The sequence below is a fragment of the Sceloporus occidentalis genome, unplaced genomic scaffold (assembly GCF_023333645.1).
Source record: "Sceloporus occidentalis isolate IW3139 unplaced genomic scaffold, rSceOcc1.0.p SCAF_1, whole genome shotgun sequence".
Taxonomy (NCBI): domain Eukaryota; kingdom Metazoa; phylum Chordata; class Lepidosauria; order Squamata; family Phrynosomatidae; genus Sceloporus; species Sceloporus occidentalis.
The window spans coordinates 217382981-217455069 of NW_028316981.1; the positions used below are offsets into that span (position 1 = coordinate 217382981).

The following is a 72089-nucleotide window of genomic DNA, read 5'->3' on the forward strand; positions in this document are numbered from 1 at the left end:
CCTGGGCTTTAAAATGCTTTGTTTCCCAGTACCTACATAGTCCAAGGAGGAGTGGCTTAACTGCACTGCTATCTCTTCATACCATCTTAACTCAGAACAACACCAGCAGAATCTTGACAAAATTCAGGACTGTGACTTAACATCATCAACAAATTTTCCCCCTGTATGATTTTTAATATCTTTGCCTGATGAAGAAGCCAGTGGAGCGTTGAAAGGTTGCAACATGTATTTTGTACGTTTTGGTTGGCTCAGTAAAGGTATCACTGTTTTGCAGACTTTGGATGTTATTGTACTTTGTTTGAATAAAATAAGTCAGTTTTAAAAAATACTGTGCTGCATTTAAGAAATCCAAGAAGGTACCTATCAAGCATATTCTGCCATCCTCTCTCCACATATAGCTATAAGGATGTTGTAGAGATCTGAATCAAAAGATTGCCCTGGAAGCACTTCGCACATTGTATGCATGTTGTGTATATGCCTTCAAATCACCCATCTGCTTATGGTGAACCTATGGATTTAATAGGGTTTTCTTAGGCAAGGGATATGCTGAGGTGGTTTTGCCAGTTCCTTCTTCTGAAATATAGCCTACAACCCCAGGCATTCATTGGTGGTCTCCTATCCAAGTATGCAGGTTAAGTATTCAGGTCTAGCCAAACCTGCACTATTAGCTTTTCCTCTTGTCTGCATGGTCAACAAATTATGTTATATTATAACAATTCTTACTACAGCAAAATATATGTAACCTAGCAAAATATCAGTCGTAACTGTAGACCTTCACCTGTATGATATAGCAATTAAATTTTGTGTGTAGTGATAAAGCTGTAACAAGGCCTTAAGGGATGAAGTGTCAGTGAGTTTCATTTACCAGCTGGGACTTGAATTAGCACCTTAAAAGTTCTAGTACAAAACACTGGCTTTTATTGTCCTGTCATCAGAAGAAAATCCTTAAAAATGATGAGAATTTATTGATAGAAATGTTGTGATTAGCAGTGTGACAATGTCTTTCATAGGATGGCAACATGATCACGGTGTGAAATATAAACATGTGAAACTGTAGATGTTTGCAAGGGTTGCAGGACTCATTCATACCAGGTGACAAAGTATTAAACAGTTTCTCTTTAATGCACCAGAACTGATTGCTCAATGGCAGCTTTAAATATAAGCAGCGTTTCTGTGTGAGATCAAATCACGGAAGTGAAGCTGAAGACACTCAAATCAGAAAATGCTTCCAAGGTGATATTTGCAGGTGATAAGATTACCAGCAAAAAAATAAAATAAGGAATGTCATTTAATACCTTGCCTGTCATTCCCCCAAAAGGATAATTGGTAAAAGACATCATTGCACCACAATTTTGCTTAGTGCTCCAGGCTTCTTTCGATCAGATGCACAGTGCAGTTTGTGCAGTCATGTCATGTACAGACCCTTATGGCAAAAAGTGATATACAGTTAGTGATATAGAGCTCCTTCCAATACACCTTGATGATTTTGCTTGTTGGGATTTAAGTTTAGCACACTTTATTATCTAGACAAGGCCATGCCTCCAGGTCAGTTCCACAGCTGTGTTTAAAATGTTTCTTGCATTCCTGGAGTGGGTGGTGAAATGGCGGTCAAGCAATTCATTGGTCACTCATTTCTTGGTTGATTTCTTATTTATTGGCCCAACCACGTGCCAAACCTGTAGTGAAGTCTTACATACATTTGAAACCATGGCAAAAGATTTTGGAGTACCTTTGACCAAGAACAAGACCAAACAGTCCACAAACCAGCTTGTGCATTTGTGTACATTCAACAGGGCTATGTTTCCTGGCTACCAAACCTTAGGGCCTTGCAAAAACTAATTGTGGGAATGATTGACCAAAGTAAGTATTCACTTAGGGAATTACAAGCATTTCTGGGACATCAAACATCAAGAATAAACTCTAGTAGAACATGGCCACATAGCCCGAAAAACCCACAAAAAGCTATGGATGCCAGCCATGAAAGCCTTCGACTTAACATCTTATATTTGTTTCCAAAGTTGTCAAATCGTATAGACCTTTCAGTGTCGCTCTGGCTACGGCCACAGATGAGATTAATGTCTCACATCTTCATGTTAAGATTATTTGGGATACCTTAGGGTATGTCTTGAATTTCTGGCCAACTATACTGAAAACTCCACCTGGCAAAATCTGTTGGATTCAGGTGAGGACCAAAAGACTCCATTAGGCACATCAGGCACTACTGGCTTTTAGAGTTTACTTCCACAGCCAATGGTTTGGATAACATGGCCAAAGGTTAGGCTTGGGCAACCCTATTTTGGGATATGACTTTTCTTGAATACTTTCCCATCTCAGAGGCAGTATTGATAAAAGTGTGCAAACAGGCAATGGAGAAGGTGATCAATCACCAATCATCTCAATCTGAGAGAGGTATGCATTTAATCTATGGTTTTGTCCCTGTTTTCGTGTCATGGATACCTGTTTTTCAGTGAGAGTGCAGATCCGTTGTCTCAATCCTAGGACACCAAGGCAGGTTACAGACCGCCGAAAAGCGGCGGTCTGGCTCCGCCTCCGCTTGCAGCGTCTGGGAGCTGCAGCCTTTAAACCGCGCGGCTCCCGAACGCTGCAGAGGAACGTGGAAATCGCGCTCCTTCTCAGGCCCCGGAAGAGATGCCGCGAGGCGCTAGTCGTGTGCTTGCGGCATCATTTCCTGGGCGCGATGTGTGGACGCAGCACGTCCGCTACGTCAAGATGGCGGCAGCTGTGTGGAACGGCCGCTGCCATTTTGTGCGCATGGAGCATGTACTAGGGTTAGGGGGTGCGGAAGCACCACCCCTTCCTAACCCTAGTACGTGCTCGTTGCGTATTATATGGCGGTTTGTAACCCGCCCAAGAGTCAAAATAGGTCTGTAGACAGAATAGCATGTGTTGTGCCAGGAAATACAGCCAACCCTCCATTTCCACGGATTCTTTATCTATGGATTCAACCATCCACAGCTTGAAAATATTTTTAAAATATATAATTTCCAAAAAGCCAATCTTGATTTTGCTATTTTATACACCATTTTACTATACCATTGTATTTAATGGGACTTGAATATCCACATATGTTGTTATACACTGAGGGGTCCTGGAACCAAACTATAGTGGATGCCAAGGGCCCAATGTGTGTCATGGAAAATGGAGGGGAGTTTCATTGTGCATTGGAAGACCTGGTACAGATCAACTGACATGGGCAGATGGGAAGGTTGTGGGACACTCCCATGTCCATGATTTTGAAAGAAATGGAATACTCAGATCCCCCAAATTCCCTTGATCATTCAGTTGGATGAGAAGGACCTGGGAATATGCAACAAGCTGGATGATTCTTGCTTGAAAGCAAAAGTAGATCCTGAGATTCACCACAGTCTCTATTGTAGGGCCCGACTTGCTTGGAAGGAAGAGCTAATGTTTACCATAGAACCCTGAAAAAGTGGCCATGGTTGGGAGGACAGCATCCAGGACAGTTGGAGGAATCTGTGACAATGTTGGTAGCAGTGGGTTTCAAGTGGATTCAACATCCAGAGACCTCACATCAGAGGGAACCATTTGTATTGCTCTGCTGAGGCTGGTCATTTGAGGCTGGTGCATGATTCCTCCTGGAGGTATGCCATGAGCTCTGATCTTGGTTGCAGCTGCAATACATTTGTCATGAGGTAGTTGGTTTTTTTTTGCTCCTCGCTAGAAACTCTGGATCCAGTTTGGGGATGGAAAGGATCAATGCCCCTATTATACCTGTTATGGTGACTTCTCTTAAGGGACCTTGGAGACGGAGACAACCCAGTCATGCCCAGCTTGGAGACAGATGGCTCTGCCTTACTCCCTAGTGGCAGCAGCAGCACCACAGACTGCCTTATACCCAAGTGCATTCCTACATCTGTCATTCCATGCAGATGGGTTGTGTTAATGAGTTGCTTTGACTGGCAGGTGGGTCAACTGATGCTTGAATCATGCTCTGAAAACTATCAAGTTGTGGCTTTTTCCATATCAACAAAATGTGGTCTGTGTTCAATCTTGATAAATGCAAGCATATATCCATGCTTGCTGCTGGGTCTACATATTTGTCTATTTCAGCACCAATACATGAGGCAAAAATGAACAAAGGTATGCACTTACTGGATGCATGGGAAGATACATTATGGAAAGTTTTTCAGGGGACATGAAGGAATGATGCTTTAAATTTGTAGAATGGCACATTCAGAATGTTCACACTTACAGAAGCTTTGACACGCTTGTGAAGAAGCAATGCATATTCATTTGATCTGATACAATGATTGCAGAATTATGAATAAAAGTTCCATGCACATGAACTGGCTCCCTCTGATGCGAGATCTCTGGATGTTGCATCCACTTGAAATTTAATTAATAAAATAAAGCTGAACAACTTCTTCCTACCTTAGCTTGTTATTAAACAGAGCTCAAAAGGCACAGTATGTTACAAGACTGTTAATTCAATCTATTTTGTGCCACCCACAATTTCTTTTGTCTGCTTGACATGGGGGTCGGTCTGTTGAATCTAATCATATGCTTGTCCTGATAATGTGCATCAACCCTTCTGAACCAGAAGCAATCCTAAGATTAATCAAGTGCAATGGGAAGAAAGGTTGCAAAACTGTACCCTGCTGCTGTTCACAAGATAACATGGCATGCGCTGTAGCCTGTAATCTGCAGTGTGGTTTTTCAGATTCTGGGTGCAGCAGGTATGTCAAAAGTAATATAGATGAGTTTATCAGCTCATTTATTCATTCAAGATTTTTTTAGTCAAATAATGGATAGCAATATCTTGCTCTCTGTTTTTTAATGTATTTTTGCATTTGTTATGTTGCAGTTAAGTATTTTAATATTTTAATTAAATGTTTTGTAAGTAACTAGTAAGTAACCTAACTAGTATGTAACTTGATTCATGTGTTAAAAAATATTTCACAGTGACACAAGTTATCATACAGAATGGTAATCTGAATATTATGGGAATCATGAAGTTGTGGTATAGTGCAGTACAATTCAGATCTTGGAAAGAAGGAGTTAGAAGCAATATTACCAAGTATAGCTAGGCCTGTTACAGACTGCCAAAATAAAGCTGCTTTGGGTCTCTTTGGAGGTATGCTGTTTAAATGATGCATGCATCCTAAGAATCCGGAAGCTGCACCAAAGCTGCCCTCCAGTGCTTAGGAATGGAGTGTGGCTTTGGCGCGATCTCTGGACTCTTAGGACCCAGGCATCATTTAAAGAGCATACCTCCAAAGAGACCTAAAGCAGCTTTATTTTGGCAGTCTGTAACAGGCCCTAGTTACTTTTGGGGTAACAAGAGAATAAGAAAGTAAAAATGCAAAAACAATAGAAGAAATACAAGGTATTGGTGGAAGAAGTTAAGTTCACAAGTTACTTTTTAAAGGTGCTGTAAGGCATTTTGATGGACTCTTTTCATGTTTTGTGGCAATCTGTTATCAGTCCCAAGGGCCTAAAAAAAAAAAAAGAAATAGAAAATAGTGGAAAGGTAACAAGCTGTGCAAGCATTAACATAACAAGTTAATCTTTTGCATCATTGTCCTGAATAACAGGAACAGATTACTTTTAAAGCACTGTATGAGTAACCAAAAAATTCCTTTCAAAAATTAGCTTTCCAAGTTTTGGTTCTATAACATCAGCTGTATAAAATTTTGTGGACATCATTTTGTAGTTCGAGTCTCAATCCACATCAAATATGGTGACAAGTAGTGTTTTTTTTAAAAACAGTCCATCATACTGCTTCACAATTTGAAACTACATTCAAGTTTTAATGACAATCTGAACAGAAACTATATTCTCCACTTGCCATGAAACTGCCATAAGAGGTTAAGGAATATAATGGGTCAGAATTGGATGCTACTGTAAATAACCAGGTAAATACTTTCCCTTCTGTCCAGACTCAGCCATTTTCTATCAGCTATGAACCATTTATACAAAGAAAACATCTCCTGTTCCAGGTGTCTCTGTGGTCTCTTAGAGAGATGAGATGGAACCAGGGAAGACGAATTGAAGGATTGCCAAAGAAATGGTGGGCAAATGGGGTGGGAATGGGGAATGTGTTAGAGAAAGACCTTTTGTTAGATTGTTGTTGCTGTAGTGTGCCTTCAAGTCATTTCCGAGTTTTGGCAATCCTAATGCAAACCTTTCTTGGCAAATTTCTTCCGGGGGGGGGGGGGGGCGGGATTTGCCATTGCCATCCTCTGAGGCTGAGAGAATGTGACTTGCCCAGGGTCACCCAGTGAGTTTCCATGGCCAAGCCAGGATCTGAACCCTGGTCTACAAAGTCATAGTCCAAAGCTCAAACCACTATGCTATTCTGGCTCTAGGTTAGGTCAGCATAGACTAAATTATGAACAGGATGGAGAACAATGGGCTATCCTGAGAAAGGGCAGGATGATAACTTCTTAGGCTGCATCCACACTGCAGAAATAATCCAGTTTGACACCACTTTAACTGCCATGGCTCAATGCTATGGGATTTTGGAGATTGGAGTTTTGTGAGACATTTAGCCTTCTCTGTCAGAGAGCTCTGGTACCACATCAAACTACAGTCATCCCTCCGGATTTGCGGGGGATCTGTTCTGGACCTCCCCATGAATCCAGAAAATCGCATATCCAAGCCTCGTTGATTTGAATGGTGGCATGTGCATGCATGTGCCATTTTGTCCTGCCCAGCTTGCTATCCGTGAATAAATGAGACCGTGGGCTCCTAGTCCGTGAATCAGGAGGGACAACTGTACATTTCCCAGGATTCCATAGCACTGAGCCATGGCAGTTAAAGCACTGCCAAACTGTTTGATTTCTGCAGTGTGGAGGCAGCCTTAGTCGTTCATAGGCAATAAGTGGTTAAGATTCATAGAATCATAGAGTTGGAAGAGACCACAAGGGCCAACCATTCCAACACCCTGCCATGCAGGAATTCTCACTCAAAGCATCCCCGATAGATGGCCATCCAGCTTCTGTTTAAAGACCTCTAAGAAAGGAGACTCCACTACACTTGGAGGGAATGTGTCCCACTGTCAAACAGCCCTTACTGTCAGGAATTAGTTCCTCCTAATGTTGAGATGGAATCTCTTTTCCTGTAGCTTGCATTCATTGTTCTGGGTCCTGTTCACTGGAGCAGCAGAAGCTTGCTCCCTCCTCAATATGGCATCCCTTCAAATATTTAAACAGGGCTATCATATCACCTCTTAACCTTCTTTTCTCCAGGCTAAATGTCCCCAGCTCCCTAAGTCGTTCCTCATAGGGCTTTATGGTTTTCAGACTCTTCACCATTTTGGTCGCCCTCCTTTGGACACGTTCCAGTTTCTCATCATCCTTTTTGAATTGTGGGGCCCAGAACTGGACATAATATTCAAGATGGTTCCTGACCAAAGCATAATAGAGTGGCACTATTACTTCCCTTGATCTAGACACTATACTTCTATTGATTGCATTGGCCTTTTTAGCTGCCGCATCACACTGTTGACTCATGTTCAACTTATGGTCTACTTGGACTCCTAGATCCCTTTCACACCTAGTTTCATTCAGTCAGGTGTCCCCCATCCTATTTAATATCCTATTAAATATGTGCATTTAATTTCTCCCCTAATGCACATATGAAGCAAAGTGCCACTTTCAGATGTGTAATGCATACATAAATATTAGAAGAGGCCTGTACTAAAAGTTGCACTTGGTACCTTTGAGGCAGGTGTACAACCCCTTCTCATGAACCGGGTTGAGTGGATTGACTAATCCAGCCCCACATCCCCATCTCAACCTGTCAAGGGCTAAAGTATGTCATTATCATGTTTGGCTCCGGTTCCAGAAACCTCCTTCTTCCCCCATCCACAGTTATCAGGAGGACTGATGGAGTGGAGGCATGTAAAACCCAGGAGAGGTGGGCAATTGGGAGAACCACCCTGGAAACCTGGAATTCAGCATGCCAGGAAGAGAAGGCTGAAGAAGAGCCCTAAATAGAAAGCGTGGAGGCAGCCGTGGGGAATGGAGCGAGTGAGCTTTCTGCTCCCTGCCTTGCTCTTCCTTTTTCTCCAGTTATTTCTGTCCTCGCTCCTCCCTCCTTGCTGCAGCCTGAAATTAAAATGTTACAACATCCAAGATGTTAGGAGAGTAAATTGTATGTTACAGGCAAAGCAGCAATTACAGAACTGAGTATGGAAATTCAGAGGCAGTCCTACTATGAGGTTTTGGCAGTTGTGTATGTGGACTGGAGCAAGGCTTTGGCGCAACTTCCGGACTCTTAGGATGCAGGCATCATTTAAACAGCGTACCTCCAAAGTGACCCAAAGCAGCTTTATTTTGGCCTGTCTGTATGGGGTCATAATTTAGCTTGACTACTTCAAGTAACAAAATGACCTACGTAAGCTCTGCAGAAATTTCTGGTCATCTGTGCTAGTGGGGTATCTTTATATATGTTAGCTGCAAGCAGTCAGGCCCAGGACCAATCAAATATGAAGGTTTGAGTTTTCAGTGCAATTCTAGATATGTCTACTCACAAGTAAGGAACAGTCATGCAATTTGCCCGATAGCCATTATCCTATTTTTGCATGGAGTAAACAGGCTAAGCTATGACTTGAAATTTCTCCAGGTAGCATTTTAGAAAAGATTTCTTACAGTGATGAAATACTGTAATGTGCTGTTATATAGCATCCATCCATCCATCCATCCATCCATCCATCCATCCATCCATCCAACCATCCAGTTGTTATTGTGTGCTATGTGCCTTCAGATCATTTCCGATTTATGGGGTTTTCTTGCCGATTTATTCAGAGAAGGTTTGTCTCTGAGGAGCCTTCCCTTGAAGCTGAGAGCATGTGACTTGCCCAAGATCACCCAGCAGATTTTGTGACTGAGTGGGAAATCGAACCCTGGCCTCCAGAGTTGTACTCAAACAACTACTTTATTCTCTTTATTTATATCCTACCTTTCTCCCAGACTAGGACTCAGCAGCTTGTAAAAAGGCAGAAAATGCAATAAAAACACACATCTTTAAAAACATGCAAAAAGATCTTTAAAACCAATTAAAAACAGTATAGTATCATAAAAGCCTATTTCTTGCTAAAATCAATTTCGAAGGCCTTGCTGGAAAACAAAACAAAACAAAATAAAGAAGGAGCCTTAGTTTTCTTAGAGAAGGGGTTCCAAAGTGTGGGAGAAGCCACAGAGAAGGCTCACATGAGGAGGTGTGTGGAAATGCCAGTCAGTTGGTTTCTGATGTACGGGGGAACAGTTAATCAGGATTGGGGTACTTTCATCATCCGTACGTAATCCCTAAACTAGTAAATATGTAGAAATTAGGAATCCAAACCAGTCACAAATTCCTAACTCTGCTATGTGTTCATAACTACCTTAATGAATTCTGTCCTCCAGGTTTGGCTTCTCTTAGAGAGAGCATTGGAAATCTGCTTTGTTTTATTTTTGTAATGTTTGGTTTATTAATACATGTACTAATAAATGTACACCTCCATTGTGGAGACAAGTCCTCCAGACATGCCTAAAGCATGTTACCTCACATCAGACCTTTAGAGAGGGGAGCCTTGCACCCCCAAATGTGCCCTGCTCAGGGTCTTCTCAGATGGCTGACACCCATCTTCCCTTTAGCTGGACAGAATGGGATGTCTCATTTTCCCCCAATTCTGATGGCTTTCCTATACCAAATATTAAAGAGAGATCAAGGTGCCATCTTCTGTTAGTTTCCATTAAGAGACACCCACTGTCCACCCAGAGCCATTAAGGAACATTGGTATAAAACCCGAGAGGTCTGCTCAGAATAATCAGAAAGCCCAACTCATAAAGAGTACACACCAACCAGATGTCTTTGGTATTTTCCAAAGTTTTATTTTAAAAATGTTGAAACTTAACATCCCACAAGAATTTAAGAATTTTACCACAAGGAGAAGAGAACCCTACAAAAATATATCATACAATTCACAAGGTGGCAGGGAGGGGGGAAAGACACACAGAGACCCTGCACACACACAACAATTATTCTATACCGGGTGCAGGTGGCATGTGGTCTGTGGGCAGCACCCCCACTGTGTTGCCCATTGCCACTACTGTTGAAACTGGAGGAACTGTATCCCTGTTGCCAAACAACAGCACCACCTCCATTTCAAAATAATGATGATAATAAAAATAGCTCCTTCTCCTCCCACCTCAAGCCCAAGTAGTCTTCTGCTATGCATAGCCACTAGCAAACCCTCTGCCCCCTGCTGCCAAATCCTCCTTCTGAACCTATTGCTACCAGGATGGTGAACCATGTTTCCTCCGTTACTTCTCCTGCACTACTGTAGAGAGCTGCCATACTGCTGCCAATACTCAGGGGCAAGAGCACCAGTGGTAGCGAATTAGGCTGTGGCAAAACTGGCAATGGTAAAGCCCTTAATCATGGGTCCCAGGAAGCTGCTCATCCCTATTTCATACAGATACCACTTCCAAGGGAGAAACAGCAGATGACATTCTTTTCCGCAATTACAAGATTATGAACTGGATTTGCAATATCACAATGCCTGGACATTCACATTTATATTTGTGAATGACCCAACAAGACCTGTCTTATCAGCCTGGCAGCACCCTGATCAAAGTATTTCTGGGGCTCTGAAGATCAGGACACTCAGAAACAACATCTGAAGTCCTCCTGGTCCTGGGACAGCTTGGGACAAGCAATTGTGACAGGTCCCCCAGGGGTCTCTCCAGCTGCCTGCTCTCAAGGTACCTCACAACCAGGAATGCATTGTGGGCACCATTTCATAGAATCATAGAGTTGGAAGAGACCTCAATGGACATCAAATCAAATCCCCTGCTATGCCTGAAGACACAATCAAAGCACCCCAACAGATGGCCATCCAACCTCTGTTCAAAAAACCTCCAAAGAAGGAGATTCCACCACACTCCAAGGCACATTTCCCAGCACCTTGCTCTCCACTGAACCAGAAATGCCTCAGCTGGGGCACTGCCAGACTGCAATGGTAGGCTGGAGGGAGTGGCATCATCAGACATAACTGGGATGAGGGAGCTCTCTCAATGCAGTAACACTGATGATGCAAGATCTCAGCCAGACATGATGCTACAAATGCATGCATGTCTATTTTGTCACACCCCACTTTACCCGGTAGTAGATTTCCATGGCATGAACACATAGCAAAGTAGGTATTCATTACATGTGACCATGATATGAAGTGCTGAGTAGGGATATCTTGCAAATAATTCTAAATTTAGTTTTGTAGCCTCAAACCTTCACTCCATGTCCACTGCTTGTTTAGCAAGCTCCCTCTGGTACATGGCCATATCCCAGTCTTTCAAGAAATGAACAGTTTAACTGGAAAAGAGACATGCCATTAAAAACCTTAATTCTTATGGGCAGCGCTCCATACCTGTTGGCAACTACCACTGCTCAGTCTCATGCTGCTACACTACACCTGACTGCTCACTTTCACAGCTCGAATACCCAGTTTCCTATGTGGAAGTGACATTTGCACAGGAAATTTGTCAATGGGTGAAGTAGCCAGGGTGGACAGAGAAGGGATGGGAGGAAGGTAAGAAAGAGAGAAATGGATTGCCAAACTGAGCAGAAGAAACTTCTACTGCGTGGACTGAGCTGTCCTTTGTCCTCTGCTGCCTTTCCCCACTCTTTGTGGTCTCTTCAGCCCTCTTCCTTGCCTTTCATTTCTTAGCACTTCTCCACTCCAACTCTCTTTCCCCAGAGTTCACTCACAAAAGCCAATATAATTTCAGGTTGTGATTGCTGGAATGGTTATGTGTTTGGTGAAGGGGTAGGAGGGAGTTAAAACTACTGAGGCTCCAAACCAGGTAAAAGGTAGCTGTGGCCAATGCTCATTGAAACAGTTTTTTTAAAATGTATTATTTTAGGACTCCGAACCACCTTAAGAATATTTAAACTGTGGCAATTTCTAGGCTGGCCCAGAAACTGACCAAATAAGTATATAAATGAATAATTTAAAATCACATGATTTAAATTAGTTGCACTTAGCCTGTTCCATCGGTTCCAAGGAGAAATGAATAACAATTAGGCTATGCAGATCTGTGCCCAGCATGTATATAAACGGGAAGAAATAGTGGAATAAATAGAAATCTGACAAGCAAGCCAGCAAAACAAACAAACAGGAAAAAAGCTATGATGACACAGCAGAAAAATAGCCAAAAATGGAGCATAACCCTATCAGGAAATGAGAAGAGGGTACATTTTTACTCCCTTTCAGCAGGGCTGCCATTCAACAGACTTAAAAAAGACAGGGAACCCAGAAACCATCAAGGAAGACTGATTTAGCAAATCAGCTCAGCCCAGCTGAAGAAAATGGAAACTCTTCCAGGATGCTGTGGATAGTGCAACTTGGTTTCCATAACTATTTTTCATGTGAAAAATATTGCATTTTTAAATTATTTCTGTTTATGGAAGCTTCTCAAAAGAATTCATGATTAAAACACATTACTTGGGGATCATTTTTGTCATTATCAATGAAAACTTTTCCTCACAGAAACATCTTTTATCAGTCGCCAAACCCTTTATTTTTTTTATCTTTGCCTACCCAGTGAAAACTGTTTGGCAACATCCTTGCTAACAGCAGTGACCTGGTACCCTGATTTTAAACTTTATAGGTTACATGGGATGGAGATGCCCAGGGATAGAGAGATCTCATGCACTGTTTTTACTTAATTATTTTCGCCCTGAACTATCTGCTGCTTTGTACCAATCTGTTTCACTTTTAGGTGCTGTGCAGAAGACTTGTATATCCTCCATATTTTAGTGATTTATTGTTTTTATTCTCTTTGCTGTTATTATTCAACCTAGATTTTACATTTTGAGCTTTATCTTTATTGTTTTCAGTATGAATGCTATAAACTACTAGACTGTGTTGGGGAGGAAAAAGAAAATGTCAGCATTTGAAATTCTTAATATGAATTTTACAGAGTCACCAGATGCCCAACAGATTAGCAGGACTCCTGTAGCTTTTAATTAGTTAAAGAGAGTGTTCCAGCTGATGGAGTGCCTCTCAGCTGCACCTTCCCAAATTTCCCTTTCAAATAAAAGGCATAAAGGAATCCAATACCACTGAGACTAGCTGACTTACTCTAGCATACACTTTCATGGATTCCAGTCTATTTGCATCTGGCCGGAATTCATGAAAACATATGCTAGAGTAAACAAGAAAGTTTACCCCAGAGGGCAGCACCAGGTCTAATGGTGCTAAATTACAGGAGGGACAATTTCAATTGAACATTAGAATTAACTTCCTGACAGTGAGAGTGGTTTGGCAGTAAACCAATTGCCAACAAAGGTGGGGAGGTTTCCTTCTCTAGTTGCCTTCAGAAAGAGACTGGACATCTACCTGTGGGGATGGTTTAACTGGAGATACTGCATTGAGCAGGGAATTGAACCTTACAGTTCTGTAATTCTATGATTAAAGACATTTAATAAAATACATTTAACTGAAGTCTCTCTGAACAGAAACCAATCCAACTTTAACAAAGCTAAGCTGAAGAGGAACATTTTTGCTCTGTCCCATGGCACATGTGTTGGAAGAAACTGAGGAATTGAGCCAAAAACGTTATAGCCCCCATCCACAAGGAAAAGAAGCTGACCACTGGGGCAACTGAGCCTATTTAAGGAACAATCAATGAACTATGTATAACTAAGCCCCAACAGCTGCCATCAGCAAGCATTAAATAGGCTACAACATACAAGAAGGAGACTTAGGCACGTTATACACCGCCATAAGGGACGTCCTTAGGACGTCCCATTTTGAAAAAGGGGTGTCTCTTCCAGACACCCCTTACCCTATTACGGACAGTCTGTAACAAATGGCGGCGGCCGTTCCACACGGCCACCGCCATTTTGACGTAGTGGACGCTCTGCGTCCGCATGTCGCGGCCCGGAAGTGATGCCGTGAGTGCGCGCTTTAGCACTTGCGGCGTCTCTTCCGGGTTGCTGGAAGGAGCGCGATTTTCACGCTCCTTCTTTTCAGCGCGGAGGAGTCACACAGTTTGGCTGCTGTGGCTCCTCCGCGCTGCAACCGGCAGCGCCCCAAGACCGCCCCTTTTGGGCGGTCTGTAACGGGCCCCTCTGTATATACTCATGTATAAGTCTAGAAATTTAGGTCAAAAATTGACCCCAAAAACCTGAGTTGACTTATCCATGGGTAAATGCAAGTATTGTATCATAACTCTTATTTAAAAGAAGGAACAATCTCCTGGTGAAAAGCAAGAGTATAATATGTGAAGCACTGACCCCCTCTACTCTCTCGTTCATCCAGTCTTAAGAGGAAGCACAAAGAGTTATGTCTGTTGGACATTGTAAGTTATTTGACATTGTTTTGCTTTGCTTCATCTTTCAGATCATTTGCTATGTGCCCCCAAATTTTATCCTCAACTTATCCATGGGTCATAGCAAAATCCATAATCTTGGCCCCCAAACTTGCCCTCGACTTATACATGAGGTCAACTTATAGTCAAGTATATACGGTACTGGTAATTAACACAGGGTAACTTTACTGAACAGCATTTATTAAGGCATACATTACTTGACCATGATTAAGAGAGGTTATATGGAGAGCAAATAATAGTTTATTACTCATCCCTTACCTATGCTCATCAGGAGGTGATGAAACTGAATTAACTTGCAACAAGGAAGTCTTTAATTAGAAGGCCAGGAGCCCTTAAAAGTCTCAGTGGTGACTTGCTATACAAATTGGTATTGCTGTTATATTTTACCACCCTCTTCCCCTTGCTAACAATAACATTGCTTGCAGTGAACAAAGAATGGCAATCCCAAAGAGAAGGGTAAGTCTGTGAGTGATTACGGAATGCTGAGTAACAGAGTGGAGATGTGCTCAGTTTGCTACTACTGCTGGGTGTCTCATTCTCCTCCATCCAATTCCCTCTTTCCATCCCCACAGTGCATAAAAGTCATTAGCGTCCTCCATAAAAAGATTATGGCTAAACTCTGGCTCTTCAAATCACATGATTAAAAGTAAAATTGTTGGTGTTAGGAGAGATGAAGAGACACAGCACATTTTGCCCTGGGTACCAAGCATGCTTACTAATAAATAAATACATATTTGTGTGTGTTAGGGTGCAAGGTGGACACCTTTTGGGTTATTATAATGCTAACAGCTCTTGCCCTCTCTTATCCTGCCTCCAAACTGCTCTGCTCATGGGATACTGCCCCAGCCATCCCTGTGATGAGAGCCTATTCAGAAGCCCAGCCTAGCAGGGGGCACCTGAGCCCCCCTTTCTATGTTAGGAAGGTCCTGCAATGATGATGGAAGGCCATGGCACAAAGGGATCCACAATAATGCTGCTGCTGCTGCTGTGTCAGGAGTGGCAGTACCAAACTCACAGGACAAAGGGGCTAAAGGGAAGGCTGCCAGTTATCCAGGATTCCCTCAGAAACTTCAGCATTTGGTCTTGCCACAAATCATCCAGGTCTTCTTACTTCCCATGTAGTCACAGGTTCACCAGTGGGATCCTGGGCAAGAAACAAGAGAGACAGGTAAGAAAGGCAGTCTCAGTGCTTGGAGTGCAAGGGTCAGAACTACATCATCCAAATTTCTTGTATTTCATGGGGGGACACGGCCAAGAGTCCGCTAGCCCCCTGCAATAGCACCTAAATCATGTATCTGCATCAAAATGGCTTTCCAACAAATTACTTTCAAGAAAACTGGTTTAACTTGATTAATGTTCTTCCCTTTAACTGATTAAATGTAAATGGATTTGCATATTATCAAAATTTCAAGAGCCTCATTGTGGCTTCTCCTTCCATATAAGTGTGCATGGGGGGGATGCTGCCTCTCACACTCTGCAGAGGGGAATGTGTAGAGGGGAGACTGTGCTCTGCACTTTTGGTCTTCCCCATGAGGTTGAACCACCATAGAGAAGCCGACAATGGAGAGCAGCCTCTTTTCTCCAGATGCCATCCCCACTCAACACACAACAGGGATGTGAAGGTTGGGTGATCTGCTCTCCTGGCTCCATTCAATTATAATAGTTGGGCATGGAAATGTCAGCCAGGCTAATGCGGACATCCTTTTGAGATTCTGAAGGTGGGCACATCTAACATCAGATAAGCAAGTGGCCATTTGTTTTCGAGGAATTGTTGTTGTTGTTGCATTTATTTATATCTCACTTGTTCCCCAGAACTGGGACTCAAAGCAGCTCACAGTTTAAAAGAATGATATAGTTTAAAACTTACAAAAAGAAAACATTGAAATAGACTAAAACTATTTGCAGTATTAAAACAAGTGGTCATGACCTATAAAGCCCTACATGGCTTAGGTTTAGACTATTTGAAAGGCTGTATCTTCCCATATGAACCTGCCAGAGTTTTAAGGTCTTTAAAAGAAACGCTTTCTCTTGATGTCACCACCATCACAGCCTCACTTGATGAGGACATGAAACACCCTTCCGCAGGAGGCTAGGCTGGCCCTTTCCAGGCTTTCCTTTCACCGGCAAGCAAAAACATTCTAATTTAAGCAAGCTTTTAATGCTTAAGGCACACTTTTTAATACAGATGTGTGTTTTATCTGTTTTTTAAATTTTGTATGATTTTTAATGATTTTTATTGTGTTTTAATGTGTGTTTTTAAACTGGTATTAAATTTTTTGTAAATATTTTAAATTTGTTGTTGCAGAATCTGCTTTAGGTAGAAAGGTGGAACATAAATAAAGTAAATAAATACATAAATAAATAAAGTCAGTCAACTTCAAAATGAGATACTTTTCCTGTTATCTCTAATCTTAATAAGTCCAGCTTCTCCTCAAAATCCCCATTACTTTCTGTTACACATTTATTCACATTTAAAATTTGGTCAGACAACTTGGATATTAAGGTTTCGTTTTAATGAGCATAGGATCAGTTTCATGACTCTTAAAATTTTGCTGGTGTCCAGGTTTATGATGTTGTGTAAATCACCCTCTGTTTAATTTCTGGAGTCAAAGGTCCAAATTGCTACTTATTATTTTAATCTTCAATTTTGGAGCACTCTGCTATCAATCTGTTTCAGCTGTTAGTTTCACTTAGTTTCACTTTCCAATAACTTCTCAACACAGACTGCACTTGGAATATTTACAATGCACATTGTTTGTAGTCACTTTAGGGTAATAAATTACCAACCAAGTAGGGCAGTGTGTCTCCATCCCTGTTCAGCATGGGTCAGCCAAGGTCCTTCAATAATAGTGTAAATTTTTGTTTAGAGAAGCTTCTGTCTAACCAACATTAACCAATCCTTGTGATTTTTCAGCTTTGCAGTGGAGAATGTTGCAATTTCCAGGGTGTGCATTTCTACTAGACTGTTCCCTAGCCAACTCATGGGCTGGAGAGTTATCAGGAACACTGTATTTTTGCCCTTGTGGAATCCTTCTGTATCTTCATAGACTTAAAGAAAATAATAAATCCTGCCAAGCTAGGAGCAACATATAAAGCATGCTACTAGAATGGAAATCATCAGCTATCTTGGTCAGAGCAAGGTTCATTTTTTACTTTTGAAGTTTGAAGTGCCATAAGATCCCCTGCTGCAACATTTCAATGTGGGAACATGCAGTGAGATGCTGTTTTTAAAGTAGTGAAGAGAATACTACACTTTCCCCCTCAGCAATGCTTCACTGTTTGTGACACTTTTCCCTCCAATTATTTCCATCTAGTTCTCTTAAGTCTTTGCATCGCCTCCACCTCCAGTTCAGGAAAGAACATTGATCTTGATAGGGTTTCTTTTAAAAGGCATACAAAGCAGTCCAGTTAACATACACATAAAGTGAAAGGAACAGGGGTGGGGACAAGAAAACCTCTCCTCTCTCCCTCTCCATCCATTCTTTTTTTACTGAGTCCTGTGCTAATGTCTTGAAGCTAAAATGAGGCTGGAGAACAGCAGATATTCAGTAACTGAAGGTCTTAGTCTCTTTGTCCTCCAGAGATTTTGCTGGTAGCCTTGTTATGTTCAGTATTTTCTTTTCAAAGACAAGGAAGACGCTCCTAGCCTAGAATGGAATGGCTCTTAAAATTTCAAAAGTAATAAATGTTAGAAGTTTGAGTTGCAGAGGAAGAATCTGTTACTCATCACCATTCATGCCACAGAAAAGGTCCAAGAGGTGATTGGACTCCTGCTGGAGAGGAAAAATGCACAGCCTTCAAAGAACTAAAGATGGAGAAAGTAAAAATAATAATTAGGATAAGATCTGTGAAACGGTGAGACCTATATGAAAAGGGCATTCTTGTCAAACCATGTTCCACCTGTAAGACATGGGCGAAGCATTGTATTTCGCAAGCACAAAATAAGAAGTGCATCTATTGCTGGAAAAAGATGAGGTTCCTGCAACAGAAGCATCGTTGTTGGTCTGTGCCTTCAAGTCGTTTCTGACTTATGGCAACCCTAAGGCGACTCTATCCTGGGGTTTTCTTGGCAAGGTTTGTTCACAGGGTGGTTGGCATTGCCTCTGAGGCTGATAGAGAGTGACTTATCCAAGGTCATCCAGTGGTTTCCCATGGCTGGGCCTGGATTTGAACCCAGGTTTCCCAGAGTTGTAGTTCAATGCTTAAACCATTACACTACACTGGCTCCAAGAACAGAAGCATTGCCTCTACTGCATTTGTCAAATGATCAGCACTACCACTAAATAGTAGAAACTGTTTTAATCAATGGATTGATCAATTAGAATAACCAACTTGCAGTACTTTTCAGCTTGATTTCCTCTGCTGTGTTGTTCACTTAATTCCCCCCTTCCACCTGTCCTCTTGCCAGGCCAAGCCATTTCACCTACCACTTCATACCTGTGCTGCTTACCTGTTGAGCTGGAATGCACTGGTCTTCCCTAGGCCCTCCAACTTCTCCATGCCTTCCAGTACTTGTGCGCTCTCCACCGTCTCTGGTGTGGGCACCTGCGAGTCACTGTAGGGCCCCAGAATGCTGACTGTGGTGGGAGACAGGTCTGTTAAGGGCTGCTGACTGCCTTGCTGTTGGAGTCCACTCTGCTGGCTGGAGTGGTGCCGGCGCTTCTGGTTTCGGTCCCAGCTGCACGAAGAGGGCGGGAGGTCAGGGAAGGGAAAGGTGTTACTGCTTTGATACCAGCTCGCTGTCCAGAGAATATCCTCTCTTGCATTATTTACTTAGCTGTTTCAAGGTAGACAAAGTACTCCTCCCGCCCAAATGCTACACACCAACTGTGAGGACAGTATATTCCCCCAGAACATGAAGTCCTTAACTATTAGGAAATTAAGATGTCCACCTGTATACTTGATAGGGAATGCCACGCTGAAGTGAAACAATAACTAAACTTTATTTCTGTCCTCAAACACCACACTCCACTGCAACTGTGATACAGAGCACTGCCTGGAAAGAAATGTTACAGGTGCCAACTGGATATTCTTTCTGAAAGCACACGTCATAAAATACGGAATTGCTTCAGCCTCATGTCTTTGTGCTGAACTGCCTGGCCTATGTGTCCCAGAGGGAAGGCATTCTTGTGAGGGCAGCAGAAAGTGACTGTACTTCTGAAGCTCAATAAGTCTGATCCTATAAGAAACAAAACAGCAGAAGAGAAATCCTCTCTCTGTAATGTCAATCTGAGGTTTCTGGCTGTGTGCAGAGTCATAGATATTCATAGGTAGGTTTTGGATAGACGCCGATGGCGGCACATTCCCTGAAACTCTAAATCCCTCTTACTGTCAGCTTGCCAACAGACTCCCTTGGGCTTGTCATGCTATTTTTATTCAGGTCCCACTCTGGACATACAACCTCTGGCCATATGATTGACCCTTTTAGCTCTGGGCCCTCCAACCCTGGTTAAATGGTGCATCCTGTACACTGGGGAGAGGCTTGTCTGATGCAGCTAGTACTGCCAAGTTTAATTCTCGCTTCAAGAATCCTTGTACCTAGGGAGCAAAAGAGGTGATGTCTAGTCAACTCAAGTGGAAGCTAACAGCAGCAGCAACCACCAAATGAGCTTTCTGATTGCTTCTTTCGCTGGTGGTGGCACTGATGCTGGCTGAGCCTATCTCTGCTTAGGGGAGTCTGGGAAAGGACAGTAGCTGAGGAAGGAGCACAAGCATGAATTTATAATCATTTTCATGCAGCAGCAAGTGAAATGATGCACTGAGGCTGAGTTCAACAACATCCTGCTCCAGTTTTGGCTAGACAGTTGAAACATGTGCTTCAAGTGAAAATGCTGTTGCTTAACTTTTGACCTTAAACTTCTGGGCAAACAGCCCAAGTGTTGTGGCCTAAATCCAAATGCAAGCCTTGACTGCAGTAGAACTACTAAATCAATGGGAACTTGATAACTAAACATTTATTTTAAGTTCTATTGCTTCATTGTTTAATTCATCTCTAGGTGGAACTAACAATTATACTTAGGTTTCTAGATTTTTAAAGTTCTGGCCTGGTTGTTCCCCCTGCCCCCACCTTATTGGTTCACAATTCTAGGTACTATTTGTTTATTCCTCCATGAATTATAGGATCATACAGTTTGAAAGACCACAAGGGCCATCCTGCCATGCAGGAACTCACAGTCAAAGCACTCTCGACAGATGGCCATCCTTCCTGTTTGAAAACCTCCAAAGAAGGAGATTCCATCATTCTCCAAGGGAGTGGTGTTCCAGTGGTATCATTGCAGTTGAGGTCACCAAGGGTGGGTGCCCATAAAGGGCTGTTGGGGGTGACAATGGAAGACTCTGTTGCCTTCCATCCCCCCTCCCTCTTGCTGTCTTGCTCACCTGTCCCCTGGCCAGCCGCCTCCCACACAGCCACACCACTCCTGGGGTAGTGCAGTGCTGTGGACTGCGTGCCCAGCAGCTGTGCCATAGCCAGAACAGAAGGCACTACAGACTCCAGCAACAATTCCTGCTGCAGGATAGTGCTGCAGCTGCCAGAAGGCCCATTCAGGATCTGGTGTGGCTGCTGGGCAAGCAGCCACACCAGACCCTGAACAGAAGGCAGTGGCCACTGCTGGTGGGTGGTGTTGCAGCCTCCACAGGCCTGCTAAGGGTCTGGTGCAGATGCTGGGCAAGCATGAAAGGTAGGTGAGACCCTTTCTCACTTGCCCAGTACCTGTGCCAGTCCCACCAGGTGTCCCACCCTGCCTTACTATTAGGAAGTACAAACCCCTTGGGGTGACACCCTGTGTGGTCTGCATCCCCTGAGTGACACCCATGTCATATTCCACTGTTGAACAACTCTCACCATTAGGAGGTGCTTCCTAATGTTGATGTGGAATTTCTTTTCCTGTAGTTTGACTCCATTGCTCTGGGTCTTATTCTCTGGAGCTGCAGAAAACAAGCTTGCTCCATCCTCCAAATAACATCCCTTCAAGTATTTAAACATGGCTATCATGTTACCTCTTAAACCTTCTCTTCTCCAGGCTAAATATACCCAGCTCCCTAAGCCACTCTTCATAGGGTAGGGTTTTCAGACCTTTTGCCATTTTGGTAGCCCCTCTCTAGGCCTATTCCAGCTTTTCAATATCTTGAACTGTACTGCCCAGAACTGGACAAAGTATTCCAAGGTGAAGCCTAACCAAAGCAGAATAGAGTGGCACTATTACTTCCCTTGATCTAGACATTATACTTATATTGATGCAGCCTATAATCACATTGGCTTTCTCAACTGCTGCATCTAATTTCTGACTCATGTTCAGCCTGTGGTCCATTAAGACTCCTAGATACCTTTTGCATGTAATGTTATCAAGCTAAGTGTTCCCCATCCTAAATCTGTGCATTTCATTTTTTCTGCCTAAGTGCAGTATCTTACATTTCTTATATCATTTTGTTAGTCTTGGCCCAGCTTTTTAATCACTTAAGGTCATTTTGAATTCTGATATCATCCTCTGAGGTATTTATTAGCTACCCCTTCTCTCATAATATCATGAGGGATTTTGTCAAAGGTCTTACTGAAATCACAATATACTACATTGACAGCATTCCTTTCATCTACCAAACTTGTCACTATATTAAAAAAAAAAAGAAAGAGATAAGATTAGTCTGCCATGACTTCTTTTTGAGAAATCCATGCTGATTTTCAGTAATCACAAAATTCCTTTCTAATTTCTTACAGTCTGTTTAATGATCTCCTGTACAATCTTTCCTGATACTGATGTCAGGCTGACTGGGCAATAATTGTTTAGGTCCCCTTTTTTTCATTTATTTGAGGCTTGAGTCAAAATTTGTCCTCTTCCAGTTTACTGGGACCTCTCATGTTCTCCAAGAATTCTCAATGATTATTGCCAATGGTTCTGAAATTACTTCTGCCAGTTCTTTGAATACCTTTGGATGTAGTTCATCTGGCCATGGAGACTTGAATTCATTTAGAATAGCCAGGTATTCCTGTAGTACCTCTTTACCTATTCTGTTCTGCATTTCATCTACTGTATCACCTTCCCCAAGTTGAGCACCGTTCTCCTTTTGGGAGAACATTGAGGTAAAAAAGGTGTTAAGTAGTTCTGCCTTTTTGTTTTGTTAGTATTTCATCATTTTCCCCATTCAGTGTTATTCCTTTTGCTGCAGACATAACCCATTTTTTTTCATTTCTATTGTTTTTAACCCCTCTAGCAACCCTGAGTTTGTTCCTTCCTTCCTTCCTTCCTTCATTTTTTTTAGCTTTTCTGACTTTCTCCCTATATATGCTGGCTATTTATTTGAATTCCTCTTAAGTGATTTTGCCTTTTTTCCTGCAGGAAATCAGAGTTGTCAGTAAGGGGTGCAGGCAAGGACATAGCCAAGGGGGGGGGGTTCTTGGGGTCCGGACCCCCCCTTCTGTTAGATAAAATGAATGGTTAGTGCTGCTGCGCCGCCAAACCCAAGCCCCATTATAATGGTGGCACTCAGTCTGGACCCCCCCTTCCCAAAATCCTGGCTACGTCCCTGGTGCAGGGGGTGTGGACTGCACTAGGTGACACCTCAGAGGGGTTTGCACACCCGGTGGCGCAGTACACCTGGTGGGACTGGTATGGCTGCTGGGCAAACAAGAAAAAGTTTCACTTCTCTTGTTCGTTCACCCAGCAGCCATGCCAGACCCAGAAGGGGCTGTCAGGAGGTCACAGTACCATCCCTGATCAGTGATTGCTGGTGGGAAGTGAGGTGCCTTCGATTTCAGGTCTGGTGCAGTTGCTGGGAGAGCAGCTGTTCTAGTTTCGAAACAGGTTGCTGGTAGGCTACAGAGGTAGGGAGTGCACACAGGGACGTAGCTAGGATTTTAGGAAGGGGGGGTCCAGACTAAGTGCCACCATTATAATGGGGCTTGGGTGCGGCGGCGCAGCAGCACACACCATTCATTTTTCTAATGAAAGGGGGGAGTCTGGACCCCAAGAACCCCCCCCCCCTTGGCTACGTCCCTGGTGCACATACCCATTCCTGTTTCTTCATTACCATGACTCTCTACCGTGACAATGGAGAAGCTCAAATGAGAGGTCCTACCTTCCTTTCCATTACCTCCCACTGTCTCACTATCCTAGCTGCCTGGCCATATCCCAGCAGCCCTTTCTGGCAGGCGAGCAAGGCAGCAGGAGGGGAGGGAATGTGAGGCACACCAACCCCATCTTGGCAGACATTTTTGGGTGACACCAATCGTAGTGACCCTACTGCTTGGAAGTAATACTCCAGTAAGATAGAAGGGTTGTTTCTGTTGCCTGTAGTTCTGGAAAGAGATACCATGTCCTAAGCACAATTTTAAAGCTTTGTAAAAAGACAAAATGGCTTGTCTCAAGGACAACTTTTAAAGTTATGGTTCTATATTGCAGGGCAGGGTGAAGAATTGCTTTTGTTATCTATCAGTTCTGGGAAGAGAAGATATCAAGTCAAAAATATGACTTTTAAAGCTATGTCAATACTTTTAGCATGGGAGTACTTATGCTTCAAACAGTTTATTCTGCTTCTGTAACAAACTGATGAGGAAAATAAAATAAATAAAATCAATGTGTCTAGAAAGAATCTCTTGAATAGAACTTGAACTAGGATGACTGAGTAAACCAAGTCATTAACTATGGTACTTACTTGGTGTCTTGGGAAGACACAGATGGTGTCTTAAAGGGAGAAAACAGAATTTATAGAGAAATCACCATATATAACAAAAGTTTCACCAGAAGCATTAGCTTATCTTCCCCTAGCTGCCCTAAACAAATGTGCATTTCATCAAGCCAAACCCTGGATCAGACATCAGCTTTGCCTTTCTAGCACCAATCAATCTTTATTTTATATTTCTGTATAAGTCCCATAAAAATATATGAAGCTGCTTTATGCAGGGTCAGATCAATATTGTTCTCTACTCTCTACACTGATCAGCAGCAGCTATGCAAGGTCTCTGAGAAAAGTGAAAAAGTCTCCCAGCTGAGAGGCGCTTGGCACTGAACACAGGACCTTCTGCAAATAATACCTATGCTCTCTAACTGAACTATAACTATGGCCCAATGCCATACAAATGTTATATTAGTCTACTTCCTAAATTACACACTTCAGAAATACGACGGTCTACTTCAAGAATAATAGAAGACTTGACTAAAAATATATCAGTTGAGAAAGACAACACATTTCGAAATCTTTTCAAATTTACAAATTTTGCATTAACTCTAAAATATTATTACATTTAAAAGATATGGTCACATAAATGTCTGAATTATATATGCATACTACAAATCTGTATATGACTTACATACACAAAGCAAAGTATACCAATTGGTCTTGCACAAAACCAAAATAATTTCTTGTAAACTTGAGTGCCAATTGCTTAGATGTCTCCAAATGCATTTTGAACTGCTCAGCAGCTCACAGTTGTTAAGAAGCAGATGTTAGAAGAACCATCAAGTTCATTAAGGTAGTGTGAGGCAACATGTGGCCTGTGGATTTCATGAGACCCAAACCAAAAGTATTCTAGGGATGATAGAAAGATTGCCCTGAGGAATGGAAATAACTGAACTGTGAGGAAATAATACAGTGCCTTTCTCTGGTATTTATGTAATATGCAACATACATATCCCTATCCAGTGCTACATCTGAAAGCATGTGCTCCATAATGAAGGGCTGCTAGATTCCAATAACTTGATTTATGAAGCCTGACCACTTCTGAAAGAAACAGTTTGTGCAATCAGGTGTACTGCCAGCTTCCAGACATGTGTCTGGAGAATGGAAAAGTCCCAGAGAACACAGATATTGCCTCTCTGTGAATTATATCATGTTGTTTCATGAATTATTAAGACATCTGGATCATTATTTTCAATTCTAACACTTCTTCTAGTAACATCTTCACCTTCCCTCACATCAGATGATTTGTGGAATGGTTCTTTTAGCTGTCTAAAATCTACTCACCAGAATTTGAGTATTATTCCCATAGCAACTAGGACAATAATGACAGAGATCGTAATGGTAACATACAGTTGAGGATCCACACCTGGAATATGTAAACACAGGGAGAGTCAGTGAGAATGATGAACAGAACAAGCCATAAGTTTCATCCTGGACTGTCCGTTTTCTCTGGTTGGGCTTCTCTGTGTACCATTAAAAGAGAAGCAGAAATCTAGCAAGCAGAATCCTGCAGTTGTCCTGATAGGAAAAACCTCACCCGTCAAATTTCTGCTTCATCACTCAAATTCTTAAAGGTATATAGGAGCTTTGCTCTTTCCATGAAGTTGGTACACTTTGGCTGACATCCTGTTTGTGACATACACAATTGTAACTGAAAGTTAAACCTGTGTATTTTTTTTTTTTTTGTTCCAGCTGATGGGAGGACTTCAGTACCAACTACGATTCCCTCCTCCAGCCAGTAACCTGATTTACCACTGGCCATTCCACATTCAATGGCAAGAGGAGGACAAGGGGCAACTAACCAGCCAGCTAGCCATCCAGTTCCTGCAGCCACTAACAGAAAGAACAAGGCACTCTCCTTGTGGCCATATGGAGGTCCAGGAGGATGCCATCTTCTTCCTGCTACCTGTTGCAGGAATGTAGCCAGCTGGCTTGTGGCTGCCCTTCATCTTTCCTCTCATCTGATCTTGGCCACTGAATGGCTGAGGTGGAGGTCACAGAGCCACAAAGCAGGTTTGTGGGCATATGAAGGGACATATAGGGAACTTCTGGATCTGCCAGTTCAATGCAAGGTCTTGGCCTCAATCTGTTCTTGAAGTCATAGAAGGAAAGAGGTGAACATTACCTTCTCCTCGAGGCCCAAAGAGGAAAGGCCGTAGTGTGGCTGGAGTTTGGCGCAGATTGAGCCCTTCATTGTGTAGCAGTGAGTGTGAATTGGGTTGTGCTGTTGCCATTCCACTTGAAGAAACAAAAGTGTAATCCAGAGGTGGTAAACCTGGGTTGGCAGAGTTGGCATCACCTCCATCCTCAGCTGATATTGTGGGACCCCAAACTATGGCCCAGGGGTATTGTGAGGAAGACAAGCCATCCTCAAAGCCTGATGGGGTGGCGGGCCGACTCCCCTGGGCCTGACGCCTCAGCCGTGCTGCACCACGCAGACCAGCCCCCCTGAAAAACAGGGACCGCTGACGCTGTAAGGAGGAGGGTGATCTTTTCTCTGGGGCAAAGTTCTTGTCCCATATGCAAACAGATCTGAGGGCTGAGGGGCTGCGATGGCTGCAGAGTGCCCGTGCTCCTGCCAGGGCACCCCGGGTGCGAAGAGACCAGACGCTGTGTGGTGGGACTACTAAGGCCAAAAGCAGGAATGGCCAGAGCTGAAGCAAACAGAAGCAGGAGATGATGTGGAGCCTTGCATTGCTGTGGAAGAAAGGGAGGGGAGGGAGAAAGACATAGAGATAAAGATGTGTTAATAATCTGGAGAGCCCTCTCGATAGGACTCTACTCTCAGCATCTGGTGGTCTGGCTCCCATTCAAATCAGGAGATGAAGACAGGGCAAAATCCACCATGAGGTTCCTCTCTTAAAATCCAAATGACAAAAGGATAACCATATTAATTCTGTGTAGGTATCATTCATTTAAAGCAGGGGTGAGAAGCATATGTCTCTCCATATGTTGTTGGACATCAGCTCCCAGCTGCTTAGGGCTTCTGAGACTGCAGTCCAACAACATCCGGAGAGTTGCATGATTACCATCCCTGATTTTAAGAAACCTGCATATGACCCCCTGCTAATTTGTGAGAAATGCTTCAGGGCATTTCTATCTCAAGCATCAAAATGCCTTGGACTGGAGATGGAGCAACCACAAAGTAGTCTCTTCCAGCCAATCTCAATCAGCTCCTCTCTCCAAGGGTCTGGCAATGCCACTTGCAAATGCTGAGTAAATAGTATTGGCTGGGTGGACATGTTCTGCAGCCTTCTTTCTCAGTTTCAATTACCTCCATCTTTTTGCAGAAGCCTCCCTCTGGTGTGATCCATCATGCCTATGAGTCATGGGTCCTTTGCTCAAACAATTATCCCCACCATAGTTGTTAACTTACCTGCAGGACACTGTCCAAATTCAGCTATTGAGCAGGTCACATTTCCCATGGTTCATAGCCCAATCCAATCCTAATGGATTAAATCAGTCTCTCCTATTTGCAGTAACTCCCTTCACTGATGCCATTCCTCACCACCTAGTCATGTGTGCTTCTTTTGCCTACTCTAGTTACGGACAGTTTCTTGCAGCAACATCAGTTGCAAAAGCCTCTTCAAAACCAACTCCTAGGCAACCCCCCCTCCCAAAAAAAGAAGCATTGTCGTGAACTTACCTGGCACAAGTCTCCATCTCTAGAGGCAACAGCTTTGCCACTCAGCAGTAAATCCGTCTCATATTCTTCACTAAAACAGGGAATAGAAAAGGGGGTGGAAATGTAGATTGCATGTTACCCAAAGCATATCCAAACTTCTTCAGCACAGCTGATATATGACTGCCCAACGACCACCAATTTCCAGTGCATTCCAGTGGGTCCTTTCAGTCTCCATGAACATGCCATGTGCTATGAACACAAGTAGACTATGGAGAAAACGAAAAGAAATCTCATCCCAGGCTCCTTATTCCCTGCATGTGTTTGCTCTCTACATTCACAGATGAATGGGGTGGGGGTGGGAGGAATATGTATACAAATGAGTCCCCCATTAGCATGAACATATCTGCAACTCCTCCTGGGACTTAAAATGAAATTTGGTGTCTCTGATTTCTTATCACTTAAAACAAGTTAACAGAATCTTAATTTCAGCATTTATTTATAGCATAGAGCATGTAATCCATTTACTATAAGGAACCATTTTAATTGTGTGTGAAGACAAGAAAAAGAACAGGAATAAAATTAGAATGATAAACACATGAGATATGGAAAGGGAATGAATAAGCGAGAAAAACCAAAGCCTGCTTAAGCATTTAGAGAGGAAAAATTGTGTCCATAAAATATTTAGTATTTACTTTCCAGTGGGCTACAACTACTTTTGTACATTACCCTTTTGCTCTTTTTATCTCTGCCCCTTCTCTCCCCTTTCACACATACCAGATAATTTTTGATACAAAATACAACTGTGTTTAAAAACTGTCTTTAAAAAAAAATCATCAGCAGCAAATCAGGATACTGATATTGTCTCTCTGGGCTTCTATATTTTGATTTTAAAAAGCTCTTGGTCAAGCAGCTTAGCTTTATTCTTTCCACCCAGCCTCCCATCCCGGATGCTGAGTTCAAGTCTATTCCAGTCTGGGTATCTGAGAAAAGCCCTAGAGATTAGGGCTGGTTTGCAGGCAGGGAGATCCCAGGTGTTACAGCAGGTCTTGCAGTCCATCCAAGTACAATGGTACCCTCCTATGAAAAAATCCTAGGCTTTTCCTAGAGTCCAGCATCTAGACTGTGGTGTGTGACTGATACAAATTTTTCAGCAAACTAACTTGGGAGGGAAAATCAATGTGCTAACTTTTTGCTGACTTGTTCCCCAAAACTATCAGACAGACCTCATTTTCTAGGAAAGCATTTCTGGCCAACCTTTTACTTTGTGAGAGTCCACCCTCTTTCCTCTTTTTGTTGTTGTTTTGTGCCTTCAAGTCGTTTCTGACTTATAGCAACCCTAAGACGAACCTGTCATTGAGTTTTCTTGGCAAGGTTTGTTCATAGAAGGTTTGCCATTGCTTTCTTCTGAGGCTGAGAGCATGTCACTTGCCCAAATTCACCCAATAATCCCTATATTGGGAGAAAGGTGGGATATAAGAAAATAAAATGAATAGAATAAATAAATAATAGGTTCCATAGCTGAACTGGGAATTGAACCCTGGTCTCCAGAGTTGTAGTCTTTTTAACCCAATCTTTTTTGTGTATTTGCCTACACCTGAGGGGTGTAGCAGAACCACGTGCAGACAGAGAGAGGAAGAGATAAATGGGCTGATGAAAAAAAGGTAATTTGAACAGATGGCTATATGCACAGAACTACAAAAAGTAAAGAGTAAATTTCTATCTTGGAAAATAAATTCACTCCTCATTTTACATTCTGGTAAATCAGATGTGCATTTTTACAATGTTAAACAGCTCCTTTATTGCAATCTTATTACTTTAATCTCTTGAACATGTTCTCATAGAGCATGATTCAGTTGTGATTAGAAACTTATCTTGTATTTAAATTCAGATCCTTGCAAACACACATTTGAATGCCTGCAAAGAGCCACGGGATGGGACTGGAGGAGGAAGATATGGACACCGTTTTTCCTATTTTATAAAAGGCTGTTGCTGTGTGACCCTGGGAGGGTTGCTCTGTCTGAGGAGATCCTTTAAGTCTGAAGAGAGTAATAGAGTAATAAGGATATATGTGGAACATTAATCACTAACCATAAAATGTGAAGAATGATAGGATTTGTGAAGTTGAAAGCTTTCATGGCCAGCATCCATAGCTTTTTGTGGATTTTTTTTTGGCTCTGTGGCCATGTTTTAGAAGAGTTGATTCCTGACACTTCGGCCCCATTCCCACTGGCTTATAAAGCAGATCAAGACTCGGATTATGGGAGCATCGTTCCCATTTGAGTGCTCATTCGATCCTCATTACACCGATTTCGTTCCCATTGGAATTCGGATCTGACCCCCTGTAATTGATTTTTCCAGGGAAAACCCAAATCAGGGGGACTCAATCCTGGGTTAATTTGACTGTACTTTTTTTGGAGGTTTTTCCTGCACCTCCTGAGTCTGATTCGGGGTAAATGAATGGGAATGACAAGGGTGTCCGATTCGGGAACTTGTCGATGGGAGGAGCAGTGATCAAGGGGCTGGCCTGGGGGTGTCACCTGCTTGTTCTCTTTCCTGCATTACTGGTGCTATTTCCCCCATTGGCACAGCCTTTCCCCCGGTGGAGTGGGAAGCAGGGTAAGGCGATCGCAAGTGTAGACAAATTTATTTTTTTAAAAATTAAGCTTTCGATCGCCTAGGTGCTCTGTCGGGTGTCCAAAGATAGCAAGTTGCTACATTGACCTCCAAACGCAGTAAACACATTATGCTCCCCTGCAACCTCTCCCTTGCTGCTCCACATTCATAGACTGACGTGTGAGGAGAGCCACTGAACACCATTTTTAACTATTCTTTTTTCTTTTTTTTACATGCCTGCTTGACCGCCCCCCCAGACAGCCCAGGGACCAATGGGGGAGGCAAAGGGACTTGGAGGGATGGAGGCTCCTTCTCCCTTTTCCAGAGGGGCTCTAGGAAGACATAGGACAGCTTGGGAGGCAAAGGGACTTGGGGGTATGGAGGCTCCTTCTCCCTTTCCCAGAGGGGCTCTAGGAAGACATAGGACAGCTTGGGAGGCAAAGGGACTTGGGGGGGGGTGGTGGAGGCTTCTTCTCCCTTTCCCAGAGGGGCTCTGGAAAGACACAGGAGAGCATGGGAGGCAAAGGGACTTGGGGGGGGGGTGGTGGAGGCTTCTTCTCCCTTTCCCAGAGGGGCTCTGGAAAGACACAGGAGAGCATGGGAGGCAAAGGGACTTGGGGGGATGGAGGCTCCTTCTCCCTTTCCCAGAGGGGCTCTGGGAAGACACAGGACAGCTTGGGAGGCAAAGGGACTTGGGGGGCGGGGGGGTGGAGGCTCCTTCTCCCTTTCCCAGAGGGACTCTGGAAAGACACAGGAGAGCATGGGAGGCAAAGGGACTTGGGGGGATGGAGGCTCCTTCTCCCTTTCCCAGAGGGGAAAAGCACCTAAGTGACTGATTGACTGCTTTAAAAACAAAACAGAAAAACAGGTTTGAAAGACGCAAATGGGAACGGGGAACAAAAATAGCCCGCGCCAAAATGCATCGAAGCAACTGATGTCACTGTGACATCTAATCGCCTAAGCGCTTGACTGACAGCTGCTTTAAAAGAAAAGTGGTTCCGCACGGGCAATGGGAATGGGGAGCAAAAAAGTCCACTTCAAATTACACTGGAGAAAATTTCAATGGGAACGAGAACATGAGTCAAAAAACCTCGAGTCCATTTGCACCCTTTCGTAATGGGAACGAGGGACCAGATTTGAATACGACTCAGAAAAAAGATCTGGCATCTTCAGAGAATGCTGGCATGGAAGACAGTTGTGTGTGTGTGTGTGTGTGTGTGTACTGTGTGACCCTGGGTAGGGAGGAGTGATCTCCATGTTAATCTGTGTATTGTTCTGTTATTGATGGCAGGGCCTCAGGGTGGGAGGATATGCAAAGAGGATTAGTGTCTGCTTAATTAGTGATCATTATCTGCTGGGAAAACCGTTGCCCCCGAGTGGTTTTTCATTTGCATTTGGTGAGTCCTGATTTTTCTGTTTTTCAGGACTGGTAGCCAAATTTTGTTCACTTTAAGGGTTTCTTCTTTTTTGTTGAAGTTGTCCATGTGTTTGTGGATTTCAATGGCTTCCCTGTGCATTCTGACCTGATAGTTGTTTGGCTACCAGTCCTGAAAAACAGCAAAATGCAAATGAAAAACCACTCAGGGTCAGAGGTTTTCCCAGTAGACAGTAATAGCTAATTAAGCAGACACTAATCCTCTTTGCATATCCTCCCACCCCGAGGCCTTGCCATTCAGCAACAGAAAAATACACAGATTTACATGGAAATCACTCCTCCCAACACAGGTTCACACACACATATATATATACCCTAATCACTTCCATGCCAGCATTCTCTGGAGATGCCAGCCACAGATGCTGGCAAAACATCAGGAATAAACTCTTCTAGAACATGGCCATATAACCTGCAAACCCCACAAAAAAAACTAACGATAGGATTATTTAGCAATTTAATTTGTAGCACAGTGATGGTCTGGTAGGTGGAGAAATAAGAAACACACATTCATTTTCAGAACAAGAGGGGCACAACCTTGACTAACACTCTGGAAGGAAAGCTTATATAGCTGTGTATTTTTCTAAAGCTTTGCACCATCATCCATTCCACACTTCTTAGGAAATGCTTTCAACTGTCAATTGAAAAGGAGTTCAGGGGTTAATGTAGTCTAACATTTTCCTTGGGAGAAAGCTTGTCTCTTAAACTAGCTCTAAGGTTGTGAGGTGGAAGGTTCTCTCACCTTTTAAAATTTTGGCTCAGTTGCAAATGCTCTAACCTAAATGGTGTCAGGAAATGTCTTTGTCCAAACCTCAGCCCCTGTTTACAACAAACTGAGCATAATGCCTGGCCGAAGCTGTGTGGGTGTTTATTTGTTTATTTGCAGAACTTTTAACCTACTCTTCAACCAGAAAGGATGTTTGCAATCCCTTACTAAGGATTTTTGTAAACCGGGATCATTTTGCAAAAATCAGTTGGGAGTCTTTGCTTTCAGGAGTACAATCGAAAGGACAGTAGAGATAAGTAAAGGGATTGAAAGTTAGAACTGGAAAAAGCACAATGGTTGTGGCTGATCTGGTCGCCCTGGTGGGTCTTATCAATTTTAAATGCTATGGCTGGGTCTTTGTTGGCTTCTCCTTCGTTTCTCCACCCCTCTCTCTTTTTGCTTTTTGTTTGTGAGATCAAACTTAATATCTTTCTCCTGTCCCTTGGGAAAAGATGATTCCTTAAAAACCTTTCTAGTGGCTGCATTAGGAAGGAGAGTCCACCAATGAGGGCTGAATAGTGGGGCTCCAGCAAGTTGTTTCTCCTTCTTCCCCAGTTTTCTCTAGGCTGCTTTTTGGAGGGTGCTCAACAGTAGCCAGAAGCAACAACATGGACTCCCTTCCTTCCCCTATCTTTTGTATAAACTTTGGGAATGGATGGTAGAGAACCAGCAAGGTGTAGTGCTTTGAGAATTGGACTAGGACTCTGGAGCCCAGGGTTCAAATCCTCACTCAGCCATGGAAACCCACTGGGTGACTTTGGGCAATTGCAAACCCCATCTGAACAAATCTTGCCACAAAAACCCAATGACCATAAGTCAGAAACAACTTGAAGGCACACAACAAGCACCACAATGGAAGATAAGAGTCTTTGTGGTGCAGTGGTTAAATGCCAATACTGCAGCCATAAGGTTGTGAGTTTGATCCCGGGGCTCCAACATTGACTCAGCCTTCCATCCTTTCGTAGGTCAGTAAAATGATTACCCAGTTTGTTAAGGGCAATTGACTTACAGACTATAAACCACTTAGGGAGTGCTGAGTTCACTATTAAGCAGTATAGAAATGCTATTGCTAAGTTTTTACTCCTCCCTCCCTAGACAAACCACAAGTCAATGAAGTAGTCCAGAGATAAGAAAGCTTAGATGCAGTGACACTGCATGACATGTTCTGCACAAGACAGGTCCTTGCGCAGAGAAGCATCCAATGGGAAACTGCACTTCAAGCACTTCAAATATATTATATAAAAGTCAACTCTTCTCATTAGAATTAAACTGTCACTCACAGAGGCCTGCCAATAATCCTTTGAGCTTCCCTTCCCCACTCACTGACTTCTGTATCCTTCTTAGTTAATTATTTTCCATCACTTTGACCGTAGGTTGTCTTTTCCAGAGTTTGGCTTTAAAATAAAATATGGTAAAGGCAACAACCAATTACAATTAAGTAGTGAAAGTAACTATAATTATCACTGCACATTACCATTACACCAGTGAGCATTTATTTCACTACATATTTAAATATCTCTACTCAGTCCTCGTTTTCTCTAGGCACACCATGCTCAGTATGTCTGGCCTTTCATCATACAACTTGACTTCAAAGAATTTTACCCTCCCCATTGATCAGCTCTGATTCCCACCCTACCTCACCTCACCCTCCACTACTTTCAGGATCTTCCCAAAATCAGCTTCAAATTCCCATTGTATTTTGGACAGGATTTATTCTGGAAAGGATTTTAGCGTTGTACGTATGCTAGTACTAAGAGCCAGTGGTGAGATATCCTTATCTAAACAGTGCAGGGGAGTGGGGGAGAAGATGTGTGTGTGTGTGTGTAAGAGAGGAAGAGAGCAGCTGCAAGAGATAGCTCAATTATTGCTTTTTTTAAATCAGGAGAGACTTCTGCCTCATGCTTGGGGAGAGGTCAACTAATGATTCATCTCTCACACATGGAGAGCTGCCCATATGCAAAAATATTCTCACCCTAGCGTTCTCTTCCACCCTTGTGAGACCTCACCATGACACACATACACATACAGCTGTGTGTACATGCTCAGAGCCACATGTGCTCATTGCTGTGTACAGAGAAGGGGCTGGGCTGAGCTCAAAATAAAAAGAGAGTAACAGTGTGCAAAACATACGATGAGCACATTTCACTTTCAGGGGAAGGGGCCATGAGTGCTTTTCTGGTTTGTTTTTAAAAATCCATGAGAACACACCAGTTTGAACAGGGAAGTTTTCACTCTCTACAGAACATTAACACCCTCTCCACATTAAAATAAAAAATTAATGGCAGAATGACAGAGCATGCCAGGCTGGGGAGAGAGAGGTGCTTCTCAGAAGTACTGATGTCAGAGATAGTATTCTGTAACTAGCTATGGCACACTCTCACACCATCTTATTCCATAAAATGCTGGCTGCAATAAACACACTACTTGGATGCAAGAACCATATTAATGTACATGGCACTCTCTGCAGCACAACCACAAAAGGCAAGTCCCTGCAGCCTGTCCACAAGACACTTACAACCAAAAGAGTAGCCCAGGAGCAGCTCCAGTGCCCTCATACAGGAGTGCTCTGCCCATCTGCATCAAAAGATTCAGCCATCTTGCACACACATAGTGATTGCCTTTGTTTGATCAGCAAATTGGAAAATAAAAGAAGGCAAGGAAGACTATCATAGGCAAAGGGAAGGACAATGTGAGCAGATGTGTTTATACACAGAGAGATTTTAACTACATTAAAGTTTGGCGTGGAGGTGCAAGGAGAGAATGGAAAGGGCTTCCACTAAAATGTGTGCTTTGAACTGAAACTTGAAGGAAGAGAGAGCAAATATTAGCTTACATAGTTCCCTCTGAATTAATATCCTGTCAGATTTTTATGATTTAATAGCTGGAGTCCAGGAGGAAATGGATCACACACCAGCAGGGCTTCTTGTTAATCATATGAATGCAAAAATAGGAAACAGAGCAGAATCAAGACAGTAGGGAAATTTGTCCTGGGATCAAGAAATGAAGCAGGACACTCACCGACAGAAGTTTGCAAGGTGTTGCTCATCACAAACACATTCTTCAAGCAAACAAAGAGATGACTGTATACACGGACATCGCCCAATGACCAATATAGAAATCAAATAGACTAAATAATTGAAGCAGAAAATGGAGAAGCTCCATTCTCTTTGCAAAAACAAGGCCAGGAACAGATAGTGGCACAGACTATTAAAATAAAAAATCAAAGTAAAGCTGAAGAAGAACACTAACCAATCATTGTGCCAAAATACAACCTGAAGAACATCCACTAGGAATTTAAAGACAATGTAAAAAATAGATTTGTACTATTAAGCCTAATTGACAGGGAGTCAGAAGAACTCTGGACTGAAGCCAGGGACGTTGTCAGGGAGGAATGCGAAGAGATACTGTCTGCAGCTAAAGAGAAAGAGAAGCCTCATTGGATGACAGATGAAACTTTTAAAGCAGTTAAGGAGAGTAAAAGACAGAAATAGGGTCAGAATTCGGAATGCAACTGTTCAGTGACTTGTGCACAGGCATAAAGAAAGCTACGATAACAATCAATGCAGAGAAATAGAAGATGACAACAAAAAAGGAAGAACAAGTGACTTCTTCAACCTGATCCAAAAAAGCAAATCAGCCAAGACTGGGGATGCTATACAAACAACAGGGGAACACATTACATGTCGAAGGACAAATAAAAAGCTTGGTTGAAAACAATACACCAAAGTTCTATATAAAAAAGGGGAAAGGATTCATCTAAGGAAGAATCATTTGGAGGTGAACTCACAATTTTAGAAAATAAAGTGAAAGCTGCATTCAGAGCACTTGGGAGAAATAAATCACCAGGAACAGATGATGTTGCAATAGAGCCACTTCAAGTTACAGATACAGAATCTCATCTACTTCTAAAATCTATCAACAAATATGGAAAACAAAGCAATGGCCTGCAGATTGGAAATATTCCATATACATTCCAATTCCCAAGGAAGAGGATAATGGCATTTGCAGTAACCACAGGAAGATTACATTCATTTTCCATGTATGCAAAGTGATGTTCAAAATTCTACAACAGGCTTTTGTCAGATGTCCAAAGTGGGTTCAGGAAAGAAAGAGCTACTATTGATCATATTACAAACTTATGTTGGATAATGGAATGCACCAAAGAATTTCAGAAGAAAATCAGCTTGTGCTTTCCAGATTATATATAGTAAAGCCTTTGATTGTGCAGCTCATGGAAAACTTTGGATCACTCTTAAATAAATGGGCATGCCACAACATTTTATTATTCTGATGCATAACCTGTACTCAGCACAATAGGCTAACACCAAGACAGAATCAGGAGAAATGAAGGGGCTTCCAATTGGCAAGGAGGTAAGGTAAAGGTTTTCCCTTGACATGAATGTCTAGTTGTAACCAACTGTAGGGAGCGGTGCTCATCTCCGTTACTAAGCCAAAGAGCCAGTGTTGTCCAAAACTAACTTTGGTGGTCATGTGTCTAGCATAACTGCATGGGACGTTGTTACCTTCCCACCAAAGTGGTACCTATTTATCTGCTTGTACTTTTACATGCTTTTGAACTGTTAGGTTGGCAGAAACTGGGACCAGCGACAGGAGCTCACTATGTCCTGTGGTGCTTGGGCCTTGAACTGCCAACTTTCTGATCTTACAATAATCAGAATTGGCATCTTAACCACTAAGCCACTACATCCCTAAGGAGGTCAGGCAAAGCTGCATTTTATCACCCTATTTTTTAACTAGTATGCTGAGCATATCATACATAAAGCAGGGCTAGACTCAGCGGAAGGAGATGTGAAAACTGGGTGAAGGTACATCAGCAATTTGAGATACCCAGATGACACTATACTACTAGCAGAAAATAGCAAAAACATAGAACAATTACAGAAGTCAAGGAATCAGATCATTACAGGTTGGAATGGGCCACAAGAGCCATCCAGTCTAACCCCTGACATGCAGAATACATTATCAAAGTACTTCTGAGAGAGAATCAGCCAAATTCTGTTTAAAGACCTCCAAAAAAAGGAGAATCCATCACCTTCTGAGGCAGTCTATTGCACTGTGGAACAGCTCTTCCTTTCATGAAGTTCTTCCTAATGTTTGGTGGCATCTCCTTTCTTGCAATTAAAATCCATTTGTTCATCTTCTAGTCTCCAGAGAAACTGAAAAAAATCTTGCCCCATCTTCAGCACTGCATCCCTTCAAATATTTAAACATGGCTATCATATCACTTTCCAGTCCTAGAATCATAGAATAATAGAGTTGGAAGAGACCGCAAGGGCCATCCAGTCCAACCCCCTGCCATGCAGGAAATCCAAATCAAAGCATCCCCGACAGATGGCCATCCAGCCTCTGTTTAAAGACCTCCAAGGAGGGAGATTCCACTCGGAGTGTAGTGGAATCTCCTCTCTTCTCCAAGTTAATTATTCCTAAGCTGTTCCTCACAGGACTTGGTTTCTGGACTATTTTCTATCTTGGTCATCCTTCTCTGAACAGATTCCAACTTGTCAATATCCTTTTTGAACTGTTGTGCCAAGAACTGGACACAATACTCCAAGTAAGGCCTGACCTAAGATGAATAAAGTGGTATTATTACATTCCTCAATCCAGACACTATACTCCTTTTGATGCTGCTTAGAATTGCATTGGCCTTTTTGACAGCTGCATCACACTGCTGACTCATGTTCAGCTTGTGGTCTACTAAGGCCTCTAGGTTCTTTTCACACATCAAGCCAAGTGTCAGACATCCTATATTTGTACATTTCATTTTTCCTGCCTTACATTTAACCTTGTTGAAATTCTTTTTGTTAGTTTTTTCACCAGCACTCCAAGATAATAATAATAATAATGACTTGGAGGTACACAACAACAATTGCTACTACTACTACAAAATATATGGTATGATACCAAGTAGAAGACCAGTTTTCATTCTTGCTTTTTTTTTTTTTAAATTCGAGGAAGATAGTTTCCTCTCTCTTTCTAATATAGAGTGAAGCATTCAGTCAAATGACTCCCCACACCTCCATCTGCAGTGGTAGAGTTGAAGAAGCATCTTGACACCTCACCTGCTGTTCGTGTGAACTACGCCAACTTGAGTGTGTTGCTCCTGGAGTCATATAAATGGTAAATCCCTGACTTTCACAATATTTAATTCAAGAGGAAGAAAATCCCTGTTTCTTCCACACCAGCCTGCAGAAGAAATGCATGCCCTTTGCTTGTAGGATGGGAGAACTCTCTTTCCAATCTAGTCTCACATGGAAGAGTGGGCAGAAAGCAATAGTCTTGCAGAAGGAAGGCGCGCACACCACCACACTTAATGCTTTGTGGGGATATTTATAGGCTGTTTCTTGCTAAATGTTTAAACAAGCTTGAGTGAGAAAGAAACTCTTCCTGCATCTACCACGAACACAGTTTTCCTACTCCCACACAGAGCAGTAACACAAAATTTGAAGAGAGAGGTGGGGGTGGCTTCCTTGAGCTTGGAGGAAGACAAGGCAATAACGTAGCATAGATGCCTTGTGCTAGGAATCTGTATGGGAACCTAAGGGCATAAGATAGGAAGAGGAAGGCCTGTTACAGACTGCCAAAATAAAGCTGCTTCGGGTCTCTTTGGAGGTATGCTGTTTAAATGATGCATGCATCCTAAGAATCCAGAAGCTGCACCAAAGCTGCCCTCCAGTGCTTAGGAATGGAGTGTGGCTGTGGCGCGACCTCCGGACTCTTAGGACCTATGCATCATTTAAATAGCATACCTCCAAAGAGACCCGAAGCAGCTTTATTTTGGCAGTCTGTAACAGGCCGAAGTTTGCAATGGGGCTAGGTTTGGTCTTTCCTTGACTACATGTTTAGAGTTAAGCTTTTCCTCCTTAAAAACAAAAAGCTGATGAAGGTAGCACCACCACCTCAGATTTATTAGAGTGTACAAAGCTGATCACATATATTATCAGGTTACAACAGTTTTGGAAATGTATTGTGTCATTGTATTTATCTTCCTTACTTCACTCTCTCTCTCTCTTTTCAGTTCACTGCAGCATATTTAACTGTGATGACTATTTATTCCATATTAGTTGACCCCTTTTGGCAGCCTTTAGCACTGCCATTACTAATTAAGTCCAAGCCATGCTTTTTGTACCCTGTTTTCACTTCATTCTATTGTTGGTTCTTTCTGTCTATTGATCCAAAACATTTGAAAGAATGCATCTTCTGTTGTACTTTTCTTACTGTTTTTGGTGGTTAAGATGGTCTCCCTTTTCATACTAAGGATTCTGTGGAAATGAATTATTATTTGTCCTGCTTTCAGAGCTATACACTGTTGAATTGGCAGAAAACTGTGCACATACTTTCTCCTCAGCTATTTCTTGAATGTTTAAGACCTAAATCCAACTGCTAGTCCCAACTGAGTAGAACAGTTGAATCAATGGGATTTAAGTAAATGGTGACTTTATTCTTTATTCTCTGAAGATGCCAGCCACAGATGCTGGCGAAACGTCACAAATAAACCCTTCTAGAACATGGCCACATAGCCTGAAAAACCCACCAAAAATTATGGTGACTTTATTGTTGTTGTTGTGTACCTCCAAGTCACTGTTTACTTATGGTGACTCCAAAGTGAACCTATCATAGGATTTTCTTTGCAAGTTTGTTAAGAGGGGATTAGCTACTGCCAGTCCTCTAAGACTGAGAGACTGTGACTTGCTCAAGTTAAGTGGGTTTTTTATGCTTGAGTGAGGATTTGAACCCTGGTCTCCCAAGCTGTAGTCCAATGCTCTACTCACCATGCTGGCCCTTACCACTCATCAGTTGATGCTACATGCCTAGCAACTGGATTTAGACTAAGCAGAAGCTGAGTTTCTTGATTCTTTTCACATAACATCTGAGATGTTGTTCTTTTATGAACTTAATAAGTATTGTCATGAAGAGTGACAAAGAAGCTGGGGGAGGGGATTGAACCCAAATGTTATTCAGTTGCCCTTATCACGTCTTGGTGTTTCTCTAGCCTTTTTCCATAATGCCTGCAATCTTGGGCAGGAAGCTGAAGTCTATGGACAATCCTGTGCAGCTCAGTAGATTGCAGAAAGCCTTACCTCTACTGGCAATTTCTGCACCTGAAAGAACAAAAAAGGTGTAAATGCTTCGTGGGTAGAGACTGAAAAGCTCTGAAGACAATCTCTCACACAAACTTCCCCCATTGCCTCATTCTCCTAGTTTATCCAGTGAGTCAGCTGTTCTCTGGGCATTATGAGTTGTCAGCCAACTGATGAACTAGCTTAGATTTATCTAGTTTGATTATATCATGTGCAGCTTCCTCAAAGGCTTTCTTCAAGGCAAAATAGACTTCATTGACCACATGGCCTAAACGAACGATGTTGTCAAAGACACAAAGTAAATCAATACTCTGTATACTTGCTTTATTCTTCATAAATAGACATTGGGTTTAATTTTCTCTTTCTCTTTTTCCTTTGGTTAAGCAACTTATAGTCAACAGCACATTCTGTACTGATAACAGGCAGCCTTCTCAAAACCTTCCCCCAGATTCTTTGTGGCATAAAGACTCTACTCCATCCAGACATACCAGTGTGAACATCTGACCAGGATTTGTCTAGAGCATGCTACTAACCATTCAGTGCTATAGTACACCATTGTCTACTCTGTCACAATGTGATCATATGAAAAGTTTCTCTGGGGTCCCCCTCCTTTCTCTTGACTGAGCTACATGGGACCACCTTTAACTAAAGACCTCACTGCCACCATAGTGGCAACCCCAGTGGCATCATTGGGGTTGGCATCACTTGGTGCGGTAGCTCATGCTGTCACACACACACACACACCGACCGCCACTGACTTCTTCCCATCCCACACCATATAGAATCCTCACTCATGTTTTCTGTACTAATGTTACCCATAAATTGTAATACCTATCTGTCACCAAATGTAATGGTAACAGTTGTGACATAAACAGTGAGCAAAATTAAAATGATACTTTTAAATTCCAATATCATTTGCGCAGAATAAATGCATATACATATACACACTTTCATGGGATGAAAGTGAAAATTTGGTAAAATGTGATGCTCTCAAAGAATACTGAATAAGTAAAAAAAATTGTAATTTTAAAAGAATTTTTAAATTTTAAATTTAAATTTTTAAAAATCTAGGGCATCTCTTGTCTCCTCCCACTGACCTTCACCCCACTCACACCATCTCTTCAGCATTTTAAAGGCATGCAAGCAATGTCCACAGCCTGTTTCTGCACGAAGATAGATGTTTGCGGAGGATTGGCATCACCCCCCCCAAGGTGTCACCTGGTGTGGTCCGCACCCCGCATACCCCCCCATGACACCACTGCATCCACCTTAGCAACCTATTAGGACACTGCTAGTGAATTCTACTGGTATTTTACTTGCCAACCTAGGGAAGAACTGGGCCATGCTAAGGCATGGGGAAAAGAGTGCAAGAGAGGCAGAGCATGTTAAAGAAAAGCTTTATTCTATGGGAATTCTATAGCAAAAAGATATCACTTAGATGTCCCCCAGGCACAGACAGAAAGTATAAGTTACAGAGCCAAATCAATTCAGCCAGATCAGGAAAGGAAATCAAAATCCTAACTTCACTGACTGGTACATTCTCCCAATCTTACTCACAGATCAGATGGCATTTGTCGCCCTTGATGTTTCTGGGAGCTGGGAGTCTGGACTCCATTGTCTGACCATTATGGGTTTCAAGAGCAGGAAGGAAAGGCCAAAATGCTAGAGTGTTGAGAGGCTTCCAGACTAGCAGTTTTCCAAGCAGGGACGTAGCCAGGATTTTAGGAAGGGGGGGGGGGGGTCCAGACTAAGTGCCACCATTATAATGGGGCTTGGGTGCAGCGGCGCAGCAGCACATACCATTCATTTTTCTAATGGAAGGGGGGGTCCGGGCCCCAAGATCCCCCACCTTGGCTACGTCCCTGTTCCAAGTGTCAGCTATACTGTGCAACTGGCTTTGCTCTTGGTTGTAATGCCTTTGTTGTATCAACATATCCCAGGGTGTTTTGTTATAAAAGGGGTGTATCAGGGATATAGCTAGGATTTTAGGAAGGGGGGGTCCAGACTAAGTGCCACTATTATAATGGGGCTTGGGTGCGGCGGCGCAGCAGCACACACCATTAATTTTTCTAATGGAAGGGGGGGTTCAGACCCCAAGACCCCCCCGGCTACGTCCCTGGGTGTATCACATCTGCAGGAATGGCAAGTGACAATGCATCTAAGCCATTTTAGTAGTGCTGTGGCTTTTAAAAACCAATGTCTAATATTTTACTAATGTTTTAGTAATGCTAAGTCTAAATATAAACTAAAAACTGTTTTAATACAACATATATATATATATATATATATATAGTCACTAAAATGGTGCTATGACAGCCCATTAATTTTTACAGTGAGTTTAAAAATTTCTTCTATAATGCTATTTCATTTAAGTGCTATTGCATAAAAGTTATGTTTTTGTAATGTACATGGAAAAGGTGTTTGTCAAAGCGCCCCCAAATGTAGCATGCTCAGCTGCACAAAAGACAACTAGTGTACATAGCAATACGAAACCTCTTCAAAAAGATGGAACACTAGGGTTGGTGTGATCTAAAGCTGCAGCTATTGCATTACTCTTCTAGCTTTCCTTTTCTTAAAGAGTTACATTTTGTCAGTTCTTAAAAGTGCTGGTAGAAATAGAGGAGAAACACAAGAGAACAACTACTTGATATTGTCATCACTTTTTAGAAACTAAAAAAGCAAATGAACAAAATGCGGCAATTCTACAATAAATGGCTAATGCTGAAGTATGCTTTAATCCTGCTATGGCTGCAACCTACCGCCCAATTACAACGGAAAGCTTTTCTCTGTCCCAAACATGTAAAGAATCAGAAGGAACTGTGACCTTACAAATGTTGCATTGCAGGTCCTAGCACCATCACCAACTCCCTCAATGATGGGAATTGCAGTACAACTTCTGGAATGCTGCAGTTGCCTGCCCCTGCTTGAAAGTACAATGCAGCTTATCCTTCTTTTCCTTTATCAGATAAACAGTTGAAAGTATCTGGCTTCACATGGGTTAGAATGCTCCTTAGTCCGTTACACCAAAACCTTAAACCGAATTTACATTGCTGTTGTTGGGCACATATTGATCCTGCCCCATCTGAGTTGAGCCACAGCTGCTGGAATCCCTAAGCATGCTCACTGCTGCAGTGTATCCCCACAGCCCCCTATGGGGCAGATTTGTTAAAACGCTTCTGATGTTGCGCAGCGCATGAGCAACACGTCAACATTTGGCACCAGATCTTCTACCTTCATGACTGTAGTCAGCAGCTTGTGAGCTGGAGAAACACCTCTCCCTTTCTCAATGAGCAAAGAGACACTGTAAACGTCTCTCAGATGAGGCTTTTATTCTTAGAAGAAGTTCCACTGTGTACAACAATATATACACCGACACCATCCACCATCCACACTAGTAACAGCCCTTTCTCTGAGGTGAAATGCTTGTCATTACTCTAGCAAAGGCTCCATGAGGCTACTAGCCCTTGCCTCTCCCTCTGGGGTCACAAAGGACCCAGCCACCCTCCTGAGTGACTTTTCAGACTGGCAGCATCATACAGAACTTTACAGCACTTGTTGACTATCTTTTGATATCACTTCCTTTTTCATTACCTAATCATTATGGCTCACAGTAACTCTTTTATGCCTGGTTACTATTAAAACCCACATTGTACATTTTCCTTTTGACTCTATATCCCAACAAGATATGACAGTAAGGGCTGTTCGACAGTGGAATGCACTCCCTCGGAGGGTGATAGAGTCTCCTTCCTTGGAGGTCTTTAAACAGAGGCTGGATGGCCATCTGTCAGGGATGCTTTGAATTGGATTTCCTGCATGGCAGGGGGTTGGACTGGATGGCCCTAGTGGTCTCTTCCAACTCTACGATTCTATGATTCTATGATTCTATGATTCTAAGATTTTCTCATTCAATGTGAAGTCAAAGGCTTTCATGGCCGGCATCCCTATCCATCTGTCTCTCAAACAAATTCCTCTCCCTTGAAGCTGTATTGCCTAAACACTTACATTGTTAGAGCCCCATTGTAACTACAGGTAGTAGTTGCATCAATTTGGATTAATTATTGCATATTAAAAAGCGCCCACCACTTGGTTCTTCTTAGCCAGGTTTCTAGTGTCTACGCATCATAGTCTTGGACTTATGGCTCTAACAGACACATCCTTTTCTATTTTCTGTCAAACATTAGGAATGGGAATACACAAAAACCAGTTGCAGGACACTTCAATCTTCCTGGGCAATCCATCTCAGAACAGCAGTCCTTGAACAAAAGAAGACTGAAAAGAGAAACAGCAACATTGGAATATATCCACAGACTACAATCCATCACCAATGGTTTGAACAGAGACCATGGTTTCCTGGCACACTACACACATTTCAACACTATCTAACCCCTATCCCTATGAGGGCATCCTTGACCCATTCATCACATCCTCCTCTCTGTTTCTGACACTACATTCCAACACTCATTCATGTGGTTATCTACTCTCCTTGGCGATATATAACAGTTTTTTTCCTCCCTTGGTCTCCCAAGGACCATAGTTAGCACTTGCATGAGAATTAAAACCGTACTTGCCACCCCATCTGCATACATACAAGGTTTTGAATTTGAATCTACATTCTCGCACACAAATGGCTTATACAGGTCTGTCTCTTGAGTTCTCCACGCATCTGAGGAAATAGGCTGAAGTCTGTGAAAGCTCATGCTACCAACTTTTTTCTTTCAGTTAGTCTCAAAGGTGCTACGAGATCTCTTTGCATACCCTTTTCTATTATTATAGATAAAACTAGTGTCAAGGACACACAGATAATAGCCAGAACCAAGTAACTGTTTTCAAATCAAACAGAAAAATATAGCTATTCGGGAGACAGATGATTGCAGGAACCAGTAAAGAAAACCTTTCTTCCAGATAGTATTTCCTCCAGGGATATTTAAAGTATGCACTCAGCCAGGTTTTTAAAAATCCAGTCCCACTTCCACCTTCCCAAAGTTGCCTCCTAAACCGATATGAACCTACTTGTGTATGAAAATCCATACACTCAGACACATCCATCCTGCTGCCATAGTAGGAGGTCTCTGGACTGGGCTGGATGGATATTGAAGGTTGTTTTACTGTGAGGGTCACCCCTTTTCCCCTCAAGTCACCCTCCCTCCACAGACTCTCTTGCTTGACAACAGGGCCAGCCTGGCTGCTTCAGGACTTGTGGCCTATCATTAATTTATCTAATTCTTTTTTTCTAAAAGCCACCCTAACGAACATCTTTTCTGCATTCCGTGGCAATTAATTTCATGCATTCATTATGGCAAAATCATGCTGTCTTCACAAATAACTGGAGGAAATTTAAGAAAAGGCTGCAAGAAATTTTAAAAAACCTCATCGTGACTGAGAAGTCAGATGTTTAATTAGTTAGCTCACTCTCATTTTGTAGCTTCGGAGGAAGAGTGAAATGATATTTTTCATGTCTTTTTGGTACCTGCATTAAACCAACCCAATACTTGGTCTCTCAAGAAAACAGGGAGCTGTATCTTTTGGGGGCTGGGAGGGGGAAAGCAAAGGAACCTCTTCTGATAAGCAGTGTTTGAAAGCTGGTATGGCATAATAGCTAAGAGTGCGATCTTACTGATATCTACTATAGTTGCCAGATCTTAGGGCCCTTCCCTCAGTTTCCAGTTTTTATGGTGACCTCCAGGTGGAAGATAAGAGAGCACATTCTTCAGTTTTTGTGGGCTCAGCTCTATGCAAGAGGAAAGGGATATGTGGAAATCTCCTGCCCACCTAACAGAGCAGCAGCTTGCTACAATGTACAAGGATAAGTTGATTTCTTACTACTGTACAACATGCAAAGACTCTCCAGGGGAGTCTATATATTCACTTAGGTAGTTTCTCTCTCCCCTCCTACATGTTGTAGTGCCTTCTGCTCTGCATCAAACTTCTAAGTAGAGGCAAGTAGAATAGTAGAATCATAGAATTGGAAGAGACCACAAAGGCCATCCAGTCCAACCCCCTGCCATGCAGGAAGTCACAATCAAAGCACACTTGACAGATGGCCATCCAGCCTGTTTAAAGATCTCCAGAGAAGGAGACTCCACCACACTAAGAGGGAGCATGTTCCACTGTCAAACAGCTCTTACTGTCTGGAAGTTCCTCCTAATGTTGAGCTGGAATCTCTTTTCCTGTAGTTTGACTCTATTGCTCTGGGTCCTATTCTCTAGAGCAGCAGAAAACAAGCTTGCTCCATCCGCAAAATGACACCCCTTCAAATACTTAAACAGGACTATCATGTCACCTCTTAACCTTCTCCAGGCTAAACAAACCCAGCTCCCTAAGTCTCTCCTCATAAGGCATGGTTTCCAGACCCTTTATCATTTTGGTCACCTTCCTTTATACATGTCCAGCTTGTCTATATCCCTTTTGAACTATGTGCCCAGAACTGGACACAGTATTCCAGCTAAGGCCTGATCAAAGCAGAACAGAGTGGCACTATTACTTCCCTTGATCTAGACACTAAACTTCTATTGATGCAGCCTAGAATTGCATTGGCATTTTTAGCTCCTACATCACACTGTAGACACATGTTCAACTTGTAGTCTACTAGGACTCCTAGATCTCTTTCACATTTCTTGTTATGCTAGATATCCCCCATCCTGTATCTATGCATTTCAATTTTTTTCTGCCTAAGTGGACTGCCTTACATTTCTTTGTGTTCAAATTCATTTTGTTAGTTTTGGCCCAGCTTTTTAACCTATTCAGGACATTCTGAATTTTGATCATCTCCTGTGGGGTAATAGCTATTCTTCCTAATTTGATGTCATCTGCAAATTTCATAAGCATGCCTTTCATAATTTTATAAAGTAAACTACGTTAACTGTCCTTATTCTGTTTCCTTAACTGAAAAGGAGCATCCCCTCATTTCACCTTGATCTGGGAACAGCTCCTTTGACTAAGATCTCTGACAATTTCCAGCAAGAAAATGTGTTTACTCTGTGTGGGTGGTGTTTGAATGATTACAGTACTTGTAAATAACTGCTAAGTAAAGGTAAAGGTAGTCCCTTGACATGACTGTCTAGTGGTAACTGACTGTAGGAGATGGTGCTCATCTCCATTACTAAGCTGAAGAGCCAGCATTGTCTGAGGACTGTTCTGTGGTCATGTGGCCAGCATGCATGCACTGAACACTATTACCTTCCCACCAAAGCTGTACCTATCTATCTACTTGCATTTGCATGCTTTCAAACTGCTAGGGTGGCAGAAGCTGGGACTAGTGACAGGAGCTCACCCCATCATGCAGCACTTGGGCCTCAAACTGTTAACCTTCTGATCTTCTGATTGTCAGAATTGGCATCTTAACCACTAAGCCACTGCATCCCTTAGGGATAGGTACTTAACAAATAATTCTAGATGACATCAACTGTTGCAGACTCTGGCCCAGAAAGCTCAGGATCTGGGACAATCCTGAACTGACAGCCCTAATGTCTATTCAGAATTGTGGGGTTTTCTCTGAGGTACATGGTTTTGGATTGCAGCCTAAGAGCTGGAACAGACCAGCAAAACACACCAGCATCCTGGCAGCTTGAAGGTATGGCATACATACGACACATGCCCCCAGGCCATCAGGAAGCCACTGTGAAGCTGCCTGGCTGTTTACACGGTGGCAGCTTTTAGGCACTCCAGCAACAAAGCATTTAGATGCTGCATGCCGCAGGAGCACCAAAAAGCCACAGTGATGGCATTTTGCGCTCCTTTTTGTACTGAAAAAAGCCACATTGGGGCCATGGTGTGCAGTTTCTTTGGTCCCAATCTGGCACTCAAACCTGCAGTATCACGCCGCCCCTTGGGCTGGTCTGTTTCAGCCCTTAGGGCTAAGAACCTGAAAGCCTCTGATGTGAATCTCACCTCTGCCCTGAACCCACCAAGCTGCATTCTCTCTCTTAGACTCTTCCAGCTCCCTGCTCTCCCATCAACAGATACTGACCTAACCTAAAAGTCTTGTAGTGATAATCAAGTCTGTTTTTTGTGGGTTTTTCGGGCTATGTGGCCTTGTTCTAGAAGAGTTTCTTAAGAAACTCTTCTAGAACATGGCCACATAGCCCGAAAAACCCACAAAAATCTATGGATGCCGGCCATGAAAGCCTTTGACTTCACAAGTCTGTTTTTGTTGTGTGCTTTCAAGTCATTTCCAACTTATGGCGACCCCTATCATGGGGTTTTCTTGGCACGACTGATTCAGAGAAGGTTGGCCATTGCCTTCCCCTGAGGCTGAGAGAGTGTGACTTGCTCAAGGTCTCCCAGTGGCCAAGCAAGGAATCAAACCTGGGTCTCCAAAGTGATAGTCCAAAGCTCAAACTACTACAATCAAGTCTAGGGGAACATTTTAAAATGAGATACAAATACTGATGATGATTATTACAAATATTGCTGTGATCTGCAGGACTTCCATTTGACAATCCAAGACCTGCTCTGTGTGTGCACGCATACTTTCAAGTCAGATGTCAACTTATGGCAACCCCATAAATATCATAGGGTTTTCTTAGGCAAGGAATGCTCAGAGTCGATTTTGCCAGTTCCTTCCTCTGAAATACAGCCCACAGCACCTGGTATTCTTTGGCGGTCTAGCATGCAAGTGCTAACCAGAGCTGACCCTGCTCTTAAACAAGCTCTTCCAAGATCAGATGGGATCTGATGCCTTTAGAGGCATGTTAAGATCTGCTGCCTTTCTGCTTTTACAGCCAAACAAGCTAGGTGGAACTATTGGTTTGAGAAGCCCTCTGACACAGTTGTTTGCTGTTTCCAATTTCTTCCAGTTTCTCAAAATATTTTAAAAGGCAACTTGCGCAATGCCCATTAAGTCCTTAATAAATAAATGTAGGAAAATAGATGTACAAGATATAATGAAGAACCAGTCTGCTTTGGAAAGAACAGCTGACACTCACCAGATTCAAAATTTCAGAGACAACTAAGAGGCTGAGCAGTAACCCAGTTTATGCCATAACTTCTAAATGTTTGAGGTTTTAGAAAGACCTTGAGCATGAATTTGTATTTCCTGATTTATCTCAGCTAATAGCTACTGACATTCTTTTTCTCCAGGAATCTTTTTGTCGCACTATAATCTTACATCAACTTTCATGGGAGTAAACCCTTTGAATCTAATGTAGATTTGTACAGGATTATTCTGTCAGTCATTCTGAAAAAAACAAACCACAGTTTTATTTTCTGTCATCCTAACATTTTGTGGCACCATCTGATTCATGGTTCAAGCTGAACTGCACCCTTGAGTACATATTTTAAGTCCTCTCTGCACAAGGTTGTTTTTATATAACATATTGTGGCCAAATTAACAACTGCCCCCTATTAACTCTAGAACATTAATTGTCTCCCCATAAGTCCCCACTGCACCCCTTTCTTATCATCTCATCTTTTCAGCCCCAGGTACTATACAAGTGATTCCATCTTTCTGTTGCCTTCCTCTGCACATTTTCCATTTATTTTACAACATCCATCTCAGATACGGGTGGAAGTAAATGAGCAATGGACACAGCCTGGAAGTATAAATTCCCTTCTGTTTCGGTTTCACAGAGCGACATTAAAATATGTGTGCATTGCCTTTATTTAAATACTTATAATATGGATTTTTGTACCTCTCCCACCCTTGTCAAGTATGCACAGTGGGCCTTGGCATCTGCTGGGGTTTGGTTCCAGGACCCCCATGGATACCAAAATCCGTGGATGCTCAAGTCCCATTATATACAACGGCATAGTAAAATGTTCCTTACGTAAAATAGCAAAATCAAGGTTTGCTTTTTGGAATTTATATATTTTTGAATATTTTAAATGTATGGATCCATGAATCCATGGATTAAAAAAATTCCATGGATAGGAGGAACAATTGTATTACTTTGCAATACTCAACGCTGAATTTCATCTGCCATTTTATTGCTAAAGTCACCCAGTTGTGTAATGACCTTCCAGAAGACAGCTATCTGTTCTGGACTTCAAAGCTTTACCTGCTGTAAATATTTCCACCTCAGCATCCCGCCAGTCCTTTTCTGAGGTCAAGATTGAATATGTTTAAGAGCGCTTTCCTGATACTGATGCTTACTCCCACCCTCCTATTTATCCTTTCAAGCATGACAACTGACTATTTATTCCTACCTCATCATCATTCTAGCCCTCAACATAGCACATCTCCACCAAACAGGGAAATAACAGAAGACATTTCAGTGCCTAAGGCAGAAAATCAAAGAGTGATTTCTGCAAAAAAAAAAAAAAAAAAGTAATGCTAGCTGTCCACTTCCTTTAAAGTATCCCCAAATCTGCCTAATGGTAATGTTGACCCTCTCAAAAGAAGCAAGGCTTGTGTCATTGCAACACTCTGGCTGCTTGGGTTCCCAATTTTTAAAAACTCATTACCGATTCACAAAAAGACCGGCCCTCTCATTCCGAGATGACTTTGTTTTCTTAAGAGCCTTTGATGAAGGGCTTTGTGGAAAGCTTCTGAAAATCCAACCGCACTAAATCAACTGGGTTGCCCTGTTCTACACGCTGCCTGACATCCTCAGAGAATTTGGGGAGATCAGTGAGGTGTCATTTTCCCTTATTAATCCCACAGTTGACTGTTTTTTGACATTACAGTGTTTATCTAGGAGGCTCCTATGTTTTTGTCTTAGGCTCCCAGAACTTCTCTGTATTTCTGACAGCCAACAGATCTTCACTCCAGCAGATAAAGGCATAATGAGATCCAGTGTAAGAAAACAAATTCATCAGGGAAACAAAAACATGTACCCAAAAAAGAATCAGGGGGATTTTTAACTGAGGCTACACCCACACTGCAGAAATAATCTATCTTGACACCGCTTTAGCTGCCATGGGTCCATGCTGTGGAATTCTGGGAAGTGTTGTTTGTTGTGATACCAGAGTGCCACTTCCCAGAATTCCATAGCATGGAGCCTTTGCAGTTAAAGTAATGCGAAACTGGGTTATTTCTGCAGTGTGAATGCAGCCTGGGATGATTTACTCCAGAGCATGCTGGGATTTGCATTCTGTGCGCTGAATGCTTTAATTGGTACTGGGGGTTTTGCCCCAGTACTAACCCCCTGAGAAAAAACCCTGCTAGGTGGGGAGGCCCTGCTGGTACCTTTAAGTGGCACATTTTCACCACCATTAAGGTTTGCAGAATGAGAAATAGTTTGCTACACCAGAAGGCAGGGGGAGGTACAACCCACCAGAGATGCCAACCTGTGCAAACCCCAAAAGCTGTACAAAAGGATTCCCATGCCCCATGGTCTTGTGCAGCCCCTTCTTTCCATTTCATTGGGTCTTGGGCAGGACAGTGACTGTGCTTCACTGCAGCTGCAGGAAGGAAGGCATGTGCCATTTGGATGCTCTGCTTCAGCTTTCAAAATGTCTCAGCCAGAAATGCCCTGAGTTGGATTTCAGTAAGTCTCTCCTGGCTTTTGAATGCCTGCTCAGAGGATGTTCCATAGTCATACAAATCAAGCAACGTAGGCAGAAGAAAAACTGACCCTGCAGCTGAGAGAAGGTGGGTGGGATCCAGAACCATTGTTCTGAATCCCACACTGGCCAAGACCTGAGATGAATAGACAGTTACCCTCCAACAGGAGGAGCGAGAGCGTCAATAAACCAGCTGCCTGTGAAGCGTGCCGCCTCTGTGGGTTTGATGAGACAGATCCACTAAGTTCTGGAAAAAGGGAAAGGGAGCATGAAGATGCCCAAAAGGGGTCCCGATAGACGTATATTAAATGCTTGCAAACAGTGTGGAGTAAACAGGAAAGATTCTCAACAGAACTGATTGGCAACAGATTCAGCAAGGATGAAAGGAAGCCATTCGTCACGCAAACACATTGAAAAAGCTCACTTGAAGAATTAATTACACAACATGCAAAAAAAAGCCTCAAGGTGTTTGTTTGTTTAAAAAGGAACAGGCAAATTAATGGAACCCAGTTCTAACTGAGGCAAGCCAAAGAGAGCCTCCAGGGCTAGATGTAGAATACCTCTGACAAGGGCTAGATGCTGCCTGCAGGGAAATGGGGTATGGCTATTACATCATGCTGCTGCCAAGATCTTTGGAGGCATCCTGCTGGGCGCTTGGGGAGATAATGCTGGGCTGGAGGGACCCTTGGTCTGATCCAGCCAGGCATCTCTTGCGGTCTTTTATAGACCTGGCGAGCTAGAAAGAAAGAGGCTAGGAAGCTGGGACTGGGAATGCAAACATTGGGGCTTTCCAAAGTGGGAGTCCTGCTGTGTTCAAAAGCTGAGTTGTGACTTCATGTTGGTGGCGGCTAATCTACTGTTTACAGAAATTCACCAGCATTTGCAAATGCACCCAGTCTGGGGGTTTCTCATTGTTGTGGCTTCTGCTTCTGATGGTAAACTGGGAAACCTTCATCTGGGTGATTTTCGTTCAGGGCAGAGAGAGTGGACCTCACGGCTACCTACCTGTTGTGGAAGAGATGGCCTAGGCGCCAAACACTCACCTGCAGGGATGAAGGATGGAGGAGAGTGGGTTGAATTCCCAGTCCTTGGGGTACAGAGTGAGCACATCTTTGACAGAGAAGTCTCACTGACATGAATGGGGTTTAGGTCTAGGTAAGGCTACTGAAAACTCTGTGATTCGTTCACCTTGGGGCTACCATGAGTTGGAAATGTCTTGACGGTGCACAACACAATGCTCCTGAACAGCCAGCTACATGCATCTCTAACTGCTTGTTCCCACTAAATAAAGTGAATTGCCGATCGGTGTAAATGATATTTGTTCCCATTTGAAACCGGTTCCTGTCGCAATGTGATTGAATCCTGTTGTGATGAAGCGAAGAAAAGACAACACCCCCCCCCCCCCCGTTTTTTTTTCAGAGAGTAGTTTCAAAGTGGTTCTTTTCAGTCCATCCACACTGCAGAAACAATCTGGGTTTGAGCCCACTTTAACACTGCCCTGGCTGCATGCTGTGGGGTCCTGGGAATGGTGGTCTGTTGTGGCACCAGAGTCTCCAGAGTTGTAGTTCAGTTTCAAACCATGCCTACACCATGCTGGCTCTCTTAAGCTGCCTCCACAGTGCAGAAATAATCCAATTTGAGACCGCTTTAACTGCCCTGGCTCAATGCTATGGACTACTGCAAACTGTGGGACATCATCTTTCTCTGTCTGAGAGTTCTGGTGCCACAATAAACGACAGTGCTCAGAATAGTTCTTTTGTGGGTTCTTTGGGCTATGTGGCCGTTTTCTGGAAGAGGTTATTCCTGTTGTTTGGCCAGCAACTATGGCCGGCATCTTCAGAGAATACAGAAGGATTTTCTCTGAAGATGATGGCCACAGATGCTGGCCAAATACCAGGAATAAACTCTTCTAGAACATGGCCACACAGCCTGAAGAACCCACAAAAAAACCATGGTTGCCGGCCATGAAAGCCTTCGACTTCACGGTGCTCAGAATCCCACAGCATGGAGCCAGGGAAATTAAAGTGGGCTCAAACTGGATTACTTCTGCAGTGTGGTCTTCCAAAGGGGCTGCTGAGCTAAAACCACTGCCATGCTGCTGCTGCTGTTGGATGTTTGCTTTCCCACCTCACCAAGTCTGCCTCCATAGCAAGCTCCTGGGCTCCTCTGGGTGTTGCAAGCCTTGCTGTGTGTGATGATGCCTCTAGGCTGATAGGGGGGACCTGGTCGGAGTCCTCCTTAGGGTCCTCTCTCCCTGATCGATCCATGCGATCAAGGATTAAGAATTCTGTTCTCTCTCTCTCTCTCTCTTCCCCACCAAGCCACCTTCTCTTTGCCTGTTTTCCCTCCTTGGCTTCCCCCCAGTCGCTCTTGGGCACAACCAACAGGTCTTGCTGGGTTGCTCTGGAAGAGGGAGCCTTTCTGGGGCTGGGAAAAGCAATGGATGGAATTGTGTGTGATATATACATATACATATATAGAGAGAGGGGGAGGGAGGGAGAGGGAGAGAGAGAGAGAGAGAGAGAGAGAGAGAGAGAGAGAGAGAGAGACTGGCCCTGACCAGTGTTGGGGGGGGGGTCCCCCAATTCCTTGGAAGGAGCTTGTTCTTGGTCAGAGGAAGGGACACCCCAGATTTCTGGTTCTCTCTCTCTCTCTCTCTCTCTCTCTCACACACACACACACACACACTGCACAGAAGGGACCCTCCCCACAGAGTAGACCCCCCCCCAAATAAAATAAATACACAAAATACACTAAAATTACCCCCCCACACACACACACACACACAAGCCCTCCATTCCTCAGCCTCTCAGGAGCAAAACCCCACTGGCGATTTTTGCAGCCTCAAGAGTGGGCTCTGGATGAAGAAAAGCCTCAGGAAGGAAGGCAGACCCTCCCTCTTTCCCTCCCTCGACCTCCCCCTCCTTGGACCCCATTTTGGGGGGGGGGTGGAGAGGGGGTCCCCTCCACTTCCAAAGAGGGGGCACCCCAAAGCCCTTGGAGGAAAAGGGAGAGATACGCATGGGACACCTTCCTCCTCCTCCTCAGACTCCCACTGCCCTCCAAGTGGAGGACCCCCACCCCAATAAAGGAAGCCCCCTCCTAAATGGCAAAGGAGGAGAAGGGGAGAAGCCCAGGGAGCAGGGGGAGGCGAGGGAAGAAGGGAAGGGGCTGAACTGAAGCTCACCTTGGGGTCTCCTGGCCCTGAGGGGGCTCTTGGGGTGGGCTTCCATGGCCAGAGGGTCTCTCTCTCCTCCTGGCCCTGCCTAGCCTTTCCCGCCTTCGCCAAGGATGCCCTCCCTCCGTCTTCTCTCTTTCTCTCTTCTCTCTCTTCTCTCTCTCTCTCTGTCTGTCTGGCTCTCTCGGACCGCATTAACTCCCGCCATGCCAGAGAAGGAGGGAGTCCAGACCTCCAGACCCCACCAAAAAAGGGGCATTTGGGGGGTACAGGGGGTGCCCACCTCACCAGCTGGCACCCTAAAAACAAGGGAGGGGGTGACACCGACATTTGGCTGTGGCTCATCCATCTGCAACCCCTTAAAATGCTATAAGACCCAATGGGAGGAGAAAGGAGTGCCCCCCCCTCAGGATATTTTTTTAAAAATTAAAATTTAGAAAATTTCAAAATTTTAAAAAAATTGGAAATTTTTGAATTTAAAAAAAAAAATTTGACGGCTTCGCCTCTTGGCCGCGTAAATACGCTGAGGTTGTGTGCATGACGTTGTAATTTGGAAGGGTAGTTTTAATTTCGCCCGTTGCGTATCGTGGCGGAACGATGCGCTTGACGTTCAGGGCTATGTATGGGAATGACGATTTAGGAGTCGCATTAGTGTGCAAAAAAAAGCATGGGAAGGATGGGATGTCGAAGGCTTTCGTGGCCGGCATGCATAGTTTTTTGTGGGTTTTTGGGGCTATGAGGCCATGTTCTAGGAGAGTTTCTTCCTGGCGTTTCGCCTGCATCCGTGGCTGGCATCTTCAGAGAATGCTGGCATGGAAGAGAGTGGGGTATATATATATATATATGTACTGTGTGACCCTGGGGAGGGAGGAGTGGCTAAGAAGTCTGCCTGGTGAGAAATGGGAGGAGGAGGTCAATGGAAGAGGGTAACACACAAAGTGGCAACAGGACCCCAACTGGTGGAGGGTGGGGGGGGTCTTCCTGCCCTCGAAGGAAGGAAGGGGCTGGGGGGATCCCCTCAAGGCTCTAGGGACAGGGCAGAGGAGACCTGGCTAGTTGCAGAAATAACCCGCTTTGACCCCGCGGTGCTTACTGCCACCCTGGGATTCTAGGAACTACACCAGACCCCTCTTTCCTCTGGGGGGGGTCTTCTTCTCAGGAGAAGAAGAAAAACAAAAAAGGTGGAGATGTACTAAAAACAAATGATGGTACTTGCCCATAGAGAATCATTGGAGAATACTTGCCCATAGAGAATCATGGGGAATACTTGTCCAAAGGTAATCATTGGGGATTACTTGCCCATAGGGAATCATTGGGGATTACTTGCCCATAGGGAATCATTGGGGATTACTTGCCCATAGGGAATCATTGGGGATTACTTGCCCATAGAGAATCATGGGGAATACTTGTCCAAAGGTAATCATTGGGGATTACTTGCCCAAAGGAAATCATTGGGGATTACTTGCCCAAAGGGAAACATGATACTTGCTCATAGAGGAGTGGTTCTCGACCCACAGGACCCCCTTTGGGGGTTGAATAACCCTTTCATGAGGGTCGCCTAAGACCATTGAAAAACACTTATTTAATTACAGTTAATGAAGTAGCGGTGAAAATAATTTCATGGGTTTGGGTCACCACAACATGAGGAACTGAATTAAAGGGTCACGGCATTAGGAAGGTTGGGAACCACTGGCATAGAGAATCATGGGGGATACTTGCCCATAGGGAATCATTGGGGAATACTTGCCTATATTTGGGGATTACTTGCCCATAGAAAATCATTGGGGAATACCTGCCCATAGGGAAATATGGGAGATTACATGCTCATAGACTAAAATTTAGACTATTTTAAAGCCTAACAGTATTATGAGTTGGCCTGCAACAGTTATGTTTTATTTTACATACATGGGGAATACTTGCTCATAGAGAATCATGGGGAATACTTGCTCATAGGGAATCATTGGGGATTACTTGCCCAAAGGGAAACATGGGGAATACTTGCTCATAGAATCAGAGGAATACTTGCCCAGATGGAATCATTGGGGATTATTTGCCCATAGGGAAACATGGGGAATTTAATCCCCATGATTCTCTATGGGCAAGTATTCCTCCTGATTCCCTATGGCCAAATATTCCCCACGATTGTATATGGGCAAGTATTCTCCAATGATTCCCTATGGACAAATATGGTTTCCCTCTGGGAAAGGAGTGTCATTTGTTTTAGTACGTCCCAAAAGTGGGTTGCGGCAGGGACGTAGCCGGGGGGGGGGGGTTCTTGGGGTCCGGAACCCCCCCCCCTTCCATTAGAAAAATGAATGGTGTGTGCTGCTGCACCGCCGCACCCAAGCCCCATTATAATGGTGGCACTTAGTATGGACCCCCCCCTTCCTAAAATCCTAGCTACGTCCCTGGTTGCGGGGGGGAAATGGTGAGTGGTAGATGGCCCTGCAGCCCTGGAGGTAATAATGGGTGGGAGGGCTGCATCCACACTATTGAAATAACCAACGTTTGACCCCGCTTGGTCAATGTGCTACCTTTATTGTGCATTTATTTATTATTCAATGAGGCTGCCTCCACACTAGAGGAATAACCCGGTTTGGCCCCGCTTTAACTGCCCTGGCTGAAGGCTATGGAATTCTGGGAGTTGGAGTATGTTGTGGGGCCCAGAGCGGAGCTCTGCTCCGCTCTGGGCCCACAACAAACTCCAACTCCCAGAATTCCATAGCTTTCAGCCAGACAAAGAGCTAAAGAGGGGCCAAACCGGGTTATTCCTCCAGTGTGGAGACAGCCTTAGCTAAAGCAAAGTCATGCTGCTGCTGCTGCTGCTGGATGCCTGAAGGAAGGAGGAGGAGGAGGCTCCCAAGAGGCCCCCGGGGCATGTGCAGACTGCAGAGGGCTCCCCTCCAGCCCACACCCAGAAAGACAAGAAGAGGAGGGGCCTTCGCCCTCCGGGGAATAAAGGTCCGCGCTTTGGCTGCCCCCCAACAGGATTCAGTCTGCCCCCCAACTAGGGGTGTCTGTGTGTGTGTGTGTTTCCCCGACACCCCCTTCCCTCTTGCTCTTTCTCTCTCATTTCTCTCTCTTGTTCTCTCTCTCTCTCTTCCCCCCTCCTTCTGTTTTCTTTCTCTCTCACACTTTTTCTTTCTTTCTCTCCCTCCTCTCTCTTTTTCTTTCTCCCTCCCTCCCTCTCGTTTTCTTTTTCTCTCACTCACTCTTCCTCTTTCTCTCCCCCTTTCTCTTTCTCTTTCGTTCCCTTCTCTCACTTTCTCCCTTTTAGTTTCTCTCTTGCTTTCTTCCTCTGTCATTTTTTCTTTCTCTTTCGCTCTCCCTTTCTCTTGCTCCCCCTCCCTTTCTCCCTTTCTCTCTTTCTCCCTCTCCCTCTCTTTCTCTCTCCCCCTCTCTCCCCTCCCTCTTTTTATCATTCTCTCTCTCTCTTTCTCCCTCCCTCTCCCTCCCTTTCTTTCTCTCTTTCTCTCTCTTCTTCCCTCTCTCCCCCTCCCTCCCTCTCTCTCCCCCTCCCTCTTTTTCTCTTTCTCCCTCTCTTTCTCTCTTCCTCTTTTTATCATTCTCTTCCTCTCTCTCTTTCTCCCTCCCTCTCCTTCCCTTTCTTTTTCTGTCTTTCTCTTTCTCTCTCTTATTCCCTCTCTCCCCCTCCCTCCCTCTCTCTCCCCCTCCCTCTTTTTCTCTTTCTCCCTCTCTTTCTCTCTCTCTTTCTCCCTCCCTCTCCTTCCCTTTCTTTTTCTGTCTTTCTCTTTTTCTCTCTCTCCCTCCCTCCCTCCCTCCCTCTTTTTCTCTTTCTCACTCTCTTTCTCCCTCCCCATCTTTCTCTCTCCCCCTCTCTCCCCCTCTCTCTTCATCTCTCCCACCCTCTCTCTCCCCCTCCCTCTCGTTCTATTTCTCTCTCTTTCTCTCTCCCTCCCTCCCTCTCTCTGCCCCCCAAAGCCCAGCCGATGCCTCCTCCTGGGTTGCTAGGGAGCCGGGCGTTGCCAAGGGACCAGCCAGCCGCCAGCATCCTCCTCCTCCTCCTCGCAGCATCCTCTCTCTGCCTCCTCGGGAGGATCACCTGTGGCTCCTCCGGATGCCTCGCCTCCCGCGCCAGCCGGACCGCAGGGAAGACCGAGGGGCCCTGCAGGGGGATGCTGAGCAATCCACTCCGCGCCAGGAGCCAGAGGAGGACTGGGGTTTGGGCAAATGGAAGAGCCCGCCCGTCCGCCCCCCAAGTCCCTCGCCTTCTCCATCACACCCTCGAGATACACGTGTCTGAGTGCACGTGTGAATACCCCTGGGATTGAGAGCGGGGCTGGAGGCGCCCTGGGCAGATCAAGGCACCACCTAATCTTCTTATCCAGAAAAGCAAAACAAAAAAGAAAAGCCTGCCCCCCCCCCCCCCCCCGTGGATCCCTGGGCTTTCTCTTTGTTTTGCTTTTCTCCATAAGAAGATTAGGAGGTGCCTTGATTTGCCTTTTAGAGGGAAGTGCCAGGCTCTCGGGGATCTTTATCTCTTGTTTCCAGATTGCAGAGGCCCTGGACTCCTTTCCATGCCCCTCCGGAGAATTCACAAAGGTTTTGACTCCCAAAGCCTAAGCCAATTGTCCCCAACAAGCTGGGTACACCTTTTAGGGACCTAAAGAAAGATGCCAGGCTGAGTCAACCCTGAGCCTCTGGCTGGGCTTGAACTCACAACCTTATGGTTTGTGAGTGGCTGCAGTAGAGGCATTTAACCACTGCACCACTAGGACTCTTTATATATATATATATATATATATATATATATGTTGCAAACCCAGATTTACAATGTGTGAAAGTCCCTCTCCACAAAGGTGCATGTGAGAAACAGCTGTGGGCTTGCTTCTTCTTCTTGTGGTTGTTGTTGTGTGCCTTCAAGTCCTTTCCAACTTGGGGTGACTCTATGATGGGGTTTTCTTACCAAGATTTGTTCAGAGGCAGGGTGAGTAGACTTCTTTTCCAAGGCATGTCCTCCTCCATTTCAACCTTCTGGAATTTCACAATGTCCTCCATTTGGAGCATGAATTCTAAGAAGCACGCATTTACATTTACATTAGTGTTTTTAGCTTGTAGTGTGGAATGTCCTCCATTTTTCTCAAAGGCCCTACATTTTGTGGTGCCTCGTCCTCCTTTGTGGGTTTCCTTGACAACTGGTCACCCTGTTCAGAAGTTTGCCATTGCCTTCCCCTGAAGCTGAGAGAGTGTGACTTGTCCAAGTAGGTTTGGGGGCTTGGGGGTTTGTCTCTGCATGACATGAAATAGACCCTTATTTGAACAGTATTATATAGGGTGTGTGTGTGTGTGTGTGTTCAGAGAATCAGAGACTTGTCTCACTGGGAAACCTAACAGCAGATTTGGGACTCTGTTAACAGAGACAGAACAAGAGGCTGCTCTCAGCCATCAACAGCTACATGCCTTTAATACAGGGATCCCTCAGTTAACAAAACCGCTGATAAAGAATCTCCTTTCTACAAAATGTCTTATGAAATGTCCACCCACCCACCTCCCTTTGCACCTCTGTCAAACTGGAAGATTTTTAGAAACATCCGCATTTGGATGTTGATGAAGGAGAGCTGGAGATACACAGACTTTTGATGGTGGGTCGCAGGAGCATGTTTGCAGTCAATGCTGCAATAAACAAAAATCAAGAAAGAGCACAATTCCCTTCCATTCCTACTGTAGCCCTGTGTGCCTGCCTACAACAGGCAAGACAAACAGCAGCTGCCTCCAGATCATGTATGAAGAGCGAGACGGAGAAAAGGAGCAGCAAGCAAGCGTTCCTCACCAGCCACCCCCAACAAGCTAAAAGAGCATAGAAACCTCTGGCCATTTGGCCACCAGAATGAAAATCGTAAGAAAAGCAGAGGCTGGTGAAAGGAAAAAGTCAGAGCTGGATACAGTTTAGAAGATCAGATGGTGATTAGAAGGTTCAACATGTTTTTGTTTTCTTAACAAGCCTTATCCAAAGGGGTTGCTTCATTTCACATGCACAGCACATTGTTCGTTTTGGAGAAGAAGTTTGTTGGAACCTGTTGAACTGTTCTTCTTTTTTGTGGTTTAGGAATCTATCCCTATTCTTCCTATGTTATTTCAACCTCTGGTACCAAATGTTCTGCTAAAGCACTAATGTCCAGGAATTCATCTACTTCATTCACTAAGGTATGCCTGTCTTCCCTCCCCTCATTTTTGTAAGTTTGCTCTTGCAGCATGACAACTTAAACCTGTGCTTCTGTGCCCTCCTGTAGGTTGACAATCTGCTTGTTTATTCAAAAGTAAGCACTATTGGGGATGGTGGGACTGTTCTTGTTGTTGTGTGCCTTCAAGTTGTTCCTGACCGTGACCCTAAGGCAAACCAACCATGGGTTTTCCTTGGCAAGTTTCTTCAGAGGGGGTTTGCCATTGCCATTCTCTGAGGCTGAGAGAGTGTGACTTGTGCAAGGTGGGTTTCCATGGGCAAGATGGAATTTGAACTCTGAATATGTACACTCAGATTTTCAGCCTAATTTGTGAGTGGGAAAGTGCACCAGCTGTGGAAAAGGTGACTCATTTGGAGGAGAGGGATGTCATATTGAGGAGGGGGCAAGCTTGTTTTCTGCTGCTCTAGAGAACAGGTTCCGGAACAAGGGATGCAAGCTACAGGAAAAGAGATTCCACCTCAACATTAGAAGGAACGTCCTGACAGTAAGGGCTGTTCGACAGTGGAACAAACTCATTCCTCGGAGTGTAGTGGAGTCTCCTTCCTTGGAGGTCTTTAAACAGAGGCTGGATGGCCATTTGTCAATGGGGATGCTTTGATTGAGAGCTCCTGCATGGCAGAAGGGGGTTGGACTGGATGGTTCTTCTGGTCTCTTCCAAATCAATGATTCTGTGATTCCAATAAAGGGATTTCTTTCAAGCTGCCATTGTGGGAAAAGCTGGAAAAGCAAATTGTTGCTGCATCGCTCATCCTACTAGATTCCAGAGTCATCCTCCGGTGAAGCTCAGGAGAGACAAAAGGAAGAACTGCTGCACACAGCAAGTCATAGTTAAAACTATGGAATTTGGTTCCTCAAAATTTGAGGCCCCTCAGCTTCCCCCATTCCCTCTGTGGCTGCTTCCATACAGTGATCCTGCTGTATTCACAGGAGAAACCCTTGAATAAAAAGCGATGCTAGAATGCCTCCTTATTCATGGGATAATTGCGATGTCACGTGACATATGAAAATCTTTGCGTTATTGTGTGATTTTGATGGGAGCATCCTGCTATGCTCGTGTCTTTTTTGCTCATGTGATGAAGCCCTATGTCATGAGTGCCTATGGTCCAAAACACTGTGCAGGAATAATCCAGTTTGAGACCGCTTTAACTTCCCTGGCTCAATGCTAGGGGATTCTGGGAATTGCAGTTCTGTGAGACATTTAGCCTTCTCTGTGAGAGAGCTCTGGTGCCACAATAAACTACAGTTCCCAGGGTTCCCTAGCACTGAGCCAGGGCAGTTAAAGTGGTCTCAAAGTGCATTATTTCTCCAGTGTGTTTTGGACCTTTGACATCTGCCTTTGGACAGCTAGGGTGGGGGGGGGGGTTGTAGACAAATGTATGGGGCCAATGATAGTTACCTCTCTGATGGCTAGCCCTCAGAATAGATGTTGGCATAGAAAATATGCGATCTGTAATTTGATTGTGGCTTTGGAAGGATCCTATTTTTTTTTAATGCAACTTCAGGAGGATCCTTTTGAATAGCTCTGGTTTTTACATGTTGGCCTTTACACATGCACCTCAGCCTTCATTCGCTTGTTCTCTGTCTCTCTTCCACCATTCTTTCCCAAGCACCACATTCTCTCCCTGCTTTGCCTTTTTGCTTGCTGATCTTTTGACTCTTGTGTTGCCCCAGCTTTTTCACTGTGCACCTTTCTTCTTGCCCCTGGTTCCCTGCTTGTGCTTTGCTCCACAAAGCCTGATCTCCACCTGCCAATTGCTCTCTGTTTTTCCCTCCTCCCCACTTCCAAGGTTATGAGAAGGCAGTCCCCTTCTCTCTCTCTCTCTCTCTCTCTCTCTCTCTCTCCTTCCTTCCTTCCTTCCTTTTTAAAAAAAGAAATAAAGTTTTATTGGTTGCCTGGGATTGCTTCAAAGCCCTCATAGAGACCCAGAGGTATTCCAGAGAAATCAAGACAGCAGGCAACCACAGCCTTGGCACTTTGCTTTGACTTGTGCCCAGTCACCCAGTTAAAATCTTTTAAAAGGGAAAAGAAAACAGAAAGTACTGGAAAGGTCTGGAGTACTGAAGATACTGTACCATAGGAGACCTAGTTTGGAGTCTGCTTTAGTTGCATTTTTTGAATATTTAGACAAGATCTTTATTGTGTGGATACCAGTGATGCATCCGCACTGTAGAAATAATCCAGTTTGATACCAAATTAACTGGCATGGCTCAGTACTGTGGAATTCTGCAGAATTGTAGTTTGTTGTGACACCAAAGCTCTCTGACAGAACTACAATTCCCACAAATCCAGACCTTTGAGCCATGCAGGGATGTAGCCAAGGGAGGGTTCTTGGGGTCCGGACCCCCCCTTCCATTAGAAAAATGAATGGTGTATGCTGCTGCGCCACCGCACCCAAGCCCCATTATAATGGTGGCACTTAGTCTGGACCCCCCCCCCCTTCCTAAAATCCTAGCTACGTCCCTGAGCCATGGCAGTTAAAGCAATGTCAACCTGGATTATTTGTGCAGTGTGGATGCAGCCTAGGGTTTAAAATTATTTTTCTGCCTTGTCTGTACTCAGCTTCATCTGAAAACCTCTGAATTCTGTACAAAGAAGACTTAATTCTCTGAACTTTTATCAGTTATCTAAATTAAGCAGTTTTTTAAAATCACCGCACACAACTTATTCTATTGCTGCTCCAGCTGAGCACTGAACATCTTATTCATCCTTCCTATTAGTTTATCAGTATCACAGACTATCTTGCTACTACCTGATTAGCAAAGCCATAAGGGCCAGAAATGTGCTTTTTGACAAGGGAAGCCATGTTCCTTCTCACTCTCGGTTCTCTGTTTGCTCCCATGCCTTCCTTCCCGCTCTGCACAGAATCATACAATAATACAGTACTCCCAGCCAGAGCCATTTCCAGGCCTTCTCAGTCAGTGCCACATCATGACGTTTCTCTTTACTGGAGGATGGGCAGCTAATTACTTTTTACTTACCAGTACCAGGCCACAGCTGTTACATTACAGAATTTGTTACACTTCAGATGACTGCTGAAATGAAATAACTGCTAATTTAGGCCCTTTGGGATCTTCCTTTTCTGCCCTCTCTTTGCATCCTGTGTAAAAAAAAAACATGTGATAAATAACTGGGGCAGAAGAAGCTTGGCAAGGAATCCTTTTTTTTTTAAAAAAAGTAAATGCTGTTGCGTCTTGGAGTTATGTACACGCAAGGGAGTCATGTAGGAATTATATAATGGGAGTCCCAGGTAGGTCTTGCTATTGCTTGCCTCATCATGCATGAATGGCTGTTGCCAGGCCTCTCAGTAGTGAGTGCTGTGTGTGTTGTTTCTGCTGTTGTATGGCTTCATAGAATCATAGAGTTGGAAGAGACCCCAAGGGCCATCCAGTCCAGCCCCCTGCCATGCAGAAAATCTCAATCAAAGCATCCCCATTGACAGATGTCCATCCAGGCACTGTTTAAAGACTCCACCACTCTCCGAGGGAGTGTGTTCCACTGTCAAACAGTCCTTTCTGTCAGGGAGTTCCTCCTAATGTTGAGGTGGAATCTCTTTTCCTGAAGCTTGCATACATTGTTCCGGGTCCTGTTCCCTCCTCATCCCTTCAAATATTTAAACAGGGCTATCATACCACCTCTTAACCATCTCTTCTCCAGGCTAAACATCCCCAACTCCCTAAGTCATTCCTCATAGGGCATGGTTTCCAGACACTTCACCATTTTAGTCACACTCCTTTGGACATGCTTCAGTTTCTCCACATCCTTTTTGAATTGTGGTACCCTGAACTAGAAATAATATTCCAGGTGGGGCCTCACCAGAGCAGAATAGAGTGGCACTATTACTTCCCTTGATCTAGACACTTTTATTGATACAACCTAAAGTCACATTGGCCTTTTTAGCTGCCTCATCACAGTGTTGACTCATGTTCAGTTTGTGGTCTACTTGGACTCCTAGAACCTTTCACATGTAGTCTCGTTCAACCAAGTGTCCCCCATCCTGTATTTGTGCATTTCATTTTTCCACCCTAAGTGCAGTACAGTGCGCCCTTGTTCCGGACCCCTCCCACATAAAACAAAAAACGTGTATGCTCAAGCCCCAAGTAATGGGGCTCATACTTGTGGTGGTGCGTGGCGGTGGTGGCGCACCACTGTTTCATCCGGCGCATGGCTGAATGCAGCATACCATACATTTCTCTGTGTTGAATTTCATTTTGTTAGTTTTGGCCCAGCTTTCTGGTCTATTCAGGTCATTTTGAATTTTGTTCCTGTCCTCTGGAGTATTAGCTACTCCTTCTAATTTGGTGTCATCTGCAAATTTGATAAGCATGCCCGCTATTCCTTCATCCAAGTCATTGATAAAGATGTTGAATAGCACTGGGCCCAGGACAGAGCCCTGTGGGACCCCACTGGTCACCTCTCTCCAGGATGAAAAGGAGCCGTTGTTGAGCACCCTTTGGGTTCGGCTGGTCAACCAGTTACAAATCTATAACGATTACTTTGTCTAGCCCACATTTTACCAGCTTGTTTGCAAAAATGTCATGGAGAACCTTGTCAAAGGCTTTACTGAAATCAAGATAAACTGTATCCACAACATTCCCTTCATCTACCATGCTGCTAATTATACATACATACATACATACATACAGAGAGAGAGAGAGAGAAAGAGAGAGAGAGAGATTAGATTTGTCTAGCATGACTTGTTTCTCTGAAACCCATGTTGACTTTTTGTGATTATGGAATTGCCTTCTAGATGTTCACAGATTCTCTATTTAATGATCTGCTCTAGAATCTTTGCTAGTATTGATGTCAGACTAACTGGACAATAATTGTTGGGATCCTCTTTTTCTCCCTTTTTGAAGATGGGGACAATGTTTGCCCTCCTCCAATCTGCTGGGATTTCTCCTGTTCTCCAGTAGTTCTCAAAGATTATTGCCAATGGCTCTGATATTACATTTGCCAGTTCTTTTAATACTCTTGGATTCAGTTGATCTGGTCCTGGAGACTTATATTCATTTAGATTAACCGGGTATTCCTGTACTATCTCTTTAGTTATTCTGTGCTGAAATCCCCCTATTCTGTCCTCTGCTCCATTATCCTCAGGTTGACCACCCTTTGCCTTTTCTGAGAAGACTGAAGGAAAGAAGGTATTAAGTAATTCTGCCTTTTCTCTGTCCCAACTCATTTTTTAACTTATGGTGACCCTACATGAACCCATCATCAGGTTTTCTTGGCATGTTTCTTCAGAAGGGGTTTGCCATTGTCATTGCATTCCTCTGAGGCTGAGAATTTGTGACTTGCCCAAAGTCACCCAGTGGGTTTACATGGTCAAACCAGAATATGAACCCTGGTCTCTCAACTCTTAGGGATCATTCACACTTTTTTTAGTGCAACTATTCAAATAATCTCATTTATGCATTCCAGGATCATTATTCACACTGTGGAACCACATCTCTGCAAGTTCTGTTGCTCACACATGTCAGAACTCCAAGATGGAGTTGATGATGCAGATGTATTGGAAGCACATTCAAGGCATGCAGAGGTTTGTCCTGGCTTATCCCAGGTCTATCTGCATTGGTTATCCACACAGCCAACAATGCAGATCTTTTAGAAAAACTTGGAAAAATATCTGAGTTTGATTATTGATTAAGTGGTTCCCAAACTTAATCAGATGCGTTCAAAATGCATGTGAACAACAAAGATTCACTCCAAATTCTACCTGGATTATCTTCACTGCCTGAATAACCCCATAATCCAGTGCTCAAACCACTACACCATGCTGGCTCTCTCTGTATGTTACAACCACCTTAACCTGTGATATTTCAGGGTCGGGTGTGTATAGTGTGCGGTAATGGTGGGTGCAGATTTTAACAACAATTCTGCCCGCCCGCCCCCCCCCGGTCCACCATTATTTGGCCACAGTGGGGCAGAGACTTATCCTTGACCTGGTGTAAAGTTCCACTGCAGCTTTGGGCATGTCCGTATAAAATAAAGGATCCATCCCTCTTAATTTTGTCCCATATTCTGTAGCCTATATCTTTCCCATATGCTCTTGCCCAAGGATTAAGGTCTGCTAGGGATTCCTCCTTCATCTCCCTCCAGTGACATTAGTACACTGTGTTGGGACATGGGAGAGGGACTTCCCAGTTGTAGCACCCAAACTGTGCAGTGCCCTTCCTCTGGAAGCCCAACAGGTGCCAACACTAATGTCATTTAGGCACTAGGTTGAAACCTGTTCAGCAAAGTCTTTGGGCGTCATTAATTCATTCCAATATAGTTGTCCCTAATTTTGAACACTTTTAAATCTGTTCTTAATTATTGATGTTCAATAGGTTTTTAGCTAGGGTTGCCATAACTCCAGACCTCCAAAATGGGAAAAATGTAGGACAAAATTTTCAAATGTAGAACACAGAAAAATGTGTCCTACATTTGAAAATTTTGTCCTACATTTTCCCGCAGAGGGGAGCGGAGGCCAAGCGGCGAGGGAAAGCCTCCACTTAAGGAGGCTTTCCCTCCCCACCTGGGCCCCGGGCCTCGCCGCGATCGGAGGCCGCGGAGGAAGGGCCAGGCCATGGGCGATCGCCGAGGCCTCCCTTCCTTCCCCGGCCTCCGCAGAGGCCGCGTAGGAAGGGCCAGGCCGTGGGCGATCGCCGAGGCCTCCCTTCCTTCCCCGGCCTCCGCAGAGGCCGAGGAGGAAGGCGCGAGGCTGCCGGTGATCGCCGGGGTCTTGCCTCCTTCCTGGCCTCCGTGGAGGCCAGGAAGGAGGGAGGAGGCTGCAGGGAGGCGGGGAGGTTGGCGCGGCTGCGTGCAGGAGGCGCCACCTCCCTGCAGCCTCCTCCGCCCCAGGCCTCGCGGCCATGCGTGGTGGAGGAGGAGGAGGAGGAGGGCAGCGAGGCCCCCCGGGTTGCTCCGCAACCCCGCTGCAACCGGGCTTTACCCGGTTTTTGGATGGCACCCATACCGGGAGCAGGCAGGTGCCGCCAAAACCGGGAAAAACCCAGTTGCAGCCGGGTTATGGCAACCCTATTTTTAGCTGACTTAATTATTTTATTGTTTTAAACTATTTAACTTGTGTTAATACTATTTGTAAGCCACTCTGAGATTTTGATATAGGGCAGGGAGCAAGAGTGATGAAGTAGTTTAGAAGATGGAATACAACTCTGGAGACCAAGCTTTGGAGACCAAGGTTCGAATCCCTGCTCGGCCATGGAAACCCATTGGGTGACCTGGAGTAAGTCACACACTCTCAGCCTCAGAAAGCCCATGATAGATTTGTCTTAGGGTTGCCATGATTCAGAAATGACTTGAAGGCACACAACAATCATAGAATCATAGAATCATAGAATCATAGAATCGTAGAGTTGGAAGAGACCCCAAGGGCCATCCAGTCCAACCCCCTGCCATGCAGGAAATCCAAATCAAAGCATCCCTGACAGATGGCCATCCAGCCTCTGTTTAAAGACCTCCAAGGAAGGAGACTCTATCACCTTCCGAGGAAGTGCATTCCATTGCCGAACAGCCCTTACTGTCAGGAAGTTCCTCCTAATGTTCAGGTGGAATCTCTTTTCCTGTAGCTTGCATCCATTGTTCCGGGTCCTGTTCTCTGGAGCAGCAGAAAACAAGCTTGCTCCCTCCTCAATATGACATCCTTTCAAATATTTAAACAGGGCTATCATATCACCTCTTAACCTTCTTTTCTCCAGGCTTTTCTCCTTCCTCATAGGGCATGGTCTCCAGACCCTTCACCATTTTTGTCGCCCTCCTTTGGACACGCTCCAGTTTCTCAATGTCCTTTTTTAATTGTGGCGCCCAGAACTGGACACAATATTCTAGGTGGGGCCTGACCAAAGCAGAATAGAGTGGCACTATTACTTCCCTTGATCTAGACACTATACTTCTATTGATGCAGCCTAAAATAGCATTGGCCTTTTTAGCTGCCGCATCACACTGTTCACTCAATAAATAAATATTTTTTACTAATAATAGCAGTAATAATGATGATGTTGCAAAACCTAAAGGGGCACATACAAACACGCAAGGAGTTCATGTTAGTATCAATATTTTTTGCCTGTTTCTTGCAGACACCTGGTAATATTACTCATTAGTAGTGTACTGTTAGCATATTATTTTTAAAAATTTTAATAACTTCAAAATGCAAACTGGCAAAAAAATAATAATAATCAGCCAAATTATCTCCCAAAGCAACATTTTTATCCTTACATCAAAGGGCACCAACTGTCTTAAAGACATTACTATATTTTTCACAGTAACTTTGGTGTCTCCATAATACTCCAAAAAGTAACATGCTGCAAGTAACAGTTGATAATGCATTGCTTTCAAAGTCTGTTTCATCCTTCTTCCTGCAGCTAATCCAAAATATGCATAACTGAAGCCACTCCATATTGTTTTGTCCTTTACCTCTGCCTCTCCTCTTGTTTCCCATGTGGCAAATTTTAGAAGGCATGCTTCTCAGAGCAGCACCTGACTTATGCAAATTAATGGCATTAAATAAGTAAGCAAATAAGTAAGACAGTGGAATTCACTGTGTCTCCACAATAAGTGAGCATGCAAATGTTTTGTTATGTCTTAAGGATATTTCACATGTTAAACAGTAGCAACTTCATCTTTGAATCCCGGACCTGGAATTGTTACCTTTGGCTCTAGGCTTTCTAAGATAGTCTTAATTTGTTTAGATTCCTCTCTTTCACTCGCCATGGAAGGATGAGTGATGGATGAAAAACCAGGTGTGAAAGTGTAGCTTGGAATGGAGGAGAGAAACTGGAAAGTGAAGGGAATTGCCAAAGTCAGGGATGTGGGACAGTAACGGAAGGATGTGTGTGATCCCTGATAAAAGTAACAGTGGATGCAACAGGCATAGAGAAAATCAGACGGTCCTTTGATAAGAAATTCCCCTTTCCTTCCCAGTTGTTTCACCAGTGCATGCTGCCAGTCACCCCTTTGCTTCCAGGTTTCTGTCATCCACACATACATGATCCTTGCATGTTTTCTTTGGATCCTGTCTCTAGTTTTTAACACCTGTATGTCAGCCTCAGATGATAGCAGTGGCAAGCCCCCTCTGAATCCTATGATAAGTTCTCCTTGGGCTCGCCATAAGTACAAAATGACTTGGAGGCAAACAACAACAACAAACATACAAAATAAACAGGTGTCAGGTTTCACTATGAGCTCCTCCTCAGGCGGTTGTGGTATTTATTGCTTTGGTTTTCAGGATTTTATAGAATTTTATTCCCATCCAAACATGGATATTTTTTTCAGTTCAAGACAATTTGGTGCAGATGACACCAAATTAGGGGGAATAGCTAATACCCCAGAGGACAGGATCAAGATTCAAAATGACCTGAATAGACTAGAAAGCTGGGCCAAAGCTAACAAAATGAAATTCAACACAGAGAAATGTAAGGTATTGCACTTAGGGCGGAAAAATAAAATGCACAGATATAGGATGGGTGACACCTGGCTGAATGAAACTACGTGTGAAAGGGATCTAGGAGTCCAAGTAGACCACAAGTTGAACATGAGTGAACAGTGTGATGCGGCAGCTAAAAAGGCCAATGCTATTTTAGGCTGCATCAATAGAAGTATAGTGTCTAGATCAAGAGAAGTAATAGTGCCACTGTATTCTGCTTTGGTCAGGCCCCACCTAGAATATTGTGTCCAGTTCTGGGCGCCACAATTCAAAAAGGACATTGAGAAACTGGAGCGTGTCCAAAGGAGGGCGACAAAAATGGTGAAGGGTCTGGAGACGATGCCCTATGAGGAACGACTTAGGGAGCTGGGGATGTTTAGCCTGGAGAAAAGAAGGTTAAGAGGTGATATGATAGCCCTGTTTAAATATTTGAAAGGATGTCATATTGAGGAGGGAGCAAGCTTGTTTTCTGCTGCTCCAGAGAACAGGACCCGGAACAATGGATGCAAGCTACAGGAAAAGAGATTCCACCTGAACATTAGGAGGAACTTCCTGACAGTAAGGGCTGTTCAACAGTGGAATGCACTTCCTCGGAAGGTGATAGAGTCTCCTTCCTTGGAGGTCTTTAAACAGAGGCTGGATGGCCATCTGTCAGGGATGCTTTGATTTGGATTTCCTGCATGGCAGGGGGTTGGACTGGATGGCCCTAGTGGTCTCTTCCAACTCTACGATTCTATGATTCTATGATATGATATGAAAACAAAATGTTCTCCTCTCTTGTCCTTTTAAATTATTTTTAGCATTATAGTGCTATAGTGCATTCGTGAAAAGACACTTTTGCATTACAACACTGTAACTAAAAATATTTTTAAAAAAACTTAGAGGAAAAAATTTCCTCTTCAGCCCATGAGACTACCTCTGCAAATCATGTCCCCGTTGTTGTCGTTGTTGTAAAAGAAAACCTTGAAAATCCCTTGTGCAGACCCAAGAAATTGCTTCAAAGAGTGCCCCAAAAGAATAGAATGATTGCACATGGACGCAACAATTGACAAAAGTTACACAGTCATATAGCAAGAACTTGTCCTTCTTTAAACCAATTTTTCATAAACTCTAATCTAAGTACATATTTCTGTCTGGTTCTTTGTACACATATACATGAAAATCACCGTAAGACATTAACATTTAATGATAAAAAGACCAAAAAAATGAGCCATGCAGCACCTTAAAGAGTACAGATTTCAGCAGAATCTGGAATCTGGCCTACTTTTCACAAA

General features: G+C 43.7%; 1 protein-coding gene across 2 annotated transcripts; it reads right to left on the reverse strand.

Moving 5' to 3' along the window:
* Positions 1-9860: 9860 nt before the first annotated feature.
* On the reverse strand, positions 9861-55352 carry PIANP (PILR alpha associated neural protein). 2 transcript variants are annotated; one of them, XM_089488926.1, is made up of 6 exons: positions 55200-55352; positions 27682-27751; positions 26161-26732; positions 25320-25401; positions 18814-19041; positions 9861-15507 (listed from the first exon to the last, which is right to left on the reverse strand). In XM_089488926.1, exons 2-6 carry the CDS (start codon positions 27696-27698, stop codon positions 15486-15488), a joined length of 921 nt encoding a protein of 306 aa, XP_089345052.1. In that variant the 5' UTR covers positions 27699-27751; positions 55200-55352; the 3' UTR covers positions 9861-15485. The 2 variants fall into 2 exon arrangements, with proteins under 2 accessions (XP_089345052.1, XP_089345053.1); XM_089488927.1 differs by lacking the exon at positions 55200-55352 and adding an exon at positions 38552-38651.
* Between the last annotated feature and the right edge of the window lie 16737 nt (positions 55353-72089).

Coding starts and splice junctions, on each gene's coding strand:
- PIANP (XM_089488926.1), bottom strand. Junction 19,042..25,319: donor GGAATAATACTCAAATTCTG/GTGAGTAGATTT, acceptor CTCTTCGTGCAG/CTGGGACCGAAACCAGAAGC. Junction 15,508..18,813: donor AGTGCATTCCAGCTCAACAG/GTAAGCAGCACA, acceptor TTTCTTGCCCAG/GATCCCACTGGTGAACCTGT.